Raw genomic sequence first — 71,272 nt, 5'->3', positions numbered from 1 at the left:
TTTTGATCAATGTGAACGTTGTTAAATTCTGAATGCCATTTCAATGCATGTGTTGTTTTCTATTGCTTGTTGACATTGTGTAGTACGTTTCCTTCAGCTCAATAAATGGAACCATGTGGCATTAAACAGTGTATAGATCAACGTCTGCATACATAAGCTCTTGTGATGACTTTGGTATTGCAATTCATGAATGTATGATCATTTAAAATATGTTGCCTTCACATTTAAGCAGGACAGAAATGCAGACGTCAACTGGAGTGGAGCAATTCGGTAAGGATTTCCAAATAGTTCAACATTAAAACTGACTCCGAGGCAAACTGGGTTCATAAACAAAAGAACAAAAGTAATTCTCCAAAGCAGGCAGGTGAGACGAATCCAAAAAGGTACAGAACAACACATCCCAAAATAGAGAATGTAAACTGCATCCACAGCCGTTTCGAAATTAGGACTGCAACAGTGATATTTTTCCTGTTTCAGAGTTTTTTGGATTTATTTCTGCAGCCGAACCAGCTTGGATGAGATTTTCTTTTTGAATGCTTCTTATAGATTGCTCCAGCCAATGAAATTGACACATCCTTGTGACTGACTCCAAGTGCACAGATCACCGATAAGATAACGGGTGTGGCTGGTCTAGGGAAAAAAAAGTCAGCGATCTTACACCAGCAAAAGACAACCTACAGAGGTCATAAAACAGTACGAAGGGGATTCAACAGGACATGAAAGGAGTCATCTACATAAACATGGTACTGAAAGCTAAAATCACTTACTGAAACACGTCGACTAAATGCAAAGCGTGATGAGAACAGGTGTAATTCAGCATGCGTAAAAGTAATCTGCAATATTATAAAGTAAAAATGCAAAGTAAAAATAGATTACATGGAGAAATGAACTTTCAAAATAAAACAGGAAATGGTAAACTGAATACAGAACCAAAGCAGCTTCATATTGCATACAAAAGAAGACATTTTCACTATGCATCGTATTTGAATATTTAGTTTTCAAAAAGCCACAAGACGGGTAAAATGTCTCCTCATTTTGACTCCCTCCCTACGAGCGTTAGGTATGAACATCCTGCTGCAGATATGAAAGGATGCATTCCAACAGTGACGACAACAATTTTCAGGAAACTGCTTTTAAATAAAGTACATTAAAGTGTGTGTGTGTGTGTATATATATATATATACGTATTATGCTCAGCTGTTAAAGTTCTGCCCCTTGTGCTTCAGAGCAGATTTATCTTCAAATGTAGCTAAAAGTGCCTGAAATCCTCATTAAATATTCTATTAGTCAAAAAACAAAATGCCTTCCTCTTGCCATGTAGATGTCAACTGTGTAATTGTGAGGCTTTAATCCAGTTAGTCATGAATTTACAAATCACCTGGCTCCATCTCTGCTGAGCAAGGCCAAGTTTCTGCATCTGATAAATTCTGCTGTGCCCATAAAAGGCTTTATCCTCCCGTTGTTCATCATTTCCCGAGGAAAGGACAGAGAAAAGCACTTTGATGCATCGCGCTAGCGTTGTGTTAATGTGATTTATAGAACGGTCTGGGAAACTGCTTATTCGCATTTGTCCGAATGCACACAAATCCCTGCTTGCAGTTGGATCCAGAACTTCCACACAGTTTAGCTTGTGAAGGTGAATGAGCTGCATCATGAGGAGGCGAAAATGAAGAATCAACTGGACTACATCTTGTTTTATTTACCTCGACCTGGATGACTGAGAACATGAATGAGATGCAGTTTTATAAGTTAAAGCAGACCAATGGTGATAGGTGTCTCTCTCACAGCAACAAGAACACAACAGCACTATACAATCATCCATTATTTTCGACTCAGCCTACATTAATAGGAAGGTTAATTTCCTAAATCAACATCTTAATGGTGCTGTAATGAAACGCTCCTGTTCTATTGTTGAACTCCCTAAACTCCACCACCGTGCCATTGCTTCGGTTGGCAGTAGTTCAGTGTGCAGGGACTTAGCTGGGGAACCAGATGATTCAAGACAGCATGGGCCACAGTTTGGAGTGTGGACTGGTAGCTGGAGCGTTACCAGTTCACCTCCAGGACACTGCCAAGGTGCCCTTGAGCATTGCACCAAAACCCCAAATTGCTCCCAGGGTTGCTGCCCATCTCTCTCCACACTTATATGTCTATTGGCCCTTTGTGTGTGTGTGTCTTTTCAGCCTATGTGTACAAATGGATTGAAAAAATAATTCCTCCATTAAGGGATTAATAAAATAAGTATTACATCTTTATGTTCCATAGGCCATTTTGCTAATAGAGATAAATGTGCGTTTGCCCTTCATGACATAATTGCTCCTCGAGGGCTTCTCATGGAGGAATGGAAACATAAATATAAGTGAGTTAATCCGACTGGTGATGGATGCTTCTACTTTACCTCGCTTATACTTTTAATGCACACTTTGAATATACAGTAAGTCTTGGTTCACAAATTGTGTGCAGAGGGAAGGAGCTACATTTGTTCAGGCCGCTGAGACAACCAAGAGGAGTCAAAAGGTCAGCCACTAGTGGCAAAGAAGAGTCCACGGACTCGGTTACTGAGATTGATGTGGAAAAGATTTGACTGGACGTCCTTGGGCTATTCATCCAGTATGCCTGCCCCCCCCCCCCCCCCCCCCTCAATGTGGGTGGCATGTTGGGGTCTGCATGGAGATCTTTTGCCAATGAGGATTAAAAGGAAAAATATCCGAACCGTGTGCCAGATATTGGTGCATGGAAATGTGATGTCCATAGAGAAACACAGACCAAAGAGTCTGAATATGAGAGTGCTGAGGATAATTAAAGCACATTTACATGACCTCAACACAATCAAAGTTTGATATACAGACTCACTAATTATTGCTTTTCTCCCAACATCCCCTAATTTGTCACTGTTGTTCTCTGATGTCACAGCAAAAACTAATGAAGCCATAAATCCATGTCAAGTTTGTTCAGCAATTGCACTGCTGTAAAAATATTCATGTGCGATCAATAATTCGTGCTCTCCCCCCGCCCCCCCCCCCCCCAAATATTCAAGCATGCATCTAAAAGCCTGCAAGGTACCACCCTCCTGCTAGGTAATGGTTCTGATAAATTATGCTAAATGTCAGTGGATTGATAAAGAGAATCCATTTAGCGACAATTTTAAAGCTTTTAGTAGATTTATTGTAGCACTAACAAAGAGGAGATTTAGACATACGGCAGCAATCGGCTGCGGTTAATAAACCGTCTGATGTTGACCCGTGTCAAACTTTAAGCATCTGAGATTGTGGACTCAGGATGATATTGACTGTGCAGTTACACATTTATACCATAAATTATCTCATCCTTTACGCTTCCTACTTATGTTGTTATGACGGTTAAGTTTCATGTAGTCTCACTTTTTTCAGTGTTTTTTTCCAGTTGGGATAAGTGAATTAAAAAATCTTAATCTTTAATATACAGTATTTAAAACATATTTTCATCCATTTTGTTGCCATAGCTACAATAGAAACAATGTAGCCTCCCAGGAGGTAAATAAATACAATAAATATTTTGGATAATAATGTGAATTAATCATTGCATAAGTAGTAAGTTATCAACAATTATTGTTGAATGAAAGGAAATAAATGGATAGAATAGTGATTTTGTGTTTGTGTTTTCTGTCACTCAAGTTGGATTGAAGGGACATGCAAGGTTATGCTTTTTAAACTTGCTTATCAATACGGCTTTTTTTATTGATCTTTTTCTTGTAACAAACGTCAGAAATGGAATTTCAACTGAAAAAATATAAGAGGTAAACTATACATATCTATAAACAATAAAATGATAATAGATCATAAACATTTAATATGAAACTATTTTTAAATAGGATAATTAAATAAAAAGCTTATTATAAGATAACTTTTTATCCCAATGTGTGTGTGACTGGTCAATATCAGCCATTTGATAAACTGGAGTTCTATTGATTGTAACCCTAATTTACATAAACAGGCATGTCTTTGATGGATGATTTATCACTGTTTGGGGTCAATACACCCTCCTGAACTGCGTTGGCGTGAATAAAGAAATGAATAAAAATGAGTAAATGTTCAAGGCTGCAATATGCGAGCGTTGACCTTAGTTTTCAGCGAAGTCAGCACACGACAGGGAGACCTGAATTAAATCATGAAGAATGGAAACATTGCAACGCGTTGTGGTAACAGCTCCATGTAAACCAATATGTGAAAACTCAGTGAAAGCAGGCAACATAACAAACTAATAAATACTTTTACCTCCGTTTTATTCCACGGAAACTCTGCTATGAAGACGGCAAATACTATTCACTGCTACATAACTATTAGTCTTCTTTTGACATTATTATTTGGACCCTCCAGGTCTTCTACAAGCAACACTCCCACTGTGTATTCAATCTGCTAGATGTTGAACCAGCATCCCAAAAGTGATATAAATGGATGTTTTTCATGCTGCTGGGTGCAGCGATGTGCCTTTCAAATGGCTTTAGAAATGATTAGGGTTGTATCCTTCTCTCTTCTTGGTGCAGCCTCAGCACTAATGGGCCAGATCCTACCGCATTGCATCTATAATTGCACTTTGCCTTACTTTCTACCCGTCTGCTACCCTCCCTTCTTCTAACCATAATTGCGATTCAGTCTGTCTATTTGACCACTGGATAAAAATTTAAATGGAATGATTCATGGACTATTTCATTATTTCTTTAAAATTGGCGACTGCAACAGGAGCTGAATGGGATTTAGTGCATTAGTTGAAATATCGAGGTTTTAACTTCAGTAAAAAAGTAGTTATACGATTAAAAAGTAAGCACACTCCAATATAGACCTTACAATTTAAATGTTGCCTCAGGAATAGAACTGATGTATTAGCATAAATAACTTCTTCCAAAAATCATTATTTTATACACTGTAATTTGATTTTTTTTGTAATTTGATCAGTATGGTGTAGTATAGTCTTTATTGTCATTGCCATTTGATGAGCATTGGGCTGCAGCAAACGCTGTCTCGCTGGCCTTACTCTCTTGTTCAAGGTCCAGAAGCATTGCTCAGGAATAAAAGCGCACAGCTGACAGACTGTGATCACCCCAAATCAATACATCACAAATGCAGTGGTTAAAATATTATTAAACTCTTTATCACTTTTGAAGGATCTGACATTGATGAATTACTAAAACATGAATGAGCCTACAAATGAAGTACAGTCAGATCACATGGCAGCTGATCCATGGAATGTAGCTCTATTTTTTAATGTTACACAAGATATCGACCAACCTGCTTTTTAACTGAGTTTTATTCAATATGCACCGAGGTTGTTCTTGTTCCGTATTACCGATGGCTCTCACCAGAGGAACGCCTCCTGGCTGTGACTTGAATCTATAAGACCAAGCCTGTATTTCCCACAGGAGTTTGTAGCTAATGAATCTGGTAGTGAATGGTCAGAAAATATATTTGTGTATCTTATATAAGATTGAAGTAGGAAGCGTCACAAGAGAAAGTTGATTGTATTTGCTACAGAATACCAAATTATAGGTGATGCATAATGGAGGACAGAAAGCAGGGGTGGGTAATACAAAGAACATGAAGAAAGAGGAAAAAGATACATTTAGCAAAGATGTGTGGACCAGGATTATCATCCCATCACAACTTGCAATGTACGTACAGACACAAATATTTATATCAACTACTGTTAAAAAAAAAAAATGTTTTCATGACACAATTCTGAAAATGTTTGTACTTTAACGATAGGTAGTCTATTTATAAATATATATATATATTCTTTCTTTTTTTTAATTAAATAGTTTAACAGAATTCAAAATATTGTTAGAAGTATTTTTGAAATTGACCACACTACTACATATTATTTATAAAGAATTAAGAAAAATAGGCAATCGTTGTGCGACATCAGATGGACTTGAAATATGGGAGTTCTACAGAATCATTGAAAAGCCATTATTTGAAATCTTAACGTAATTACAAAACCACTATTATCATTAACCACCAGAATTCTGATTTAAAAGTGATTCACTTTAAGAGGGATGATGTCGCTTGCATTGAATCTCAAGATTTATCAGGATCAAAAAAATTAATGGCAGTACATGTCTGAGGAAGCAGCTATATTGCCTTATAAATCCTGCTTCTATTCGATTACTCTCCCTTTGAACAAAATGACAGAGAAGAGGCAGGGAACAGGTTCGTGATCTTGGCAGCTCAGATGTATGTGATTTTTATCCTCATCCAGGGATGTGTATGGTCAGAGCTATATCTGTAACTCAGATGTGTTACATACGTTTTAACTGGGAGTCTACGAAAGGCCAAAACTATTCTATAGTATATGGTTTATATTTGTCTTCTAAACCTGGATACTGTTTTGAAACATGATTATTTGTGGAGCCAAAGACAGAGTATTGTCTGTATTGCATGTATGTATATGACATGCATTGATATTATAACAACATTGTTGGATTTGAGCTCACATGGTATTTGCTTTAAATACACTGAAAACAACCATTTTTGTTCTGATAAGGAATATTTTGAGACACATTTCAATTATCTCAGAGCAGTTATTTAAGACAGAAAGCCCTTGTGTGTGTAGCTGCAAAGCAAATAGAGATTAGAAGGGTTTAATTAAGACAAAATGCACCGACCAAATGAAGAAATGTCACAGCAGCTTTTTTATGGCAGCATGTAATGGATAAAAATGTCAATAAAAAAGGACACCATCTACAAATTAAGCATCATCAAGTCATTTCAGATTATGACCCAAGAGCAAACTGTGGCGATCACATACTGTCATTGTCTGCCTTATTACACCTTCATTAAAAAACTATTTGTGTGTGTGCGCATGCATGGCTCCAATACCAGTTGTTGTTTGTGCCTGTTGCCAAGTAGCACAATTTTCCTTTATTGTATGGTTAATTAAGATACTCCACAACAAAATATGTAATTATCCATCCTAATTCACTCCTAACTAAGAGGCGATGCTAATGAGGCGTGAGCGTGCATCGCAGTTCAGGACAACATGAAATGAAGATGCAGCACGAGTTGCCGGCTAAAGCGGACTCTAATATAACTTTATCACTTCAGGCACAGGATGAGAATGAGAAGATTGCCTTAGCTGGAAAGCATCACTGTATGTTTAGGCACACAGCTTGCTTTGGAGACTGAATGAAGCAGCAGTACACAGTTAGCATCTTTAATTTCACTGAAGTTGTGTTCAACATATCAATGGTTGGATGTAGTAAGGTGTTTGCGTGCATAAAAGGCTATTTTCCTGCAAAACCTTCTGCAAATCTATTCAACTGTGAGAAGTTTGATTATTTTTTGTATTAAGCCGTTCACATTTTTGTATAAAAGCTGTTCAAGTGGAAAATTGCTTCTGTTTTGCAGCACAACAGAAAGCGAACGAGCTGTAGCGTGAAAAGACATCGAGTTTCTGTCAGCGTCGCCCAGTTTCACCAGTGTGTTATATTGTTTATTGTGTCCCCGGTTTTATGTTGATGGTTAAATTGAATTTTCCCCACAGTATAAATAAATTATATGTCTATTATTTCAGAGGGAAAATGGATTTCCTTGATGAATGTTTTTTGTCTCAGACATATGAAACTACTTTAAAACACCGAAGTCAAACGGGGTTAAATAGGACCACCCGAATACTTCATCTGGGGTGTCCTTGAAGCCTATCAAAGGCCAACTTTGGCCTTCATTCCATATCTTAGAATTTGTAAGTATCGAACCTCAAGCCTGAGTGTTACGTCACCGTTTGTCTGTAGCAAAGCTCAAAGCCTACTTGTCTTATTACATTTACCGCAACCAAGCGGGCCTAATGGCTCCCAGGAGCACTTATTCCTGGAATTATTTCTGATATTATTAAAGAAGGAGACTCATTTTAAAAGCCACATTGTGTGACTGAATTTTTAATGGGAGTTTTGCTTATTTGAAAGATGTCATGAATAAGCAAGTCCCATATATCAGACAAAAACAGATGTTTTTTAAGCATTGAGTCAAATTTCTCCTGATTGTTTGATATTATACTACAGGGAGATTCAATAACAGTGGAAGCAGACTGACACTGAAGCCAACGCCCAAGTTCGATAATTCAATTATCAGATGGAAAAGTCAGGTCAAATTCGGAGAAGTTTGTGCGTATTATGTGCCGGTCACATTGGTGTGTCCTGAACGATTTAGTACATGACACAAGACGCCAATACAAGAGCAAGATAATAAGGAAAGTGTGTTAGGAGCTGGGTGAGTAGCATATAGCAGAATCAAAAATCACTGTCAAGATAATCATACAAAAATAGAAACATAACCTTGGCGGAGAACTGACTGGAACCACGGGGCAAAACACAAGGAGCGAGAGGAGAACAGGATGAATGTAAGGAAATACAAGAAACACAAATGCTGAAACAAAACCCAAACCCCGACACCCAACTGGGACTTGGAGGACTCGGACTCAGACTAGGACTAGCTCTCAACACTGGGGGTGTTGTCTACTTCCTCCTGGGAGCACGAAAGTCACCCAATGCATTTCTTTCCGGACATCCCATTCCGGATGGTGAGTCGGAGCCCAGCGAGATTTTTATTTTTATTTTTAATACTTGTAAATTTTACTGAGGCACTCATGTCTTTTTGGTCATACTAAATGAATCAACCTGATTATTTGTTCAGGCATTCCAAATGTTCCAAGTGATTCTTGATTTTTAAATACATTTTAGTAACCTAACTGATCTGTGCCCAATATATTTTAAACACGACCCTCTATGATTACAGCAATACAAGTTCTTAAGACCAAACCTTTGTGGCAGGCAAAGTCCTGTTTCACCATCTTCTGTTTTGTGCTTTCCCTTCTCTATGGCCTTCTTATTTATTTGTTGCACAGTAGTTTGCAATTTATCATTGTCGATTTGCTGTAACAGAGTTCCGTCTATCTAAAGGAACCATATGTGCAAACCTAATTTATTTTTGATTGAAGAACTGATGTTCTGATTAACAAAGGGAATCCATGAGCTTCTGACAGCTAAATAAAAATAAATGGACTCCTCGTAATTCTCAGTATCATTCGTGTGCCTTATTGCCAGAGGAGAGGAATTAATCAGAGCTGGGACACAAGAGAACTTCACCATCTCGCCCCCTGCATTTTGTGTTGCAGAAAAGAAACAGTATGTTGTCGGTGGCGTATTAGTTTACTGCTTTCACATCTTCCCATCTTTCTTGTGTTGCATGCATCAGGATACGGAGATACTAGGTCGGCATTGTATTTTATTTTATCTTGTTACACTTTGTCGCAGTGTCCTTGTTATTTTTGTTTCCCTCTTGAGTTTCCTTCACTGTGAGCGTCTGATTATTTCGACCGAGCCCTAATGTCTGCTCCTCCTTGTCAGTCATTGTGTCTCCTCTAGGTTTTTGATCCCACCGTCAGGTCGTCCGTTTAGTCTATTTTTTCAGGCTTTTTCTTGTGCTTTTTTCCTGTTCGCTTGTGGATTTCCATTTTAACTTATTCTCTGTGACTATTTTTGTTTGTTTGTTAATCTGGTATTTATTTTAACTTTGCGAACATTTTGGACGCGATTTGAGATGTCTGTAGCTCCAATTAAAAAAATGAAGCAGCTGTTCTAAAAACTGCTGCTTGTAGAGGGTTGACATTATTATTATTATTATTTGTACTGTAATACATGCTACTGTGTGACTGTACTTGTACTCTAACATTCTATCTAATAAATATATTCATCACCATCATCATCAGATGTTTGCACTCTACCAACAGTCTTTTTATTTTTTTTTATTTACCACTTTTTATTTCACAAACTCTGTAAAAGGAAAGGAACATTGCCTTGCATCACTCGTCATCCAATACAGCTGGCTTCTTGAATTTCTAAAATCCTATCCAACAGCAGGTGAATTACTCAGAGAGACGTGAAGGCATCTGTCCGGGCCCGCCACAGAGCCATGGTCCTTGGAGTCCAGGGCACTGAAGTGCCCAAAGCTTGTTATCTCATCATGCTTCACACAAGTAACAGCAACTGTCAGCAAGGGCCAGCAGTGTTAGAAACCAGAAGCATACAGTTAGGACTACGTCCCAGCCCTAAGGCTTCTTTTGAAGCTACCGTTGCTCAATGGACGCAGCACTTTCTAACAAATAGCTCATATCTATAATGTTCTCGCTCTGCATGGGAAGCCATGCATGCCTTACGAGTTTATCATTTATTATGTAGACGCCTCGTACAGAAATGTCATTTCTTTTGTCGTTTTAGCACTGACTTGAACATGTGCGATGGCCACATTGCAGGACATGTGACAAAACGCATCATGCTAAACATTTTCACTGCTTGACGTAGAAGGTTCAGGGGTTCTTATATTCAATGACGAATCCGGAAAAAAGTTGGATAGAGCATCACTTAGACTTAAGAGCTCTTGGAGATGCAGCCGTATGCAGTCTCTGCACGCACGACGGCTCAGAGTTGGCAACGCTATTTGTCATTGGAGGAGAGATGATCTAGCTTTATCCTCTTATCTAATCAAGGCAAGACCGCAGCCGTGATTAAACTGATCTTTGGAGTTTGTCTCAGGAGAAGTTCATCTTAAGAATGTTTCTATTTTCCAGTTGGAGTTTTTCCCAGAGTTGTTAGTCTTGTTGAACCTCTTTCATCAGTGTCAACACCCAAAGACACTTACACACTTTTTCTTGCTTGAAATAAACCACATATTGAAAACTTAATGAAGTTTTGGGCTGTTTTGGTATACATCCACTAGATATTATTTCATCATAATGTAATGCAGATGCCCAAAAGTCTCCACACAGAGATAAATGATGCTAATTAAGACACACAAATTCATACATGTTGTTATTTTAATTATCTTTTTAATATTGTAGCGATCCACACATTAAATTATTAAATTATTAAATGTAAAGAAAATACACATTGCGTTTTACGTCATTGCCATGATTATAATTATTTGTAACAGTTGGTCACATTTATTGAACAGGAACCAATATGAATGGCTCATTAATTCCTCTCATAGTTTTCCAAAGACATAGAATAGTAACTATTATACTCTAAATTAGAACTCAAAGTTGACCATCTCTTTTCATCATTTCAAAAAATTGTCATTTGTCTCCAGTTCACTTCCGAAGTTTATCGTTAGAAATCTTTATTCAGTTCAGAGTGAACCTTTCAGAACAATTGGGTGATCAGAATAAAAGCACCACAAAAAAGATGTCCTGTAAAGATTGCTCTCCTTCAACCTTCTTCTTGGAGGTAACGGAGTTCAAGCTTCTCACTTCAAAAGAACAGACGTTTGCCAAAGCAGGGATTTGAAACTTGCTATTCCTGCAGCAGCAGCCTTTCTTTCCTCTTCTCCTCACTGTCATGGGAAAATGTTGGCAGTTCTCCAAGCACAGAATAACTTGTGTGCACAGATTGTCCTCTCATGAGATCGAACCTACGCTGGTATGAAATGTGAAAGAAATCCGAATTCTAATGTTTGCAGCGCTGAAGCACAACAGGCCTGAGCTGACTGAAATGTAGTCTGGCATCAGCAGCACGTCGCATCATAAGCGCGTCTTCCCTCCACATCGGCCACGCCGCTTTGTTTGCTTAAACACCTGTGGCGGTGCACGTTGATTAGCTGCGTAAAAACGCACGTGACTCTCATCGTTAGCTGCAGCCTAGAGGGAGCGTTACTGACGCCAACGCGAGTTGAAGGAGGTTACGTGATCCATGTTTGTTTGTCTGCAGGAAGCTTGGACCAAGCTTTGGGATGGATCTCGGAAATAGAATCATACGGGTCAATGCAGTGTAGGTGGTTTAATTTGGCACTCATCATTGCTATTGTTTATAGCAAGGTGAATAACACTAGACAACACATCTCCAAATAATTAAAGCCTAGGGAAGGGGGTGGGGGGGGGGTTGTGATATTCTCATATGAGTATTTCTTTGAACTCAAATCGTTTCACCCCAAGACGTCTCAATTTGTCCTTCATCCCTCCTCTTTGATCTTCATATGAACTGCGTCCTACCAGAACATGTTCCAGTGACTCCTCATCCTCCCAACAACAACCCTGAAAGATGGTTACCGAGCCGCTTCAACCCGGTAGACGTACCTGCCCTTCTGCTCCCCAGCCAGGACTGCAGCAGAGCAGAGTCGAGGGTGGAGGCAGATTGAGAGATGGGCTACAGGTGGCTGAGGCAACACAGGTGTAGAGAATGAACTTGATTGAGTGCAGGGAGGTGGAGAAGGCTCTGAAATGACAGGAGCTGTTACTGCAGGAAAGCACGAAGAATAAATAACATTGAGAACAAACTGAAGTTTTGACTCGAGTCATGACAGATTGAAAATATCTCTGTAAACCTTTATGCTATTTCCTCATTTACTCTATTTTAATAGTGTCAGCTTGCTGTTTTTGTGACTGTGTTTTCATATATTTCAATCATTACGTTTTTAATGTCCTGTTCTGTTTTTTTATTTAATGTTTTTTCCGGCAATCTGCCATAATAAACTCCACGTCTACCCTCCAAAACTTCATGTTTCAGCTGTTTTCAGACTTGATTTATTAGTGTCCTCTTATAGCCCATTGGACAGTGGGCAATATATTAAAGTCATGCTAAATGGGACAGACTTAGGGTCATCTTCAAACTGTCTCAGCACATGTGTAACTCCAGCAACTGTGTAACAAAAGCTGCAGCAGGCGCAGCAGATCTATTGCATTTCATACCATAGCGTCATTAAAGAAGCTTTATGGTCTCTTTTGAGTATCAGATATATTGCTTAGATCCTGTAACTTCCTCACTTCGAAGTGATGCTGCATGGCTCATATAAGGGAACATTCATATATATATATTGTGCGTGAGAGGATGAATGAAGACATCTGTTCCAGGGATCATATAATCATTATTATTACATGACCCTTCGTTTCAAATTAAACACTGTGTACTGACCTTTCGTTTTCAAAAAGTAGTAAATATTTAACAAACCTGTTAGAGCTGTCAAGAAGAAGCTGGTAGAGACAAAAGTTGTTTAGCACTGCAGACCTGTTTAAACGTTTAAAACCAATATTCAATATTCACATTAGATTTTAGTCACAGAGGAATTCTGATCTCAGTGGGCAGATGGTTTACTAAAGTAATCAAGCACTTTTACTGCCTTGCATCACCTTTTATGACCTGAAACCTTAATACGAGTCTGCATGCCACTTATGCACTGGTACCACAAAGTGATGGGCTGTGCTCTAATTGGCACACAGAGGGCAAAGGCACAGTCATGAGCCAGAAGGCGCCTGGCTCAGGCCCAGCGCGTTTTAGCTAATTGGTTTGTGTACAAAAGAGAAGTGCTGTTTTGTGGCATGGTTTCTATGGAAATCCTCCTGGAGAATAACGCCCTCTGCATAAAATCATGTTTAGGATAAAACAGCTGGAAACCTGAATTCATTCTAGTTCCTCTCAATTGTAGTGGATTATTTATGATTGAAAGGAATTCATTACTTATGCGGGAAAAAACATTACTCATCTTCAGATCAGGCAACAGCCCCTTTGACTCTCAGTCTGATAACAGGGAACTTTAATAGTTTTGAGATTCCTGATATTCCCCGGTGCTGGAAAATGTGAATCGATATTTGCAATTACTCCAGTAAGATAAGCAGTATCATCATAGCACCATGTACTGATGCTGCTCATCTACACAACCCTTAGACAGCATCCTACCATCAGCTGGCCTGATGCAGCCTGAAGGTGCACTTTGCAAAAAGGTGTTTTTAACGTGACATACTATAAATAGCCTTGAGTGATGTCACCTCTAATAATGATGTCATGGTTCTAATCGATCAGTGTTTATCTTTTTTTTTAAGTGCCCTTCATGACCTTGCCAGTTTTATGGAACTTTAAATTGAGGCCCTTTATTATCTTGAATAAATGTCAGCGCTTCCTCTGGAACAGCATAGCTACTCCCACCGATGTATTTTACAGGGTTCAACTTTTCTAACAAACATCCTGCTTGTCCATGGTGGCTAGCATTTCATCCAGCGGCCAGGACTGCACGTATTTGCTTGACACTCACGCTGTGTTTATCATCTAATATATTAACACAAACCCTCGTGTTGAGGTTTGCTAACTGCTCGGTTAAAGACATGCTGGGCCTCAGCATGTGCTCCAGATCCATGATCAATCCTGACTCTAATGACTTTGAATGCTGTGGTGATTAGTGCTGTTTCCCATTAGAGCCTTACCCGCAGCATATGCTGTTACGGCAGCTCGGGCAAGCTTATGCCCCTGTTTAAACAAATTAGCCAAAGGCAAAACCTTGAATATTTTACTGTTGGCTGCACAGACGTGTTCAGAAAACCATCCATATCAATGTTCCTGAGCCTGAGCTGGTCTGCAGTTTCTACCAGATGGTTACCATCAGTCAGAAAAGGACCAGATGAACCGCGACTGAGTTTTATTTGCGTAATTGATTGCTGTAATGGGTGTTTTTGCTCAAAGAAAGGTCCCTGCTAATACTGTGTTTACAATACACAGATGAATGACTTCTTTAAACTGCAGGCAAGTGGGCAAACATGTTTTTTTTATGTTGGATCACTTTCATTGATCTTCTCAAATACATTTAGAGTAAATACCTGTCCGAACAACCAGAATAAGGAGACTATGGACTGAGCTGTAATTTAAGATGTTTGCTCTTAATCTCAGCAACTTCGCTCGGATGTGCAGCTCATGTAACTGTATTTGGTCACAACTTTTCTGTAACAAACACACACAGTGCTGTGAAAAGGTTCCCCTTCCTGATTTCTTCTTTTGAAAATGTCTTACACATAAATGTATGATATCATCAAATTGTATTATTGGACAAGGATAACTAGTTTAAATTATGGTTTCCTTTATTGAGGCTGAAAAAAAATACCTATCCAAACCGCTGTTAAATCATGAAATAAGAGGGGCGGGGGGGGGTAATATTTCTGCAAAAACAAGGCCTGATCATTGCCTGACCTGTTGAATCAATAAATCACTTGAAAAGAACGTGTCTGGCAAAGTGAAGCAGGCTAAAAGATCTTAAAAATCAGACCACGAACTAAAGACGTCTGTCGGTCTGGAATAGGTTGAACTGATAATGCATGAGAGTCATGAACCGACTCACTCAACAGCAAGTCAATAAAAGCACAGCACGTAAAAAAGTGACAATGATAAATAAAAAGTGACTTTTATATTCTCAAAAATCAGTGTTATTGACTTAAATGAAGCGCTTAGAGGTGTATGGGAGTAAAATATTTATTAAGTGATAAAATATTTATACAAATCTACTCAACTGAGTCAATACAGAAGTTTACCCAACTCGCAGAACGGAGTAACAACATATTTTCAGTGCGAGGGTCTCTCTGGGCGCCGGGGTAATTCCAGCCTTGTAGCTCAACCAGAAACATGAATAATTGATCATCAAAGATATTTATTCTATGTGATGCCAGAAACCTCAAAAGGACCATCTTCTGATTTCTTCATATAGTGAAGATTTTTCATCAGCCTCTTGGTGAGTCCAATTCAGTGAGAGTTCTAAACCAATCTCCCCCCCCCCCCCCCCCCCACCCCACCCCACCCTCATCTATCAATCTGCAGCTGCGGTTAGCAGAGCATCTTTGAAGTGCCTCTATATTCCTTCCACATCAATTGCTCATCATGGAACAGGGCAGCAGAAATATTTGTTCTGAAACTCCAGGGAAGGTCGTAAAATGGCAGGCTGTAAGGTATAAAATGTCCATCAGATGATGAAAGAATCTAAATGTCTTGTTTTGTCCAGCAAACGTTCATTATTTGAACATATTAAATACATATATAGTCTATAGTTTGTGGTTTGTGTGTACTGGATTATGAGTTTCTACTGGATAATACTGTCTTGTCATGCCATGTTATAGGCAGCACGGTGGCACAGTGGTTAGCACCGCAGGAAGGTCGCAGGTTCAAATCCAACTTGTGGCATTACTGTGAGGAGTTTGCATGTTCTCCCTGTGTCTGTGTGGGGTCTCGCCAGTTTCTCCTCCCACCAGCAAAAACATGCAACTTAGGTCCAGGTTGTTATTGAAAGAGAGAATTGATTCTTAGTTGACTTACCTGGTTAAATAACAAGATGGACAAAATAGTAAATGTAACTTTTTTTTATGCATATCTGTACAGAAGCGTTCCACACCATGCACTGCAGCCACTGGGAACTATAGGCTCTGTTGGTTTTTGATCAAGGACTGAGAACTACTTCACCAAACCGAGGGTTACTGACAAATCACCGCTTGACCCGAGTCTAGTCGGGTCAATACAAACTGAGCCAGGTTTGGGGGTTTGTAGTCAAGATCTGTGTAGGTACTGTAATCTGCAGGACATTTGTTTTTGCATCCCCCCCCCCCCCCCATCAATTGTTTGCTTGCTGTAAAGACCCTCTTGACACGGCTCCTACAAAGGGAATCAAACATAAACTGACACATCACAAACTACAAAAAAGGGACCTTTTTTCTTTATTCCTTTTGACCAAAGGGACCAACATAAAACCAGAAGAGGCTATTAAAAGTCTAAGCAAGGGCTGACCTCTTCCTGCATTAACTAACTACTGGTGGGTCGGCACAAAAATGAAACTCTGCGTTTAACCCTGAGCTCTGAGTTGGTTTCCCCCGAGGTTCTCAGTTCCAGAAGCAGGTGTTCAGCGTTAGTTCAATCATCTCTAAGTATGTTCACCTTGAGTTAAGCTGGTGCCAGGAGGACAATAAAAACCCATCATCACAGGGGCCCTGATGTTGCAATTCACCATGGAAACTGCAGAAAGAAGACGATCTCCGTACTTCACCACACTGGAGTTACAGGTCCTAATACGTGCATACAGAGAGTATGAACATATATTTCGTAAAAAGAGCAACACAGCTGCAGCGGCAAGGGAGAGGCAGTCAGTGTGGGAAGCAATCGCTGCCCGAGTCAACGCGTATGTTAATGCAGGATTCCTGCAGCACTTAACCCCACTGTCTTATTATATATTGCAGGTGAACACGGCGAAGTTCAGCTACTGAATGGATGCTACTGTCGTTTAGGTACAATTTCACAGGCATGAAGCGCACTTGGAAGCAACTGAAGATGAAATATAAAAACATCATTCAGACAGGTGAGGCATCATTTGTTGTTCCCATAGGCCCTTGGTTGCAACTCACTTGAGAACAATTGAAATGCGTGTCACTCAGAGGTCATTTCAACATGTAGTAGCTCTGCATGCAGTTTGGTAGATTAACAGGTGAGTTTCTTTCAGCCAACAGAAAGAAGGCAGAGGTCTGGAAAATGGGTGGAGGGATTCCACCATCACCTTTCACAGAGCGTGTTCTTAGCCAGAACCCTGGGAGACGGGTGGCTGAGGGCTCCTCTGGAGGGAACTCATCTGAGGCACTCACCCCGCAGGACACACGCACCTACAAAAGAGGTGTGTTCATAATATAATGTATATTTTATTTGTTTGGTGTTTCTCTTTTTTTTCAGTTACGGATGGTGTTACCTGCTTTGTTGAACCTCCTGCTTCAACAGAACTCCCTGAAGTTGTAAGTGGTGGGGATGATGATGATGATTATGAGGAGGAGGAGGAGGAGACACTGTCTGCTGCCAAGGAGTGGAAATCAGAGAGGCCTGCAGAGGTAGACTCTCCAGTATACATCCTAATATTAAATATATTAGGATGTATACTGTACTGTAATCAATGATGAATGAACAACCTGTACATCCTTATCCTTTTTAACAGTGTGTCTGTGTGTTCAGAGCGTGTCTGTCCATTATCAGGGGGACAGTCTCATCAACAAGTCCACCTCTGCAGCAGAGGTTAAGGCTGTGAGAAGTTCAGTAAATGTATGAATTGTGGAATTTAGTGTCCGCCTTGTGCTTCCAGCCGCCGGTGAAGGACTTGTACAGAATGCACCTTATCAAAAAGATGGCAAAAATGGACAAAGAAATGGTCTACTTGGAGCGACAGATCAGAAAGACAGATCTGGAAATGGAAATATTGAAACATAAATTACAGGTTGGTGCTTGGTCACGGGAGAAACATGCTGATTAATGGAACAACATGCACCTACAAATGCTGACTGTTGCTTTTGTATTTGTAGGAAATGAAGAAGTGAAATATGCATGGGTTTGTCTATATTGGAGAGTGGGTAGTGTGGAAGTGAGTCCACTGGGAGATCCAGAGAGGGCCTTTGGGTGTTGACCTTTTTACGTAACTCATGAGTTTCCACAGAGGCTGGTGCAGCTCGCTGTCGTTATCGTTATGCTCCACACAACCTACCTCTTATCGAACAGGGATTAGGTCTCGTCCTCAGTTATCCAGCCTCTGGAGTTTCTCCACACGTGTCACATTCCTGGTGTCAACCCACTCCTGAAACAGAGACGACATCTTTCCTTCTTAGATGAACATACAGCTCTCATTTCATTTGGAAATCAAAGTCTGAGTCTGGAGGAGAGGACCAGAATGCAAATTGCTTGAAGTCCAGTGTGAAGTGTTCATGGTCGGTGATGGTTTGGGGTCTATGTCACCTGCTGGTGTTGGTTCACTGGGTTTTATCACGTCCAAAGTCAACACAGCTGTCTACCAGGGGATTATAGAGGCCTTTGTGCTTCTATCTGCTTACATTCTGATTTCTTTTTTCCAGCAGGACTTGGCATCTTCCCACAGTGTCAAAACTACTGGGAACTGGTTTACTCACCGAGATTTTACCATGTTTGATTGGCCAACCAACTCGCCTGACCTAAACCTCAGATTCCATGGGGTTTGTTAAAGAGGAAGATGAGAGACGCCAAACCACACAATACTATGCCGAGTGCCGCTATCAATGCAAAATGGGTTCTTTAACACTTCATCAGTGCACGGGTGGATTGCCGCCGTGCAGCACAGCACTGACACAGTAATTCATGCAAAAGGAGGCCTGACCAAGTATTAAGTGCATAAATGAACGCACATTTCAGCAGTTTATTTCTGTATTATAAAATCATTTTTTTGACCAATCTCATGAAATATTACTTTCTCGTCTGACTGGTGACTGAACGGATACCAGGATTGATTGAGCCTGGCCTGGGGTTCGATAGCCCAGAGAAGGCTATCCATTTTTTCATGTGACCAGGGGTCTGCAGCCGTTCTAAGCTGACAGGCCACACCATGGACAGATTGCTGGTGCATCAGAGAGCAGACCCAGCCGCAGAGGATAAATATCACGTCGACTCATGTGACGCGTCATGAAAATTCACAGCGAATGACAACCAGAATATATCTTTGTCCACTAATTACATTTTGTCTCGTTGTCCTTCGGCTACAAAAAGGCAAACACAAGGAGGTTTATGGCCTACAGTACATTAAGTTTGCATGAGATCAGCAACTCTCTGAGAAAATGAAAGAACTTTACCTGGAAAAGAGCTTGAGAAAATAAAAGACAGCAAGAAACAGTGGGCCAGAATATAAGTCTGATTGATTATGTTATGACCGTACCAAATAGAGTCCATAACAACAATTGACTATACTGACATAAAGCACCCTGTGTTTTATGTCCAACTAAAATCTACAGATTATTTTGACTGATAGCAGAAAGCCTGCTATTTATCATACTTGCGTACTGTAGTAGTGGAACACGTTGTACAAATCATCTATAAAAGTTCTTGCTCAGGCCCATAACCAACTCTCCTCTCTGGTCCACTGATGCGTGGTCCAATAGGATTAGCATTGCTCTTAAAGTAGTAAATCGGTGTTAGAATATAGATGTGAATGGGGTTTCAGCATTATGATCACAAGGAAAATAGCTATTTATGTGTTCTAAATCGGCCCAAATCTTAAGTGTCACCAGGTTATTGTGGAGAATGTTCTGGTAAAGGGAGGTCAATGCAAAATCCTGTCATGACAACATCAAGATTAATCTCTACCACATTTATTGATTTTATAACCGTGTTCACTTTTAATGTATAATTTTATTGTTTGAATTTTATTGATTTTATATCCGTGTTCACATTTTTATTGTTTGTATTTTCTGTATTACTTTACTGTTTTTATTATGTACACTGTAAAGCGTCTTTGAGTTTTCAGAGAAGTGCTCTATAAATAAAATGTATTATTATTATTAAAAGTTGAATGCATGATTTCATGCATAGAATAAATTAACTGTTTTCTTCGGTATCTGTAAAACAGCTTACTTCCTCAAATCAGTCATCAGTAATGTGTTATTTCCTTATGTACGAGGAAGGAACTACATCAATCCATTCATCTGCAGCCTTAGGATTGCAAACTAGTTCCTGTGTTAACAGCTCTGTGGCATTGGCTCGCAGTTTATTCATCTTCCTGTTTGTCACGATGCAAATCAACTGGTCATTACCAATTAATTTTGTCCATTGATGTGAGGGAAAGGGGCCACGTCAAACTGACATTAACATAATCAATTACAAACAACTTGGAAAAACACATGTGACAAATGAAATGATCGCCTGTCCAATTAGATTTTTAAAGAAATATTTTTGTTCAATCTTATGCCAGAAATATAGGAATCACTTTGAGCACAGAAACTGGCTGCTGTTATAAATAATAGTTATTTGCTTTTAATGAACATGTTATATAATGCTGCTTTGTTGATGTGAGGGATATGGGACTGGTTCAAATCCTCCCTGAGAATTAAAAATAGATTTCAAAGCATTCTCATGCAGCCACACCTCAAACAACAAACCACCATTGCAGATCTGTCTGTTTCAGGGAAGGACCTTATACATCAGCTGTGCTGCAGGGGTCCATGTGTTAAGGTTGAGACTGCTGAGGTAGTTATCAGCCAGATAAGGGCGGGCGTTCACATCTCTCAGTCTCAGTCTCTCAGAAGGTGAAGGTTATGCTATAACAAAATTGAAATTTACTTTTAAGGCATCTTCCAGGCAATAGAAATACAACTCCTAGTAAGAAAATAAAAATGCGAATAGAAAACCATTTAGTAATAATAAGGAAAGAAGATAAGATATATGTATACACACACAGGAGAGAGAGAGATGGAGAGATCCGTGATCCACCCTGTCTCTTGATTTCATTCTAATCTTTTAACAACTTTTCGATATATCTTATGACATTTAAACTCAGCTAATAACATGACCTCCTCCTCTCTCATTGGTGGAGGTAATGAGAGCAAGCCTGCATCATCCAACTAATCCCATTTAACATTTGATGATCTTTCATTCAATATACATAAACACACTCAAAGGGCCTGTAGACATGCAAATAATGATGGTCGAGATGGTTTATGGTCGCATAGCAGCGCACTAGAAGCAGCTCGTGGGGCTTAGTGTCTCGGCAGTGTCCCTCTCCAGCTACCAGTTCACACCCCATACTTTGGTCCATGATGGACTTGAACCAGCCACTCTCTGGTGCACGCCAAGTCCTTGTGCACCGAGCTACTGCCAACTCAGCCACGTTATATGTGATAGTAGAACAGCATGTTTCAATATTTGCCACTTGTTGAAGGTCAGCCTTTTCTCTTTCTCATGAAAGATCTCTCCATGTTGTATTGACGTCTGTCTTCCTTCACCTCTCGATTCAGAATTAGTTGTGATTTAATTTTATCCTCTTTGATGTTTTCTCATGCGTGACTGCTGCTCAGACGACCGACACATTTATTTGCGTGATCTTAAATCACGTGTCTTTATACGCATATAATCATTCGAGTATTAACCCATCAAGGCAGGAAATCTGCAGCATCTGTCACTGGTTGATGGAAATGTCGGTTGACATTTGAGTGTGATTGCTATTTGCCAAAACACAAGCACTGGTTCATTTGAACAGTAGCATATTGTGTTTTCACATCATATGGATCCAACTTTAAGCACTGACAGATTTGGAACATCGCAGGTGAAGGAATCCAATAAAGATAGACAGAAGGTGACTTTGGATTGTTACTGTAGCCATTAAAGCAAAAGAGGATTATTTTGGCTCTGAGTCAGTTACATTATTTTTTGCACGAAGCTAAGTGTCTTGAATTTTAAAAAAAAGCTGAGTCACTGTTTAAATCATTTTAACATTTTAGCTTTTTTTCTTTATTAAAGTTGCACCAAAGAACATTTAATCGTTAGAGCCAGACAGATAAATCACCTTATGTTAGCTCGCTCATTGCAGGTGTGTGTGTGTGTGTGTGTGCGTGTGTGTGTGCGCTGTTGGTTAGAGTCCAACACTTCCCACATAAGTGTTTGTTTGTTACTCTTAAAGCACCAAATAAATCTTTCAGCTTATAGGTGTGATACAATCAATTAATTAATTCAATTCATTTTTGTTCTCATTTTATTATTTTAGACACAGGAGGACATCACTTATTGTGTCAGAATGTCACAAACAAAATTCAAGACAGTTTAAAATGCAGTGACTCCAATCGATGCAACGTTTACGTCGACGTCGCATAAATGTATTTTAATAACACCTCAGATCCTCATGCAAAGCTGGATCTCATCAAATGTTTGATGGATGTCTCATTGCAATGAGTTTACTTTTGGGTTTACTCGATTCCTTTTATTCAATCAACTAGATTTTTTGTTTTTTGTTTTTACCTTGCATGGAGGGGATTTGTTTGTTGGTCTGTGTGTTATCTGTTTTTAGCCAAACCCCCAGTCGCCTCATGTTTCCTGTGCACATTTCAACATGCCTGCATGTTTAAGGACCTCTAGTGGTTGCCGTGACTCTTTTCACTTTGACATTTCTTTTTACTTCATTCCTCAACTGTCATGATCAAAACCCAACATCGCCTGCGGTCGGCTGAGCTCTTCTTCGCATCCATTAATGTTTCAGCAGGAATACAAGAGAAATGAGGATGGCAGCGATGAAAGAAGAAGAAGAACAGCAGGTACACCCGCACAGAGGTCATATATCGAGATAGCGTTGGAGATGCTGTGACGGGCTTTCAGGAGGACATCCATCAGTCTGTCTAACATGCAAGACTTTTACAAAGAATTAAAACATCAGTGATTTAGTTAGAGCTCAGAAATTTTATTTTTTTCCACACGGATTACTGAAGACACAGTTTTAAAAGTCACTAAAGTCCCTCCATTTGGAGACGTTGAGATTTGTCTTCTGGTTTTAAAAATATATATCTATATTCTTCACAATATACATGATAAGTTTCTGATAATATCCTGCATGTCCATTGTGATTCATGACGGCTCCAATGACTGAGTCAGACTCATCCCTAACAGAAAAGGTGTTGCGCTGCAACTCTTACCGTACGTGTCCAGATTTCCTGGATGATGCATTTTTGCCAGCAAAAACAAGCCCTTCTTGGAAACAAATGAAGCATTCGGTTTGGATAAATCCATACTGGAGGGAGAAAATCTGCTTTCTCTCCTCTCAACAAAACAACTGTCACGGCCCAGAGTGTGAATAATTGATTCGATGCTTCACCTCGACAAGGTTAGGAGCAGGAAAAAAATTCCTCACGGCTGAAACTCCAAGCGCATCCATCTCCTCAGTGGTAACACTAATAAGTAATTTCCTTACTTTTATTCCATGTTCCGATCTGTTGGATGTTGTCGTCTACGATGAGACACACATGTGGCATGTTAAAGTCTCTTAATCCTTCAACGCTCGAGCAGATGGAGGGTAATAATTAGAGCCTGAAGGCAATTTCATGCTTAATCTCGCTCCATGTATGCAGATGGCAGCCTGTCCTGCAGTGGTGGCGCTTGTGTCAGGCCCAAGTAAAAAAAAAAAAGAAGAAGAAAAAGGCCTCCACATCCTCTGCAAACAACTGAAAATGTATCTGTCAGAATTGTTGCCATTATCCTAGACAAGAAACTCTCATTTAACTCTGACAAAGCTGTCATTCAGGGCTGCAGGAACATTTGCAACAAAAATAAGGGCAAAGTAGAAAATTACATAAATTTTACGGCCTAAAATTACCATCAGTATGAACGTGCATTATACACTATGACACTGAAAATAAATTGGAACATGCTGAAAGTCAAATACACTGGGATCTTATTTGTAAGGTTCATTCGGTTGTCTCATTCAATCTGTCGTTAATGTATTCTTTAATTTCTATGTCTAATAAAGCAATTCAAGTGAAATTAATGCCCCATTTTGGCCCATGTAACGCTGTACCAGGCACACGAGCAGATCTGTGCTGTGATTCGGAACTGCTGTTATTGTGTCCCTGTGCAGTAGCTCTCAACAATAAAATGGGTTTACTTACCGTTCAAGTCATTTATGTGAACAATAAAATACCCAGTTACCCAGGCTGCCGTTTATTCTCTGGTCTTTCTTCACAGTGAACAAACTGGGTAATGTGGAATAGAGATAATGGCTTCATTATCTCATTAGGCAAACTCCCACCTCTACTCCCAATGTTTGAATTTACTTCACAAAACCAACAATTCCCAGACTGCTGATTTTATTGCGCCGTTGGGACATTAAACCTGAACCGTTGTTAAAAGCAGGAATTCTTGTCGATAGACAATCATCACACCAGCCTGTTGCGCTAACTCACGATTTGCAGGTCAAAAGCCATATCGTGGCTTGTTGGAATATGTGAGAAAATAGTCCCTGGTTTGAGGTTTCACTATTTGAGTTGTCCTAGAATACATTTAGGTGGAAAGTCAACATTGGGTACAATAAATGATTGGTGCTGCAGCAGTAAACCCTTCTCTTGTGTCCTGGTTAAAGGATCTGCTTTACCGGTTTTCTCTAAATATATCAATTTTATGAGTCATAAATGTTCCGTGATTATGTTCACACACATCATCTGAACATACAAGATAGTATATACCAGTATAACAATGGTTACCGTAATATATTATAATGTTCAAACACACACACACGTCACATCCTTTGCCTTCCCTTACATAACAGCCTTGCAGTGACAATTGTTATTAAATTCTGACTCTAATGCGAGACATCAACTTGAAATGTACATAAAACTCGTCTACTAAAGAGCAGTATCCAGAGGAAACTGTACTCACCACACAATTATTTGGTATTGTTTTTCAGTTTCCTGAAATTGTCGCACACACACTGTTCAGCATGACCGTACTGTTCGTAGCTTCTGGGAACTGCATGCAGGAGGGATGCACAGTCACCAAAACGGCAAGCAGCCCACCAAGCCGTGACCCTCTTATCTGCAGAGTTGTGTACATGAATGTCTGCGACGACAGACGAACGCTAGTGGGTGGCCTCTTAACCGCGATCCAGCAAACTGAAAACTCACACGAGTCACAGCAGCTCTTGATGTTTACATTTAATGCTTTTTGCCTCATATCTTGTTGTTTCAGCTGCTGTTTCAGTTAATGTAATACCATAGTAACATCTTTAAATAAGCATCAAAAGCCCCCGTAGCCATTGCTCAGACTTCTATCCATCTGATAGATGTGAGTTTTTTAAAAGATGCTGACACTGAAAATAAGCAGTGAATGATGAGGTATCGTACCACCCTCCAGATCCACGGCAAAAAAATCTAACCACACTCCAAGATCCCAGGATCCAAGTCAAAGTTAGGGGGGGGGCAAAGATAAAAATTCCAAACAGCTTAACAGTTTTATTTTATTGCAGAGCCTATACCCACAAGCACCATTTTCATTTAAACTAAAAACTAAAACTTCCCCTGAATCCATTCAATCACACCAAGTGTCCTTTGAGGCAGCGCTTTGTGGCTGATTAAAGATCCAGTGAAACCCTTTCAAGATTAGAAGTGGCCTCCTGGAGAGAATGGAAACCTTGGGTCTCTGTGGAAATGACATTGATAGACTGAATCATTAGGATGTCAACTACCATATTACATCACACAGCTGAGCTCCCACTGCGGAGCCATTCAGTGTCCAGTCTAAACTCCATGTGGCGTATCGACTGACTTCGCGTACTGATGGTGAGTCCACATTAACTTCGTATGTGTGCAGCTGGATGTTTGAGAAAAGAAAGAAATGGAGAAACGTGTACCGCAAGTGGATTTAATGAATTTGGCAGTTACACACATGACATTGGTCTTCAGTGGTTTGTCCTCCATTAAGCTTGAATGCAACGTGATGTTTGATTTGAATTCACAGGAGGAACGGAGAGTTAGCGCCAATGCTTAGATCAAACACTTGAAGCATACCGGTATTATCAAGTACCATAACAAATCAAATGCTGCATCGTTTTGTTTTGTTTTTTGTGGGGGGGGTGGATTTGCAACCCCGTGCACAATTCCTCTCATCACATTTAAGTATAGACGATATTCATTTTCAATAACCATTTCTGAACAAGTCACAAAGAGAATCAAGACCCCAGCAAAAATTAGCACCTCACCGATTCATATCACCCCCGATACTATGCAATGATTTAAACATTTTTTTCCATTTGGATACTTTTCTAAGCATCAGAATTACAAGCAACCTATAGTACTAATAAAAACAAAAACAAGATTTTTGGTGTGTTTTTTCCTGCAGAAACTGTTCATATGAGTCTTGCCTGAATAGATCTGCGCCCCTTTAACAACTCATTCAGGGCCAGCCGTTTTCAGCTCAGCCCTTCGCCGAGTGTCAGCAGCTTTCACTCATTTTGCCCTATTTTTTCCAAGACACACAGAATTTTATGTGCGATGACAATGCGAACGCCAAACCTACCAAACGAACGATTTAAGTCTCTTCATCAGGAAAAATAAATTGAGTTCCTACAGTTTTTCATTCCGGAGTTATTGGCCATTCAAGTAAGGCAGAATTCAATTTCAAATCTAATTGACGTCAACGACATTTAATGAGTTCGGAGCTCTTCAAAATAAAATTAAAAACAAAAAAGACATACGGACATGGAAATAAAGGTTCCAGAAAATAGACAATGAAAACTCATGCTTAGTTTAACATGCATCAGAAATATTCTTATGTCAAAACTAACTTGATTATTCATTCACACACAAATCTTTTTCTTAAATGTGTTCCCTGATGGGTGAATTTCTTCGGCCTGTGCATCGCATGTTGGGCTGTGATGAACAGGCCCTTCCAGTCTCCAAACAGACCTCAGACGATTCCACCTCGAGCCTCCAGGAAGTCCTTGTTCACATCTTTGGACACTATTAAAATGAAAAGGGACAACAACAAAAAATCAATAGTCAGAAGAAGATTAACAACCATACGTTGTTACCACTATGATAATTATTTAACAACCCAGACTTGTGACTCAAACCTAAGACGAGGACAAGTCGAGCATTATCTGACCTGCCTTCCCCTCCAATTACCGGTATACGCTTCACCCATCATAGAGGCCCACAGGTGGTTATTAGGGCTTTCCGTTTCCATTTGCTGCAAATGGGCAATGGAGGCATTCAGAATGTCCCCAGTGGACTGCAATTTCCTTTCAGATTATTATAAGGTGCATCTTATCTTAGCTGCAGAACTTTCAGTTCAGTTCTGTCCTAACTGACTGGTGGAGAGAACAGAGATTTGTTCGCGGCCTCAGAAGCATTTGAAGTAGAAATTAAACAACCTTTATCGTACCTACGTTTTAACCCCGAGTACAATTTGTGATCCTTGTGACATCCGAGATTAGATAAAACTTGGCTCTTGCCCTCTGAATAATCATTACGGAGCCGGCTGAGTAACACCCACAGATCCTTCAAAGCATTCATGAATTGAGCTGTGGTGAAGCATTAACTAACTGTTGCAACAATTTGTGATGGAAATCATGCACATTTACTTTCAAGAACACGTTATGATGGCAGCCGAAGTTGCATCACTCACAGCAGCATTCAGTGCTTGCTTCAGATCGTCGATGATGTCGGCCACGTCCTCCAGCCCCACGGAGAGTCGGATCAGAGTGTCACTGATCCCCAGGACGCATCTCTCTTTCTCTGGCAGCGATGCATGAGTCATAATTGCCCTAAATCATGTCAACAAAAGACAGAGCTACTTACAAATTAAACGCATACATGAAAGGCATCATGCTGTTTCATTCGAAATCCGAGCTCTGACATCGTGGAAATAAAATAAAATGCATCTAATAGGATTTTTGTCTTGATCTCTGGTGCCCCCTCGTGGTGGCGCTGCTTACATTGCATCATTTAGTATAGTTGAAAAGTCTCTATTAAAAGTTAAAATATTAATGATTTTACTGCACAATGTGTGACATTAAGTTTGGTTTAAGTACAGTTCAATTGAATGCCAAGAGTAAAATAAGTAATAATGCATAGAGCGGAAATACTTACGGATGTTCTGCTAAACTTTCATAACCTCCGAGACTCTCAGCCAAAGCAAATACCTTAAGCAATACAACAGAAGAAGAACAGCAGAGAGCATTGAACAGAAATCTAGAAACAATCAAATTGTGGTACTTTTTCTTCTCCTTTTCAAAAGGTCTCTTGTCAGAGACCTTTTGTTTGATCTGCACTGTTCTGTGTTCACTGCGGTTCTTACCTTCAAGCTGCTGAGAAAGGTTTTTGCATGCTCAAGTTGTCCTTTGATGTAGAAGGACAACATGCCAGAACATCCTGTGCACTGTCTCTTCATTAACTCATGCTGCGAGTGAGAAGGCAGGCCTATGTTGGAGAGCCAACAAACAAGTGGAGGTGAGCCCCATCACAGACAGCATGGTGAAAACCACACATTATACCCGTAGTATTCTTGCATGGACTCAAGTGTTTCTACTAGTATACGTATAAAGGATACATATTTTACAATATTTAATCATAGTTTTATGCATTTAAATGTCAGGTTAAACAGCTTTTCTTATGACTTCAAGCATACAGGCATTGGCAGTTATTTGGAAGACTGGTGAGTCCAGTATGCTAAGCTGAAAGTTTCATCTGCGCACCTTCATCTCAATCAATGTCCTTTTCATGAAATGAACATTAGACTGGCAGTGTTTCTATATAACTTTCAATTTCATTTTTGTCCAAAGATTTGTTTTTGGAACTCAACATCTTAATACATTTGCAATTATCTTTGTTCTCAAAAGATGATTCTGAGCCTTAAACTGCAAACTTCACAAAATTGAATTCATCTAAAATCAGGCATATGAACAACTGATGGCACTGATAAGAGGTATAGCCTACATGAACCATTTACTGTTGAATGTTGAATTGTAGCCTTTTATCTCATCTTCCTTGGATTTGGTTTTCCTGAGTATCATTTTAGAGTCTAAAATAAAGATTACATTGAAATGAACAATTTACATATTGTATATAAGGTTTAGTTAGACCAGAGAAACTCGTGGACAAAGCTTTTTTTTTAAAGCCCCGTCTCTCATTTTCTATTCAGAAATGGAAATGGGTTGAAACAAAAGGTGCAGAGATAACAGTGAATGTGAAAACACTAACAGGCTGCTACTATGCAACATGACCTTTGTTCAACTGCGTGTTTCTTTGTGTGTTCCTATGCAGAATATAATTATAAAGTACCGAGGGTGTTTGTCCTACAATTATAACATTACACAAGATGCAATTAGCAGGACTGACGCAACACTTTGCACACATGAGGAGTAATTCTAGTTTATAGCGACCTGGGAAAATGACACGCTCCACTCTCGGATCAGCTTCCAAGAATTTTGCAACAGCCGTGGCATTCTTGAAGTGCCTCTCCATTCGCAGGTGCAGCGTTTTAAGTCCTCGGTTGCACAAGTAGCAGTCGAAAGGAGATGGAACACAACCCAGTGCTGAAACAAAGCAGAATCCAACACCTTAAAACCAGGTCAGGCAAACAGCCTTCATTAAAAAAGGTTAATCATCAACTTCAATGGGTTCAGACATTTGGTGAATATGGAACACTACGTGCTCTTTCTTCAGCCCATTGCAAAGCCCCGTGCAGGCTTCTATATTATTGTTTGACAAATCCAAGCGTCTTTTTCAGGTGCCCATGTTGTTAAAATAACTTTGTAAATCAAGTCCCCCCTCCCCTGTCATTTAAAAAGCCCGGCAGATGTACCTACACAGGCTGGTTGACAATACACGTACAAAATCTTCTTTAGTCGGATATGCTGCTGCATTTCTACCAGTGGATCAGGATTTATCGAGGCGGGTGTTATACCAAAAGAGATTCATTTCTGAACCTGGACCGTGTTTGTGACCTTTCTGGGATAGATAGAGGAACAGTAGCTAGAATTCAAGAATGAAGCTACTGTCCATTTGTCCTCTTCGGACAAATGTCACTGCTGTCACACACATGCATGAGACATAATATTAAAGGACAGTGGGGGCTGAAGGTCCCCTACCCCAGCACCTCACATTTACTACTCGGTGAAGACAAATTATACTAATTAGCAATGTAACCGGTTCACCTGGTTTTTATAGGGAGTAAGAGATTAGCCAACAACTGGATAAAGTCCTGCTACACCCAAACCCTACCCCAGCTCATAATTATGAGCCTTAATATAATAATGCATTTTACCCTATGATTATGAAGATTACTTGGGTGGAGAGAATTTGACAGGCCCTATATGAACTCCCATATGCCATACATATCGTGCAAGTTTGGTCCTTGAGGGCGGACTCCAGAGCTACTTCTTATTGTGGCTTCAAGCAAACCAGTAAAACCAGCAAGCGTTTTGTTTGGAAAATGACACAAATTATACATCACTGAGAGATAATTCTGTTGTTTGACTCATGTTTCTACTTCATGCAGATTCTCAATAATGCTGCTATTTACTCTCTACTGTAAATAGAGGGCTTGGATAATTTGCATTTTTCTCTACTCACCATTTTGGAGAAACTTCAGTTTCTTGTGCAGATCATCCCGGTTCGTTGAGACCAGACCCATTACGACGTCGCTGTGGCCTGTAAAACATTTTTAACACAGGAATAAAAGGTGGGACTGTATTTATTAAAGTGTAAATTGCAAAGCAGTTAATGTTGGAGCCAAAAATCTTGACTACAATTTCCTGTCCTATAGCCTTTAATAGTTCTGTGCATGCTGGTGGATCATCATCTTTCTCCTCCTAAACGAGCTCGGCTGATGCCATTTTGTGAAAGATTGCATCAGATTTCAAAGAACATTCTGTTAGGAAAATCAACATAACCTACCATTCATGTATTTGGTGGCGGAATACATGCAGATATCAGCTCCCAAACATAAGGGCCGCTGAAGAAGGGATGGCCGACATGAAGGGAAATAATCAGTGACAAATTCTCCACATGAATTGCATTTTTTAATTAAGAGTTTTAATAGTGTTAAACAAAACTGAAGCATGCGCTGACCTGAAAATATGCAGACATGAATGTGTTGTCTACAACCACAATGATGTCTCTGTTGTAGTCATGTACCAAATCAGAGCAGGTCTTAATGTCGACGACCTTCATTGTGGGGTTGGTGGGTGTCTCCAACCACACCAGCTACAATGAGGAAGACAGCATGTTAATGAACATGGAGGGTGAGACATTACAACCACTCACTACCCCCCCCCCCCTCACAAAAGAAAAAACATTAACAGATACATTAAATACAAAGCAAAAAAATAAAAGCGTAAGAAAGCCATTACAATCCCAGAACCGAATTTCTTTCGATTATTATGTACTTTCAATTATTCTCTGCTGGAAGGGAGAACAAATAATGGGGGGGAAAAAAGCAAATTTAAATTAAATTATAACCAACTTACTTTAGTGTTTGTCTTGAGAGCAACTTTCAGGTTATCTGGATTTGTCATGTCAGCAAGAGTCACATCCAGGCCAAGTTCTGATGCAACTCTTTGGAAATAGCGGTTTGTGCCTTGCAATTGAGAAGGTCCAACAAAGTCACAATGTGCTTCCACCAAGAGCCATGTTGTGGCAAGACAACAATACGACACAAGTTGTAACATACTACAATGGGGGGGGGGGTCTCACCTCCATACACGTCGTCCATGCAGATAATCCCATCGCCTGCCTTCAGCATGTGCGTGATCGTAACTGTGGCTGCCAGTCCAGATGCAAGAGCAAGGCCTTCAAAAGGGAAACTCAGTGAGAACCAAATCTTTCTCCAGAGCAATAAAAGCTCAAATTTGCCCACATGGTGTTTCTGTAGAAAACGTCTGAAGCGATTAAGCTTCTGCTACAATAGTTACTTACAATACTTTGCGCCATCCAAAGCAGCCACAGCCTTCTCAAGACAGTTTCTTGTAGGGTTTCCACTGCGACTGTATTCAAAGCCCTGCATAAAAACAGTTATATTCATAATAATAAAAAAAATAGCAATAATGATGCAAATAGTAGCAACCCATGCACGTTCGTGACAACAGGAAATAGGCTGAAAAAGAGAGACCTTGAACATTGATTATCATTTTTACTGCTGAACAACTTTATTTCTTTCACAATCTCATTGTTTATGCTGCAAGGAAGAACATGTACCCCCCCCCCCCGTTACTATAAGAACCGTACAGAGGCAGATTCAACAGCTAATGCCAAATGTGTAGTTAACACAGTTAATAGAAATTACAATTATGTAAAATAACCCATGAATTATAGATTTCATGACAGTAGAATTTTGTCCATTTCTAAGAATCTTTCAAAGCGACCTTTGGTCTCGTCCATGTCTGTGAATGGCCTTGAGCGCTTGTGTCGTACTGTAATTGCTGAACTATTATGCGCACCTGTGAAAAAGCCGCACCCACTGAATTTTAAAAAAATATTTATTTTGTACAAAAATAAGCCGCACATATTCGTAAACTGCAGGTGTCTACCGGTACATTGAAACAAATGATATTTAACGGAACACGGCTCGTAACGATATCCGCAGCAGGTCTCCAAGGTGAACAGCCTCTGGCATGTTAGATCAAGGGAAGTCGGCAAATCAGATCCGTAACTTCGGGATAAGGATTGGCTCTAGGGGCTGGGTCGGTCGGGCTGGGGTGCGAAGCGGGGCTGGGCTCGAGCCGCGGCTGGGGGAGCAGTCGCCCCGTCGCCCCGTCGCCCTCCCCCCTCCGCCCGTCGGAGGCTGCGCGGCGCGCGCGCCCGCCTGGCGGGGTGTCCCCGTCCCCCTTGCCCCCGTGCCCCTCATCCTCCGTCCGCGGGAGCGTGGTGCGGCAGGGGTGGGGACGCCCGGGAGGTCGAGGGGGCGGGTTCCTTCCCTGCGGGGCGGCGCGTCCGACGCCGCGTAGCGGCTGGCGGCGGGGGACCGGGTACGGCGGTCCGGCGGCGGCGACTCTGGACGCGCGCCGGGCCCTTCTCGCGGATCTCCCCAGCTACGCGCAAGCGGGGCTTTCCCTCCGGGCGGGCGGGCGTTAATTTCGCAACGAAAATAAATAGGCTTTAACGAAACACGGCTCGTAACGAAAGTGGGAAAATATACGTCAATTTGCCACGTCGTTGCATAAACCGCAAGGTTCAAAATATTGGAAAAAAGTAGCGGCTTGTACACCGGGAATTACGGTAGGTCTCTCAGAGAAACCAGCCTTCGGAATCAGCGGCTACACTTCCTTGTTGGCGAGAACCATTGGAAAGTCTGGATCGCACCAGAACTTGACCGACTTTTCATGACGAGGTTTTTGGAATAGACTCTGATAAATAAACAGTATAAAAAAAACACAACCACGGTTCTGTCTTTCCCTGCTTCACCTGTAAAGTGTCTTGTAATAACTTCTGTTATGATCTGGCGCTATATCAATACAATTAAGTTCAATTTGAGCAACTTTGGCGGATGTTTGTACTTCCTGAACGCTGTCCATCCCAGCTGTCAGCCTTTTGTTTCCCCCCAGATATTATTTTCCATCAATCCAAACCTCACAGATTAATTCAGAAATCATTGATTGCTGTGGAATGAATATAAATAAACTAAAGTGAAAACAAGCATGTTTCCTGTTCATGTGTCTAAAATGTAATCAAAAATAAATAACAGAAAAAGTTTTTTTTTAATTTCCCCTGACACATGGAGGGGAGGGAGTTGGGGGGGGGGGGGGGGGGGGGGGGTCCGGCTTGGTGCACGTGCTCGATCGATGCCCCTCGTTGGCTCCAGTCCCCGGTAAAGACATAGTCGGACTTACGGCGTGCTTTCCTGGCGCAGTCTGCTTGAACGTAGTGGAGAGCGAAATCAGCGGAACTACGGCCATTGACGTCCATTGCTCCGGCTCCTGGCCGACGTGAATCGCGTCAGAGGCGAACGATTTATACGGAGCGATGAACCCGCCGTTCTGCTCGTCCAGGATGTGGTTCTGCTCCATAACGACGCTCTCGCCTTCGCCCCACGCTGCCTTGATGTTTTGTGCCTCGTCACAGCAGCGTGAGGGGGGGGGGTAAAGTCATTTCATAAACCCTAAGTGGTCGCTGAAGTCATTGGCGTGAACCAATCAGCATTCCCCAAACAGGCAGCGGAAGGCATTTATTGGAGGTTGAGAAGGGGCGTTCATCGCGTTGGGAGCGGCTGTTCGCGTTTTCGGAGCGGACTGATGAAACCGAGCGCGTCAACAGGGCTGTTGCAATATTTGGTTCTTATCTGTCGCTCGGAATTCCGTTTTTAAGCAAATGAATGGGGCCATTTTCAGGCCCAACATGAAGAAAAAAGTGAACATTAAATAAACAATTTGAAATTGAAAATTGTTTCCATTTTCCCCCCATTTTTTTTTATTATCTTATTTTCTCTTCTGTGGATGTATGAGTGAATGGGATCGTGTTGTGAGATGTGTACAATGACAATAAAATATTTATATTACAATTTTTGATCAACATTTGTCAAACTGGCTCAACTAGTTTGACAACAAACAAGTTATGCTGCTTTGACATTCATTATCAGCTGGCAAATGTTGCATTTCTTTTGCGCCACCATATTTAATGCCGCGGTTTCATCTTCAAAGTGTTAAGTATAACAAGTCACATGAGAGAGATAGTATAACACACACAGGTGTTTTATGCATAAGGATAACATTTCTATCATCGTGCTTTACTCTGGACATGTATACCTTATTTTTTTATATAAGTTATATAAGGCTTTGTTGATGAAAATGCCTTGAATTTTCTCATAACTGAGTAATTCGAAGAAGCATTAAAACTTCTCCGTATTTCGTTCTGGCAATAAAATCCCCCAAAATATTTCTTTCTTTACCTTCCCCGCCAGATGGCGGTATTTTCTCTTGTTTTAGAGGTATACTGTAATATGCATGATGTAGCTCTTGTGAGCGCATGTATATGAGTACATGTCGTTTAGAGGTGTATTTGGTAAAACATTTAAAATAATATAAAAAATATGCATAATTTGAACAAAATCAAATTTAAAGGGATACAATCTAGTAAAACCCTAATCTTTGATAGTGATTGTCAGAATTACAAGGTCAGAATAAAGAGTTAGTCCTGAGTTGCTGCGACCTGAGCACTCCTCCACTCTGGGCCAACATAACCTACTAACCTAATGCATGTCATTATTAGTCAATATTATATATTATAGTTCTGAAATGTCGAGATATTTAAACGTTGAAACCTAATTTTATATAGTAATTTAATACTGGAAAGTAGTAGAAGTAGACTTATGTATCTTGCGCTGCTTGCCGGATGCAAGACACCTGACCTTTAATAACCTTTCCAAACTATCGCGATACTACCAGGCGGAAGTCACTCGCCGAATCTTCCGTACAAGTCAACAACAGCAGCTAATGTAGTTCAGCGAAAAACCGAGTTTGGGACGAGCGGAAGCTTTTACTTTTACAGAAAACAAACCGATCGTGTCGCATGGAGGAGTAAAAGCTTTCATGCTGTGCCATTTATATTGTTTGCGTGAACACTTCCAAGTGGCGAATCTCATCGGTTTGCCCGAGAGGGTCATCGCCAGCGACGCTCCGTGAAGCGACAACTGTTCAGAAAATGACCGGAGAGAAGATCCGCTCCCTGCGCAAGAATCAAAGGCCAAGCAAGGACGAGGATTTACTTGAGCCGGACGAAGAGGCGGCAACCGGGACGTTCACCGCTCCCAAGACGAACAAAAGCAGAGCAAGTAAAATCTTTAGCAATCACAAGTTAATCAAGTCTCCATCCGCGCAGCTGCACGTCAATGCTAATAGCAACGCGCTGTCAACACCGGAGGTCACCGATGACAACAACAAGAACCCCATCATCCGACCTGGACAGGACTTTCCGATGCACGAATGTGTGTTTAGAGGAGATGTCCGACGCCTGTCGTCGCTCATCCGGACGCAGAACATCGCCCAGAAAGACATCCACGGTGAGACCAAACAGCTGCCATCTCGTGGAACTCGGGGCAAAAATCACCCAAATCCATCATCATCAGTTCTAAAGTCCAGCGCAGGTTTGATTTGATCCGCCAATCGGCCGGCGTCCCGCCGCACTGGGACGAGGCGAGGCGGGGGTTATGCCTTTGGACGTGGGATCTAGCAGCTGGTATTGTAGGTGGGGCAAAGGTTGAAACCACTGAGTGGGGGACCGGGGGCAGGAGTTGTTGTTTTTAAAACACACCCTGTTGATTGTGGGGCTGTGGTGCGTTTACTGTCTCTGACAATCTGTGTAAAGTTGGGGTCATTGTTGCTCAACGAGTGCGGCTCCCCGACCCGCACCGATCATTGGAACATGCAGCTCGTATTTTCACCTACATCAAGAATTCTGGGGCGATGAGGTGTGGCCGACTTTCTTCTGGATCTTTGTGCACCTTTTATTTCCCCGAGAGGGAAGCCTGAAGGAGCTGACTGGGCAGTTTGCCTTATGAAGCACATTTGTGCACACCTGACCCAAATTCTATTAACAGTCAGTGTTTATGTCCAGGATAATTAAGAGCAGCCTATTTTAGGGGATCGGTAGGTTACTAGACTATAATATTTCTTGTCATAATATAAGCACACACAGTGGACATGCACTTACTGTATCATTTAGGATTATGGATTCTGCTTCCCAATTTGAACATTTAATTCATCCAGAATGTGACATGCCTTATACACAATGCCAGCGACAGACTCCCATCTCTTACTGTGTTGAGCAGAGGCAGCTGACAGATTCTTTTTTTTTTTTTTCCCCCTATAGGAAACACACCGCTGCATCTTGCTGTCATGATGGGGCACAAAGGTGAGTAATATTAAGAGGCATCAGTGTGGTTTAACTTTGCCGCGTTCTGTAATACGTTCATGAATTCCTTGTGGGACAGTACATCTGTTGTTTGTGTTTCTTTTTAGCTGTGTTTTTTTTTTAAAAGCATATTTTCCTGTCTTTGTCTGCATATTTGCATATATTTTGCTTAGAGCAAGATGAAAAATGAGGCTGACTGTGCATTTTCATGTGGTAGAAAGCAGCATTGGGAAGGAGAACAGTGAAAGCCATCTCCCTCGCTTGCAGTCGTATCTCCTTATTCATTTAATACACATAAAGAGAATGTTTGAACGATCAGTGGGGATTAGATAATGCTGACGCTGCAAGAAATAGGATCCTCAAAGTAGCTTAATCCCCTTTTCTGTTTTTTGTTCCACTGCTGGTTGGCCATGGTGAACATTTTCAGAGTTATGAGATTGTTATTTTTTACATTTTTAATTTCCTATTACTAGTTTTCTGCTGCTGTCTTGTCCTTTTCAGTTTAGTTTGAATGCGTAGCAAGAAGCAGTGTGGGATTACAGTATACCGTGAATGTGTCATTAAGTATCCAGGCTTCAGACAAAGCTATACACAAGACTGAACAGAAAGCATGTGTGTAAAATATTAAAATGCGGCCCCCGCTGTGAGTCCAGAATGGGGCGATTGGAAAAATAGCACCAACCCTTTTGCGTCATGCTCCCAGTGAACAATTACATATTCTGCAGTTTGTTTGGTGTCTCTCTTTATAACATTTCTTTCAATTCTTTTTGCAAAATGACATTTCCATTTGAAGGCCGTGCCACCGCTTCCTGGCAGTTTAGATATTAGAATGCGGAAGTGTTTGGGGGCACATGACACGCTACGGTTGATTGTTAACATGGTGGCATATATCTTGTCTGAGCTGTTTGCATGTCCTCCAGGCATCCTCAGGGCAGACAGGCATGAGATCATAGTCTGGGTGTGGCAGGTCTGTGAGCACGGAGAGGACAAGGCTTTGTGTATGACCAAAGATTTAGTATTTTTCTGACTATTAAGTGATGCTTGTCTGTGGTCCTTTTAGGTTTGGGTAGAAAATATCACAGAGAAGAACAAGAGAGACTATTTTTTGTTAATAATAGCCAAATAATTTTGCATTAAAAAAAAGCTACCGGTATATAAAGTTGGAAAACATTACCCCTCAGATCTGTCTGTACATCGCTTTTATTAAACTGAAAGGATGTCTTTTGTTATTTAGGATAGGATTTAAAAACACCAGAAAACATTTCTCTGTTCCCATTGTTGCAGTGCAGACTCGTGTCATGATTACTTATTGATTTTCAGCACATTCTGTCAGTGTCTTGGGACATTGTGCTTGCTTGTTCAACAATGAAAATCAAGTAAAGCAGAATTCACAGACATCGGCTTCCTACCTCGGCAGGAAAGAGAGCATAAACATGTAATTTGCATGACCGTAAAACCCTTTAGTGTGCAGACTGCGTGTGAATTATGTATTTGTTGTGGTTTCTTGTTTGCAGAAGTATGTCAGTTCGTTAAATGGTGTCTCAAAGCACATTCAGGTGCACTAACTGTTAAAAGAACGTTGCCGAGACCATCGGTTCGCAAAGCATCCTGGGTTCTTTGATGGTCTTGGTAGCATGTCGGAAAACTTGCTCCGCCTTTCCTCCTCTCTTGTTTGATTTGGTGACGTAGTGAGCGAAACATTTCATAGTTATTATTTAGTGTCTTCGTTAAAAGCAGTCCAGTATAAAGTGAATCGATGCAAACACTATGAATGTATCTCTAATGTTCTGCAGTAGCTCACTTCATTTAGTTACGTTGTTTCCACCGTAGTGAAGATTAAACGGTTCATTTTAAAATGATTTCTAATAATTACAAAATTCAAAAGTTTGGCCTGATGTTGGCGCTAGAGGACAGGTCAAGGTTTTATTATCAAGGGGTTATTTATGTGTTTGACAAATAAACAAACTCCATGACACAAAAACGTACGTTTCTGTAAATCATTTTCTGGAGGCAAATAAAATGTGTTAGTGATATTTAAGGATAGCTGGAGGGTCAACAAGTGCTCCATTTGTAGCCAAGGCACGTACTGAAGCATTAGAGTGCCACTTTTGTGCATCTACATCCTGCCGCTGTCATTCTGCTGTTAGATCTATGACCTGTGCAGCTGCTGTACATGCATGCAATCAACTCAGAAATCCACAGGGAGTCTTTCCTCCATCTCCACTTTCTCTGCTGCGATGGGATCAAGTTGGAGTCGGATGGCACCCCGCGCGACCCCTTTTAAATTCAAATTGACCCGTACTTGTTGGATTATTGTAATTCCTGCCTTCCTACGAGGAAAAAAAAGATCCAAATAAAAAGAAAAATGTTGGATTATATCACAACTATGCTGTGCTAAAGGCAGGATATATAGACAGATGGATGACAGGAAATAAAGGGCTCGAGAACAGAGTAATGTCACACAAAATGGGCAATAAAGTACGATGCCTCAATGCCAGCCCAGACTCGGTTATTTTTTTCCCATGGTTATGTAATGAATAGCCTAAATGGTGTCATTATTATTGTTACACAATCATTGGATTTAGATATATAGGTCAGACCCCATTGGGGATGTGAGGCTTAGCACTCGGCTGCATGTGCTTTCTCAGCATCATCCTCCGCTATAAGCCGGTCCGTCCCCGAGTCCATGCAGGTGCTGATTGGTGTCATGGTTTTTTTCCGCTTCGTTGTGAAGCTCACTGCAGTTGCATCCACCCGTTCTGGCTAACGCAGCTGTATTTTATTATGCAATACTGTGCTAAATAAATAAATGACATATTCTTTGACAAGACACCTGAAAGATGAAGTTACAAAAAGGCTAAGGGTTTAATATTTTAAAGGGACTGTTGGGCTGTGCTTGTGGAACACGTTTTATGGAGTGCCCTTTAATAGAGTGAGATCAATTCTTCAGGGCAGGCAAACACTCAGTTTTATTTCTCCTGCACCTTTTTTTAATTGGTTGTGGATTATTTCTCTGATGCGGACGAGTTTCACAAATGATTCCTCTACTTTGTACAGAATGTCCTTTTGCTCTTTCTCATGAACCGCAGTGACCATGCAGTTCAGAGGAACGGTGACGTGATGTGTTTGAATTGTGTTACACCCGCTTTGAAAGGCAGATTGTATTACCTCTGATTGTGTCCTGGCACATCATAGGGATGTAGAGAAACGAGTCTCAACACACTAGGTGTAGTAACCGCTTTAAATTTGGCCATATGACCAATTTGATTGACTCATTTTGCAAAGAAGGAAGCTGTTGTAGAGCTTCTGTGCTGCTTTCATCAGCCAAAACCATCACTGAAAAAGAAAATCAACAGCTTAAGTATGCTGCTGCCCCGTTGAGTGAAACCCCTATGAATCCACTTAGCTATCACTTTTTTATTTTTATGAGTGGGTTAGGCAATATAATGGCTCACTGGTCACTAATTGACAGACATTGGCTTCCATTGGCCAGTCTTCACCGAATGATGATCTTTATTTCTAAAATGAATGTGGCCTGTTGTTGTTTTTCTTCTATTTCTAGAATACAGACACAGCTTGAGACAGTTTGACATTTTCTTTCTGAGAATCCTGTCTTTATTTATTGCCTAATAGGCTCCGAAAGTAAGATCTCGTGAAATTCTAGGGCTCCTTGGCGACTATCATCCCAATCCCACGCATTCTGTCCCTTCATAAATCCTGAATCCTCTCTTTGCTACAGGAAGTAACAATGCAGGCTTTTCTTAGTCATGCCTGGTGACACATTTCTCTCTATTTCCTTACGACCGTAGTTATGTTTGTGTTGTTGATTTTGTTTTTTTTCTGTAGTTAGCAGTGAAATAAAGTCGTAATTAAATACCACCACTTTCTGTCTTTGAAGAGTGTGCCCACCTGCTGCTAGCCCACAATGCACCAGTCAAGGTGAAGAATGCCCAGGGATGGAGCCCCCTTGCTGAGGCTATTAGCTACGGAGACAGACAAATGAGTAAGTGTAAACTGCGTTCTGGTTTTGTTCTGTGTAGCAGTGGAGAGGTTTTACACAAAGGTAAGAGGGGATGGAATGCTCTTTTAAAATGGCAAGAAGAGAGGAAACGGCAAAGAAACAAACAATGTCAGTCCATTAGAATGAAAGAGTAAAATTGCATCGACAAGCAGCTCCAAGTGTTTTTTTTATTGGAGTGCATCCTCTAATTATTTCCTTAATACCACTGAGAAATGTGTATTGATTGAACACTTATATGAGTCTTTCACACATTTAGCTTGTAACGTCTACCATGTCATACTGCATGATGTGTTGGGAACAGCATGCCTTTGCGTGACTGGTCCAGCCAGTCTTTTTTTTTTTTTTTTTTTTGTACTTTATATAATAATAATATATTGTTAAAATATAGTCTGTACATTATCTATGACTTGCATTATGTAGAATATGAGATGGTTCAAGTGGAAGCCATTGACTTGACCTGCTATACAGTATATATATATACAGTATATATATGTTGATGATGTATGACGCACAATGTTAATGAAAGAAACTGACTGTTTACCCTTTGCAATGCAATGAATGGCTGAATCAATTGCAGCCCTGTCTAACCTGTCCGGCAGTTAGTCACTCTGAAGTGAGTCAGTCTGGGGCAGAAACAGACCTTTGGCTCTAAGTTTTGTTTGTTTTCATTTACAGTAGGGTAAATGTTACAGGCCGATTAAATGCTAAAACGCCGTCTGCATTTTTAATCTTGTGCTCCGTGTTCTAAGCAAACGGTTTCCTCATTGACAATAATTAGAACATTTCCAACGTTGAACTTTGTACTTATTTTTAGACGAGGGTTGGCGTCTAATTTCTTTTGTCAGCTCACAGTTTCTTCTGGGTTTGGCAAACTTGTCACATGAATTCTCTTTGATCAAGGATGGAAATTATAGCTAACAAAATAGATTTTGTCATGTGCTTTGTTCAATAGAGCTATTTCTGTACACAGTTGCTTTCGCATGACATGGCTGTACTGTCAGCATCAGGTTGGCACAGACAGACAGACAGACAGACAGACATGCACACACTCACACACCTATGGACAATATTGGAGTGATCAAATCGCCTCAGCTACATTTTATTTTGGAGGTGGGAGGAGATCCCAACACAGACATGGGCAGAACATACAAAGGAATCAAGCCCGGAAACCTTCATGCTGTGAGGCAACAGCACTATCCACTGCACCACCTTGCTGCCCTACTCATCCCATATCAATCATTCATTTACAAGAAACTGCAGTATCATGGTGGAGAAATTAGGTTTTGGGTACAGTGAGTAAAACTTGGGACTCAACGGTGTTTATGTGCAGAACATGTGATGTCATTGATGCTTTTGGCCTAACTGATAACTTGTTCATCTCTGTCTTTCAGTCACCGCGCTGCTGAGGAAACTGAAGCAACAGTCCAGGGAGAGTGTCGAGGACAAGAGACCCAAGCTGTTAAAAGCTCTGAAAGAAGTAAGCAGCCCTCGTTCAGCTTCCTGCTCTTTTCTGTCGAGTCTTTTTGCTCCTGATTTCGACATGGAAAAACACACGCTCAAACACACAAACATCCATTTTGGACGTCAGCTGATTACATCACCACAACGAAATGATGCCAGGGGGGTCTCCCCTGGCATCATTTCGTTGTGAAACATGGCATCTGCGGCTAAATGAAATCTGATGGTGCCTTTGTGGCCTCACTCAACATACTCTAAACATGTTCGGGGTGCTCTACATGCTGAGAGCTGCATCTATTCTCCAGGGTTTGTTCGAGCTGTTTGTCGAGCAGAATGTCTCACACACATTCCCCATTTAGTCAAGCAAAGAATGATTAAATAGTTGTTTCTTTAGAGCAACTATGAAATGCATTATTCAGCATAACTGTGTGAATCTTGAAAGGAATGCGGGTTGGAAATTAATAATATACAGTGAGAAATGCGTGTGCAAATGATGGTGTGTGTTGTACTCTACCGCTCTGCTCTTAACAAGGCATATCATTAATGTACTTATAGAGTAGACGACAGGCTGATAGTTGCACAGCACCAGGATGAAGTGGTGCATATTAAGGAAAAACGTTATGCATGAAACTTTCTGAAGTTATTACAGGAAACTAGTAATTTGCAGAGATTCCCCGAACTCCGCATCTCAGAAAACACTTCAAAGATGTCATTTCTTTAACGTGAACTGATTCCTGTTTTCCTCTGGAAGGCGGAGATTCAGTGCTAATGAGGAGGATGCGTAGAGAACATTAACCTGGTTTAATGGCCAGGTTTAAGGTTGCATGGTTTAGGTTTAATTGTGACTTTTTTGTTTTTATCTGCAGCTTGGAGACTTTTACTTGGAGCTTCACTGGGACTTCCAAAGTTGGGGTGAGTCACCGAGCATCCTCTACTGTCCCGTGATAGTAAGTTATACGGTAAAACCTAGCCATGTGTCCTCAGCAAGGGAACGGGAAATGGTCTGTCTCCATGTTTGTGTCTTGTCACTGAAAGTTTATCTACAGCCTGAAAATGACTCCTTATGCTGGGCATGAACCGACAAACTTTAGTGTCCGTCCCTTTGTCATGGATTTGTTTTACTCATCATTTCACCCTGGGAGCTGTTGTAGAATACACATGAAATCCGCTTTACCTCAACGCGCTGTACTTGGTCTGGCTACAGGGCGTGAGCGACAACTGCCTTCCATGCTTTGAGGAGAATCTGCTTTAAACAGCTTCATAATATAATTATATATATATATATAAATCTGCCCTCCGGACTTCTTTGAATGTGCTTTGAATTTAAGGGGCTTCTTCGGTTTTTATGTTTTTTTTAAATATAGTCTTCCTCTCAACGAATGTGGACTAAAGCAATACCTCTGGCATTTCGTGCAAAGGTACAGGAAGGGTTACTTAACCTGGTGAGGAATGAGTTCAGAACTACACGTTACGCTGTCCTCTACTTTACAATGCTATATGCTGCTTAAGAAGATTGTAGCCTTCTGAGCTTCTCTAAATTTAGACCGCGCTTCACGTGTCATTGCTGTATCTTTTCATGTTGCAGTGCCTTTGCTCTCCAGAATCCTGCCTTCAGATGCGTGCAAGATCTACAAGCAGGGCCTCAATATCAGGCGAGTCCTGTCGACAAATGAAACGCGTTGCAATGCAACGTGTTGTGTGTGTAAAATGTTGAAATAACACTACTACACCGTAGTTAAACTCTACTGCAGTGCCTAAAAAATATATACTGCATATATAATTTAAAGCTCGCTCGTTTATCCGTCATCCCTTGCTGAACATAAGCTCTTTCTCAATGCGTCTCGTCATCTGCTGTCAACCTAGTTCGGTTCGGCGCAGAGCCCCTTTAATTTTGTTGGATCACTGTGTGTAATGACAATAAAGTTCTACTACTAAATTGAAGCCTCAGAGAAAGAGCGTTACAGTGGAGTGTAACATAACTCCAGTCTAAACGCATGCTGATGCAATCGCACCGGCGATTACATAGCGAGAATCGATATCTCTGTGTTTCGAGGCCCTGTGGACTAAAAGCTTTGCGGCTCCAGCTCCCGCTGAAAGGGCATATGCCTGGGCGTGTGTGTCCACACACTTGTCGGGTTAGAGTTTTGTTAAATAGATGTTAAAACGCTTTTTTCCCCACCAAATACTCAGTTGGCTGACATATGGTTCCGATAGATCTGTGTTGAAGAATGAACTTGGCGTGTTTGTCTCTGCGTGCGAGATCCTTGATGTGGAGCCGATCATTAGTCGGTGAAACTGCTCCGTCTCATTTGGTATTCAAACGGCTCTCGTTATCCCGGAGTTGCAGGGAGAAAAATGGAGAGCGAGGACAAACGATCGCAGCAGGTTGATTTACATTCTAGCGCTGCAGCGTGTCCGGTCCGGCGTACCTTTCTATTGTGCGTGGACTTTGCAGGCGTGTCAGCTGTTCACGCGTTGTCATGCCTCATTTCACGTTCACCCAATCCGACTCAGTTCAAGAAAAGATTCCTGAAATGAGCTGCTGGTTTCCATGGCGATGATTATCATGCACATTGGCCCTAAGCTGTTGTGAAGGCGTGCGCTCTATCAGTTTGTGTACCGTTCGCACACTGTTGGCTCGTGACTAGTTCGACGTTCAGCTTTCACTGTCGTCCTCTGTTTACGTTTTCCTTATTTTACTCTCTCCTGCTTGTGTCTGTTCCCACATCAAACCGACCGTCTCTGCTTGCAGGCTGGACACCACTCTGATAGACTTTACCGACATGAAGTGTCAGCGCGGCGACCTCAGTTTCATCTTCAACGGAAACGCCATCCCATCTGAGTCTTTTGTTGTTCTGGACAATGAGCAGAAAGTCTACCAGCGGATACACCATGAGGTCTGTGGAGCCTCATAAGGCCTCATTTGTGTACTGTGATGTTTGCCGTCACTTCATTCCACTCATTCCACATAACCTGCCAATTCGTTTCTCAAATCATTGTTTTTATGCGGAAAAGGAATTTTCAAAAAAATAATCATTTAATTTTCGTGTTTAGCGTCTTGTCCACGGACTGTTTCTGTCTTTCAAAACATTGCGTGAACTGTCACCTAACATAAAGAAAAGCAAGAATACGCTCACATCTGAGATGCTGGAGCAACAAGAACTTTCATTTTTAGTTGAAAATTCGCTCAAATGATTCTTTGATTATCAAAATACAGATACATAAACCAACTAATTCCTTAATTGCTTTGTTTCTACCACATTACTGAACATTTGATTGAAAGGAACAGCATTCTGGCTAGTTTTGTTTTTCCCACGTTTGACACGGGGGGCCAAAATGGTCATATTAGGTGTCCATGTCTGAGTCGATAACTGGTTTTTGGACACTGTCCTGTATGTGCAGGAGACGGAGGTGGAGACGGAGGAGGAAGTGGACATTCTGATGAGCAGCGATGTTTACTCGGCCACCCTCTCCACCAAGTCCATCACCTTCTCCAGGACTCAGACTGGTTGGCTGTTCAGAGAGGACAAGACGGTTCGTGTTGCAGCAGCAGACCTTATGTTGCTCGTTGGCGCCTGGATGTGGAAGTGTGATCCTGACTTGGATAAATTGTTTGGCCAGGCCGGAAATGGAAAGCAAACGCATACTGGGTTCAGCTCACGGATGCACACATGGGGGGGGGGGGGGATATTGTTGGTACCCCTCTGTTAATGAAAGAAAGACCCACAATATTCACTGAAATAACTTGAAACTGACCAAAGTAATAGTAATGAGTGGCGTCGGTGCCGCTGAGTTCCTTCATATTTCTGTCTTGTCTTTAAGAGGGAAACTGGCGACCCGGCAGGCGAACACTCATCTGTTTATCCTCCCCTCCAGGAACGCGTGGGAAACTTCCTGGCAGAGTTCTACTCTGTAAACGGCCTGGTGCTGGAGTCCAGGAAGAGACGGGAGCACCTGAGCGAGGAGGACATCCTCAGGAACAAAGCCATCATGGAGAGCTTGAGCAAAGGAGGGAACCTCATAGAACAGAACTTTGAGGTGAGCCTGACAGAGACCCAAAAGCGCAGCCATCGTCTCCCATTATGTATATTTGGGGTCACGGGGCCCCACAGAGGGGCACATGGAAAACCTGACATAGATAGATTGGGGGGGGGGGGGGGGGTTGTAGCTCCTTACAATTTACCAAAAACAGTAAACACAGCCTTCAACTTTAAGGTTTATGTTGGCTACCTTTGGACACCTGTAATCTTTCTCTTCAAGTCCGAGTCCAAACATAAAAATAGAGGCTGGTTAATGGAGTCCAGCCGTGCACTGCAAAGATACACATGCAAAGGTACTTTGTGAACTTCTTCGTAGGAAAGAGAACCAGATGGAGCAGAGCTCAGTTGATAAATATTGCATTCCATTATAACGGCAGCATCAACGCCATTCCAGTCCTGAAGCTCTCCTGTTCTTGCCGGAAACTTGGGGACATGACTCAAACAAAATAAACCTCACTTCTCAGCCGTATCCTGACGAGGATAAATCCTGCAGAGGCGTCCCAAACGTCATGGCAGATGGTTTGTTGGAAAGTTCCTGCCTGCGTCATTTATCGTATGTGTCTCTTGGATGTGTAAAACGATAAAAAGCTGGCAGTAATAAGTGTCCGAGTCCCGGCATCGCCACTTAGTGGTGAAAGCAGGAAAGATACGTATTCGCAGGAACGCCGCCATTCCCCATTCACTGCAGAATGTTCCAGAGTTTGCTTAGTAAGCCTTTGTCTAAAAGCCAGTCGCACAGAGAAGACAAAGCTGCTCAACAATCAATGGATGTCTTTTAACTGCCCAGCTGTTTTCAGTCATCCTCTTGTGTGTGTGTGTGTGTGTGCGCGCTTTGTCTCTATTCCTAGTCCCTTCCCCTGTTGTGTGTGTCAGGATATGTAAACTCGTTTGAACCGGTGCCGACTCGTCTTCAAAGTGAAAAGCTGTGTTTTATTGGAGGCCGTTATGGAGGCAGTTAAGCCTTTTGCCCCAGTGGAACGCGATACGCGGAAGTGGGCACGGATGAAAATATGCAGCGCCTGTGACGCAGCTGTGTTTACAACAGCGAGGGCGAGCGGGTCGGTTTGTGCACACGGGGAGGGGCTGAAAGCTAAGACCCCCCCCCCCCCCGGTGCCATGGAATGGACATGCCAGCAGAAGGGCCTCTGCAGGCTCTGGGTACTCTGTCATTGTCACAACTTCAGAGCTGATGCACCCAGTCTGAGAGACCGGGCAAATGTATCCACACTCCCAACTATTGACTCCCAATCAGGTGCTTCATCATACACCATATTTTCTCTACATTGTACCGCCCAATTACCTGATTTGACATGTTTTGTTGTTGTTTTTGTTTTAATTTTCTGTTGGAAAGAGCAGCAAGTTCTTTGTAGGAATATATAAATTTTAGGATAAATGGGATGGAGCTCAAATCAGCCAGAGCAGATTAATGAGAACAGGATCATTTTCATTAGGAAGCTGTGATTCCTGACCTCCTTTGCGTTTGTTTGGGTGTTTTTAGAGGGGCAATGCCGACGGCTTGTGTAACAGCAGGTAGTGGAAATAGTCTGAAATGCGTTATTCTGAAGCGCTTTGAGGGAAGCTGAAGGTTTCGGCATTCATGAGGCGGTTTGTTACAGTATTTTCTACAACAATCACTGGGAGCTTATCTTGCATTAGGTCTTGGTGAAACTGGCCGTGCTTTTAATTTTGATGATCCAACAGTATTATACTGCCTGTATCCTTGGATATGAACATTCCTTCGACTCCTGCCTTCATCTTTTGGCAGTCGTCACTGTTTTTCTTTCATGTGGTCTGCCGTTGTATTTCTAGTTAATCAGCTGCTGTTGAGTAAATGAGGACATTATTTACTAGTATACGTTCGACTACTAACTCAGGTATTTTTTCTCTACAGATGCCTTTTGGTGTATCACAGTATATTATAGTGAGTGATACAGTTATATTTTGTGTCTCAGGAAGTCGGACATTATAGTGGATTACTGGTGCAGCAGCGCTCTCTAGTGGCCATAACTGTACATGGAGTCACTATCATGGAGAAAAGGAGCGTCTGACCCTTGACTGGTATATTAAGGGTTGTCTGCTGCCCTTTTAAACAATGTCAGGTTCAAAATAAATGACCACGCTGATTGTTGAAATATTTCGTTTGGTCTGCCATCAGTTCCATGACCTTTGACCTTTTGGTGGTGTTATGAAGTGTGTGTGATTCAGAAGTGGGTTTGATCTGGGTTCTGAACAAGAACTTGGTCTTTCTCTGTTCTACAGCCAGCGAGGAGGCAATCCCTGACTCCGCCTTCACCAAACACTATATCCTGGGAAGAATACATCACTGCTGACAATGGAAAGTAGGTGTCTAAAACCTTTGAGGTGAAATATTGATGCTTCGTTTCATTGATTTAGTTTCCCTCTAAAAAAATGAGAATAAATATCGCATCAAAGCAAAGTGCTGCAGTATAATAATATGTCATTTGTGTAGCTCTCATCCACATTTTAGACTACATTGCATGCATATACTATGGTACAGAGACCATGAATGACACATATAATGAAAATGCCTGCACTATTAATAAGCTGTAAGCCTTCATCATGGAGTTCACTCCAACTATGCTGTCATCCCTCTCGTCTCAGAGCGCCTCATATAGGACGAGAGCTCATCTGCAAAGAGAGCAAGAAGAACTTCAAAGCCACGATAGCCATGAGTCAAGACTTCCCTCTGGGCATTGAATCGTGAGTATTTATCTTGGCGATGAGCCGACGCTTCCTGCTCCTCCTCCTCCTCTAAGGGGCACAGGCGGTGATAAAAAAGGGAGTCAATAGTTAGTGAAAATGGCCGGAAACCTTTCATCCCCTTTTGTTAAGAATTGACGACTGCCTTTGTTGTTTGGCTTTCTCATTTGATTTCCTCATCCCACTCTGTTTGTGTCGTCCCGGGTTACTTCTCTCTCCTGTGAGGATAAAAATGGCTGATTTAAGTGATAAAAGAAAACTCATGCAGTGCTTCTGGCCCTTCGGAGAGAACTGCTCATTCAATATGCTTCACACTGATCGATCCCTCATTTCTGTACAATCAATGCTGAGAGTCATTCTTTTATTGAAGTATTTCCCTGACTTTAAAATGTTTAAGACATAGATTTATTTCATCACTGGCGTAATTAGCCGTGCTATGTCACACTCTTTTTGTTCTTCTCCAGGTTATTGAATGTTTTGGAGGTGATCGCCCCCTTCAAGCACTTTAATAAACTCAGGGAGTTTGTTCAGATGAAGCTCCCCCCTGGCTTTCCGGTCAAACTCGGTAAGCAGAGCCGGTTTACTCTGTCGAACCACTTTAAAGTGTGTAAGCAGACGTTAAAGCGTGCTTTTCTCCAGAGAGGGTTTGTAACTGTCCCCGTCTCCCTGCAGACATCCCCGTCTTTCCTACAATCACAGCCACCGTGACGTTTCAGGAGTTTCACTACGATGAGTTTGACGAGTCCATTTTCACTGTTCCCAACGGCTATAAAGAAGACCCGAGCCGCTTCCCAGACCTTTAAGCGCTGGAGCCGTAGCCGGAAACAAGAGTGCAGCAAGGCAACACAACACTACACTACAAGACGAACTATTTTGAATTTACAAAAGCAAAATTAGAGGGATGAAACTGCCAAAATCACTTCAGAACAGTTTGTGGATTCTGTTACTCATCCCGGCCTTGAATACAAGATGAAAATGTCTCTGTTTCAAGGTGTCGCGCTGAAGGTTCGTACATTCACCTTCAGGTTTATTCCAGCAGCAAATGCAAGTAATTTGGAGCTGACAGTCAGAATCTGTCATCAGGTGGTCACAGGAGAGTAGGTGAGTCCCTGCCAGGAACGCTCACTCCGTTCAGTTGATGCTATGCGATTAATGTTTCTAAAGGGAATGTTTTTAACTGACTTGAAGTAAAGCACTGATTACTGTCTAAAGGTTTGGGAGGAATTCCACCAAAACTGGACTTTCTAGGTCGTTTTTCCTGCTTCTTGTAGACGCTGAGTCTTGTTGAATTGAAAGAGACATAAAACTGTTTATAATTAGGGATTGGGTACTCATAGCTGCTAATAGATTAGCTCCTCTACCAATGTTGACATAAGCCAAGCTCCCGGATGAACAGCGCTGCTGTTGGTAATTATTAGACAGTAATTTATGCTAGCATAGATACCATTGCAAATGGAATTGGTGAGGGGCATTAGGACAGTATGCTCTGTGTGTGAAAAGAACACATTTCTAGTACTTTGTACCGCTTCCAATTCACAACCGGACCAAAAGTTATACAAATGCGATACATGTTCAAACTTAAGTCAACGTAATATACACAAGCTAAACACACACTTGAAATAAACATGTGGTACTTAAGTCTGTGGCATGGTAAACAATGGTTAAATATTTAGCATAAATGGCTAAATGCTAAGGTATCTTCCTCAGAGCCTTAGCCAGTGCTGAGCAAGCTATGCAAGTCAAGCTGGCTTGTTCTCCCCGTTCACAGGATCATGTATTTTATAAAGCCCGTGTTCCACGAGAGGTCAGGATCCGGATCCGTTGAATCACCTCAGCTACTGGGGGAAGAATCAGTAAGAATACTACTTTAATTAGTAAAGTAACAAAAGATCTGTGAAAATTGAGTTTTGGAAAATGTGATGAAAAAATTATTGTTTTCTTAGGTTAAAAACCTAAAAGTCAGTTTTGGCAGAATTCTACTTGAACTCTGTGTGTGTGTGTGTGTGTGTGCATGTGTGTGTGTGTGCACATGTGATGGGCATGGAGTAGCATCACTGAACCGTCAGGCATTGGTTCAATCTGAAGCAGCTGTTCTACATTCAGCTGATTTTATGCACCTAACGATATGAAACTTCACTCTTGACTCTGCATCTGAAATAAGACATGAAATGTTCATCTAGGCAACTATGGAAATGCTGCAGTTTTTTATGGTACCACAGAGTTTTGAGTCCGAGAAAATGAAAGGTGTGGTGTCTTAACCTTTTCTTACTACTAAACCTTTGCTAAATATGTAACAAACTGTACGACCCTGTTAAAGACCGGGGATTGTACAGGAAGTTAAGTGAACGCCATTTTCGTATATAAAAACAAAGTGTTTCCTGCACAGTGTGTAAATACAGATTTGTCTTATGTTGTTTCTTTTAGTGCCGATTGTTAAGACCTCCTCGACAAGAGGAAATTGTGTTTTTACGTAGCATAACGACTTCGTTTGGGAGATTTCTGGTTTGTTATATAATAGCAATTGCTAATTTTGTACATACTTGTAATGTTTATTTCCCCGTCATTATTTCTCTTTACGCTTTGCGATAAACCTTCTGAACCTCCTGATGTGTGGAACAATCAGACACTTCAGTGTGAAAGGCACAAACCACAGAGGCTTCTCTGGAAGTTTGCTTTTCCAGATATGTCTAGAGGCTGGAAAAGGTTTAATGCTGCAGGGTTGTTTAGGAGCTTTTAATCATGTCAACTTGAACAGGTGTTGCGTATTCCTGAAGTTTAAAACCAAGTACGGCACAGAAGCGGTGGTTCAAAGTTCATTTCCCTTATCTACGTCCAAGTTCAGTGTCGGGACAACCAACATTTCTACTTTCCATTCCTCTGTCTCGGTTCAGCTAGAATGGGTGCTAATGTGCCTCTGCAGCTACATGCGTCACCTCATGCCGTTCAGCTAGGAAATTCATTGTTCATCATTCATGTCCAGTGTACAGAAAAAATGTTCTATACGTCTGCAACATTATTTTCATATAAAATATACTAAAATAAAAATGACGTCAAAGAGTATGCACTGTTTTGTTTTTCCACATTGAAATACCACTACTAAGGCCCTAAATGTCTCATTACTTCCCCCTGGTAACAATGGTAGGAGTGGAAGAATTTATGGAAGTATTTTAAGTACTTTCCCATAAAGTTCATCTTTGGCTTAAACATTTCTGTTAAATTAAACAAACAATTTTGACAGTTAGTCCAATTTATTAGGTCCTTACTGCAAACAAAATATTTCATTGCAACACCACATTTCAATCCACAGTGTACACTTAGCTGAAACATGACTATAGGTGCTTTACAGTTTAACAAAACATGACGGGAGAATCGATACCGCGATGACATCGGTGCCTGGAGTCGACCGAGTCCGAGTGACTGGATCCCGGGAGGTATAAAGATTTACAGCGAAAATGTTTTGGTGAAAGATGTAGTTCTATTCTAGTCAGAATGTTTTAACAAAGAAATTTTTTTTTTTAATAAAGTCTTAAAAAATACAGCAATGACAATCTAAAAATCATATCTCGTTGGAATTTCAGGTTTTTTGTCTTTACAAAAATTATTTTACTGTTTTTCTTCATGTCCTCTCCAATACTTCTACAGTTAAGACGTCTTATTTACTTTGATCAGGCACAGACATTTGGTGGCCTACATTAAGAATAAAAAAAAGAGGACAATGGGAAGAGAACAGTCTGGTGTTGGAAGCTGCTAGTCACTCATCTCCATGTCTTCCTGATGGTGATCGTCTCCATTCAGCTTGGACTTTTTGGGGACTTGGCCCACAGAGCTTTCCATATCCTCTTCAACTTTGGGAGACGAGGTAGAGTCAGAGTCACTCTTCCTCTCATCATCTTCCTCCTCCTCCTCCTCCTCCTCCAGTACTTTTTCACTGCCATAACCTTGCTCCTCTTCGTCATAATCCCGGGTCACCTGTAAAAACAACGTAGCCGTTTAAAGGAAGCTGCCCAGGTTTGGGTGTGTGAAAAGCTTCATCCAGTTACTGAAGTAAAACATGCAAAAGAAAATCACGCAGGGGATCCCGAACCGATAAAATGCGGCCATCTTGGACAGATTGAGAAACGAGATGCTTGAAATATACCTTAACGTCGCCCTTCTCGCTATCGGACTTGCGTTCCCGATCTCGCTCCTTCTCTTTGCTTTTCTTGACACTCGGGCGTTCTCTTTCATCTCTGCTCCGATCCCTGTCCTCCTTCCGGTCTCGATCCCGGTCCTTCTCACGTTCTTTGTCCTTCTTTTTCTCTTTCTTGTGACTGTGACCAAGACAAAGTTGTCAGTTGTAATTATTTAGGCTAAATTAAGTAATCACATTTAAAATGCAGACGACAATTCACCGCCTGGGCGACGGTGACCTGGACAACTTCCTCCGCGGGGACCGAGATGCGCTGCGGCTTCGTTTGTGCCTCCTATGAAGCACCAAATGAGATAATGAGCGCCGTGCCAAGTGATGGGCTGCTGACAGTACAGCAGAGCATCACGTTAATTAAACCCTTACATTATGCTCACTCACCGATTAATGCTACGAGACCTCCTGGCACTGCTGTAGCTCTTGGGTGGTGTCTTTGACCTTTTCTTAGACTTCTCCTCCTTTCTCCTGTCCCTGCTCAAAGCAAAAGCGACATCCAAAACATAAGAAAAAAAGCAGTGCATTGCAGGAAATGGGAAGCATTCGCCGTTTTTCTCTTTTCTTCGCAGGCCTGTAAAGTTGCTAACTATAGAAAACTGAGGCACAAACACACATTTGCTCATCAATAAAGTGGAAAGACAATCATTTCCCCAACAATAACTGGCTCACTGACCGAGACCTGCTGCAGCGCCCTCTATCCTGAGAGTGGGTCCTCCTCCTTCGTGGACTCTTGGACCTCCTCCTATTCCTTGAATGGGACCTCCGTCGAGACCTGCTATTTGAACGTCTCCCATAAAAACAAGTGACTTATTTTAAAGCCATAATTTACAGTCAGACATTACATTGTGTATGTGCAGCATGCATGGAGTCCAGAGGAAACATTTTCATGTGGGCGTCTTTACTTGTGCCTTGAGCGAGATGTGGACCGCCTGCGGCGTGACCGTGAGCGGGAATGTTTACGCTTGTCATCCTTCTTACCTGCAAAAAACAATTACATAACTTACTGATGAGCCATACTGGAGAGTTCTTGCTCACAAAATGTGGCAAATATTCCACGGCTGACGTAATTAGAATACAAAATACCGATACATCAGTATCTTCACTCATTATCTGCTGACATGAGGCACGAAGCACTCACTTCCTGGTTCAATGGCTGCAGAAATGAGAGACTGAGCCTCTCGTACTCTCTTCATGGCCTCTTCAATCTCCTTATTGGACGCGTCAGTCTTTAGCCCTGCATTCAGGTTCAGCCCTGCTGCCAATGGATTCAATCTGCAAGTGCGAACCATGATTTAACCTGATCTCAGAAGCTTTCACCTCATTCGACTGAGGCTGGAGAGCAAGGATTGTTTCTTACTTGGGGTCCATGGATTGCATGAGCTTCAGGAAGTCTGCAGAAATAGCCTAAGCGAGATACGAGGATAAATGTTACCCCCACAAAAGACATTTCAATGTGTGGCACTGTGAAAGCAATCAGACACTCACCTGAGGGTTCATGTTGGATCCCGGAAGGCCCATGGCAGCCATTTGCTCCAAGTTGGAAGCGCCGAGACCTCCGAATGCTGTCCCTCCCATCTGAAACAGAATTTACCTTTTTTTTAAAAAACTCATAAATCTACTGGGCCCTCCAGGTTAGAAGGAGTCGGATTAGAGCCCCTCCTCCTCCCTGTTAAAGGGAGTCAACTGGGGTGGTTCCGGTACCTGATTCAGATGCCTCTCTTTGGAGGTTTTCTGGGCATGTAAAAGTGGGAGGAGACCCCAGGGTAAACTCGGAACGTATTGAAGGGAGAAAATACCGCATCTAATCTTAGGGATCCTCCAGGAGGAACCAGAAAATGTTACTGGTGAACGTTTAGAATAACCTTCTCTGTCTGTTCAACCCCGGATTAAATGGATGGATGGACTCCGAACTACAGATCCAATTTATACAAATACCATTTTAACAATGGTCTTGATAATTGGACAAATATTCCAGATATTCACAGAACTGCCTTTGAGGTAGGTATGTCCAAACATGCAGACATGAGCTCAGAAATGCATCAGGAATGATTTTTCCGCATGAACATTTAAAACATAACATTTGCTACGAAGATCCGATGAAAGCTCTTCAAAACGTACCGTTGCCAGAGGATTGGGGGTCGGAAGAAGGCCTCCGCCAGGCATCATTCCTGCCACGGCGTTGGCTGGAGCCAGCAGCGACATAGCTTTAGATTCATCTGGAATGACTCCTGGAGAAAAACAGACATACGTCAGCACATGCGCCAAGAAAACATCGATAAACACTCAAGACAAGACTTGCAGACAAGCCACCTCATTCGAACTACTCCGTAGTAAATGAATAAAATAATCCACTTTTTGTCTTGTCTGTAAATCTTGATTCCTGACCTTTTTTTTTTTTTGTGAAAGTATAATTGTAGGATTAGCAGCTACGATCTTTTTAAAAGTCACAATACACACTGTGATCAACACTGCCAAGATTTTTTCACCTGTACTTGTTTTTTAAGTCATGAACCAAACGTAAGCAAGCACAGCCAGTTGTCCCGTGGGATGTGCTCTCAACTTTCATTAGGTGTTTTAAGAACAAGCGACTCGCGCCGGCTGCTTCGCTATAAAGCACACAAAAACATTGAGATACAAAAAACAAAGTTCATGATTTGGTTGTAGACAGAAAGATACATTTCAACATCACTTACCATTACCAATACAAAAACAGAAAAGGTTCTGACATATTAGCTTTTCTGAGTATTTTTTGGTGGTTACTTTGTACAATCCCACCACAAATCAAGCTTACAGGGCAACCAGTAAAAGTACTGCTAACATGTTACGGGACTGCTAGATTCTATCCAACAGAAGAACACTACACAATGTCAGATATAAACTGCACTAAACAGTTAAAGGCTATTGTCAGCAAAGCTGTGATAAATGCATGAAAACTCTGCCCAAAGCTGAAGAAAAATAATAATAAATGCAAACAGTAAAATCAGAGCAAATCTTATGAAGATGACCATCCATGGTTGTGCAATCTGTAAACAGTCTATTTGTCTTTAATCTGGCATTTCACATTTTAAAAAGGGGGAGAGGGGTGGGGAGAGGGAGAGAGAGGGAGAAAGAGACATGCGTATGGGCGCGCACACAACACACACACACACACACACACACAACAGAAAAGACACTTGAGAAACAGGATAAGGCTGCAGAAGACAAAACTGCTGGTGGTATTTTCAGCAGGGCCTGGTATATAGGGCTGGCTGAACCAGGAAAAAGAACTGTAAAACACAACAACAAAAGAAACACCACTGTTAAATTAGAGAGTCACTCAACTCTTTCAGAGTCATGTGTGGAGAGGGTCAGGAAAAAGCATTTTTACTGCAACATCACGCAGAGGCTTAAAACTACTTGAATCTGTCGAGTGTTAACGAAAACGTGGAAATACGCAGCGTGAAATAAACAGTCTTTAGCACATTAAATATGTCAAAGTTCTGCTCACGATTAATAACCGGATTCACGACATCTGCTAAATGTAAATATCACAGCAAGAGACTTCTATACCTGTTGTCGCATGCACAGCTCATTAGTTCATCCTGCATACATAGAGATGTCCTGAACATTTATCCCAATCGGAAAGCTTCACTATAATGATTACAATACCAATACCAGTTTCTGGTCCCGCATTTATATATGTTTTTGTTAAGTAGCTGTGTAATGTATGCGTAGCCTTTTCAGGCTAGCATCTCGGGCGCGCTTTAAGAACAGAAAGCAACACCTGTGCGGGTGTATTCACGTACGGGTCTGATTCGAATTGATTGATTGGTGATCAAGTACAAAAACTATCTGCATATATCTTTTTACAAGTAATTTACTTGATACAGCTCATCATCGGGGCATTGCTGTCAGAGTGAATCAAATACTTTCTGTTTTTGAGATCATTCTGAATTGGGATCAGTCAGTGACCGTCTTGAACGCAAACCAAGTCGACGCCAAATATAGGCCAACCCGACTGGAAACGAAACAGTTCAGATCAGCCAGTTGCTGAAAACACGCGTGTACGTACGGGGTCTTTGACGGTCGTCTCGAGTTGCATTCAATATGCGCCCACTAGATGTGGGAGTATCACAGTACAATTGTTAAGCAGCCGATGAAGTACAGTATGCTACGTAACCCAGATCAAACAGAGTGTCCAACGGCTTGTTCCTTTAGTGGTGTACAATACCTGCCGATTGTTGCTGAAATAGAGACCTAAAGTGGTTTTCCTCTCTGATGCATGATGTTCAGCACAGATGCCATTCTTCGACACTCATCAGTGATGGTTATGCATTCAAGTACAATGGCGTTCCCAGATTATAAAAGGTTAAAATATAAACAGAGCATCAGAGCGGCTTCAAGACTGCGGGTCAGTAGCAATTATTTCTAAATAATACCATTTAATGCCGATCCACCAGATCTGCCCGGGGCATCCCTGATCTTTTACATGCCCACTACTGAACTTCAAATTTATTTGAAAATAATTAAACTCCCTAAAACATGAAGAACTGAGATCGCACTGCACCCTCTCCCGAAACTCCTCGTTTTGCATCAGCATTGTGTAGCGACTACATAAGAGAATAGATGCCTTGAACAAAGAGAAAATGAAGAGTTAATATATTACTGCAGCACAACAGACAGTGGGGGGGGGGGGGGGGGGGTTAGGGTTAGGGCTTGGTGCCCTTATATTTTTCTAATCTCCTGATGGCAGCAGAGGACCACTTTCAGTCAGCAAGGAAGGGGCTCTCTGCAAATGACTTGTCCACTATGAAAAGCTCAACACAAATAACAGAGAGAGAAGTTTACAGCTCGATTGTAGGACAAGGACACAAATGAACATTTCCCTTTCACATTCCTAGAAGCACAGAGAAGCTTGGTTTATTTTTTTTATTTGTGGCAAGAAAAAAAAAAAAACACTCAGTGGTTAAGAAAATATTTGCAATTCTAGTAAAACAAAACTACATTCTGCAATTCATATTGCTACTACTGAGATGGCCATGAGAGAAAAGATAATAATAAAAAAGACCCACCTTCAGCGAAAGGGACCACAATCAAGGCTCTGTCCACAAAGACGGTATTTGTCAGGTGTTGGGAAACTCCCACCGACTCGGGCTCAAGGAACTTTACAAAACAGACACGTGAAGTCACAGGCAAGGGAGAATCACTGGAAAAAAACACAGACGTGTTGTGCAAAGAATACAAACAGGGATGCCCAGCATGTGAATTGTGCATCACCAGGGACAAAGGGAGTAACAATGGACGAGCATGGACGGCTGCACAGTGTCCGTGCATCCTCTGCTTTGAACGGCGAGGCCTACTTGCCGCTGCAGGCCTCGGTTAGCCTCGGTTAGCCTCGGTTAGCATTAGGTCAAAGATAGGCAAGGCGGCGTTTGGGAGTTCGTGATACTCACTCAGGTGGGAACAGCTTGAGCTCCTCTATGTTTCCGAGGAATCCAAACAGAGTCCTCATTTGCTCGGACGTCGTGCTCGGGGAGACATTTGTCACCTGGATTACGTGCGTGTTGGAATTCATTTCCGCGAGTGCGAAGCAGCAGCAGCAGCAGATTAGCTGCGTGCTTTTAAACGCTAATTAAACGAGCTAGATTGTGTTTGCGACGTAAATACATCAGGCGAAAACAAGAGCTAGCATGTTGTGCTTCCGCAGAAGATGGATTCCATTTGCTGTGAACAAAAAAACGAACACAGAAGCGGCAACAATACTACTGCCGTGACGCAGGGATGCTGCATTCAGGGTGATCGGTAAACCCGAGTTTATTTCACCCCAGCGCTGACAGTCCTGGATGTTTATATGTTCCATCGCTGAAAGTAATTACAAATGAAGTTAATGAAAATCACAAAAACAAACTTTTGCATCATCCATTGTAAACAAATTTAGTGCTATAAAAACATTGACAATTATTATTCATAAACTATACTGTTTCTTCATTATTATAGCGTGATTTGCATTCAATTACTTGCAGTTTCGTGTTGCACATTAGTCGACACATACCGGTACAACAAAATTATATATTTTCAATAAGCTTGTACTGGCTGATATTTATATTTCATTGGTTGATTGTTAATTCCATTAGTTGATTCTAGTCATATGTTAATCTCATAAATAACCAGTGCTGAAAAGCGTTATCTTGATAAAATGCAGTAAATTGTAAATGTACATGTTACTCGAGCGGCCAAATTAATTGAATCGCTTGTACTTTTATTTTTCCAACGTTTCCAAAGGCATCACGACTCGGAATGAACTGCGCTTCCTGTTCCGGATGTGTGTGTGGGGGGGGTCTGCATATCCGATTTGGGCGTTTTTAACACAAAACGAAACAATGTAGAATTACGAGATAGATACAATCAAATGCGACACTCCACGTTCACGCCACATGTCCAGATCTCGCGAGAGTTCCCCCACCTAGATCTCCTGAACCGATTTATCCGTTTCTAATTTAGTGATGGTGTCAGTATGTTCAGCAGAGATGCGTAAACGTGTATTTACTTTGATGAATGCATGGAATGACTGTCGTTATTGATCTGCCACGCGTTCACTTGCTTTCCGCTCGTCTTCTTCGGGGGGGGGGGGGGGACAAGAGCGCAACACCAACGTGATCCAAGAAGTAGGAAATGAGTCTTCAACGAGGCGAACAGGATTTACTGTTTTCGCTTTCAAAATGACGAACCAACATTTTAGAACTGCTGCAAAATGTGGACATTTTAATCATGTGATTTTTGACCATGTGGAATTCCACGCGCAACCCCGGGCGGCGTAATCCTCGAGCAAGATGGAGCTGCAGAGATCAGGTAAATAAACTCGTGGAGATTCGTTTCGCTTGTGTGCGTAATTCCAACGTGTTTAATGATCCAGGACATTTAATCTTAACTCGTCACGGATTAATTTAGAGACAGATAATGCTTGTGGAAGTGGATTTTAATGAGAACTAATCTTTTATTATTATTTTTTGTATTCTCTCTTTCAGGAAAATGCTTGGAACACACCGAAACGGAATAACATGGAAATCGAAGGACTATGTCCGGCCTGATTCTCGTGACATCCACAAGGAGACATGGATATCCGGAGACTGGTGGCCAGAATCATGAGTCGGATCGGTACGTTCCGGTCCCATCAGTTTGCGCTTCTCCTGGCTGCTGCGCTCGCTGTCGTCGCCTTTTATTACTTCGGCTCAGAGAAGGAGAACTTCTCCAGCACCACGAAGAGGATCAAGGAGACCCGGGCCAGCCTCAACACCAACAGGAACGACGCCGACCTGACTGCGGATACCGGAGCCTCGCATCCAGCTGGATCCGAAGAGAGAGGAGGAGAGGACGATGAAGGCGGGGCGAGCGAGAGACTTCACCCCAGGATGGTGCACCGTGACGCCGGGGGCCGTCGCTACAACATACTGATGATGTTCACGAAAGTGGACAAGAGCCGCAGCTTGCAGGACAAGTTCCGGGTGGCCATGCTGTCGATGGTTAAGCACGGGCGCTTCCTGGAAGGAGAAGTTCTAGTTCTCCATTTTGTTAGCGATCAGGCAAGCAAAGAACTGGGAGAGAGGATGCTGCGGGAATTTCTCCTTGATGCAACGTTCGCATATGAGGTAGGCGGGTCTAAGCTCGATTGCACTGTAGCGTCACCTTAACCGGCGGATCAATGACTCTGTTCCAACAGGAATCGGTTTTCTATATGAGCAGGCCCCATCTGTCATTTGGACGTTGGTTCCTAAATGTAAATGGGGGGGGGGGGGGGGGGGGGGGGGTAGCAGGTGGGATTTCAGATGCAGCTCAGCAATTTGACCAGCATTTCCTGGCGAGGCCTCCTTTATGGGAAAAGCGTTTGAGATTGAAGCACATGGGGGCAGTGTTCCTCTTCAGAACTGAACCCAGACCCCCCCCCCCCCACTAGCAGCACCACCAGTGTGTCCTCCCTGCCAGCAAAGAGGATTATGTCCCCTTTCTGTTGCTCTCTCTTGTTGCATTAAGCATATACTCCTCAAATAGCAATTAGTCCCCCCCCCCCCCCCACACACACACACACACATTTTGGAATGCCTGATCAAAGCTGATAGCTTTCATTTTTCTCTGTAAAGTGTCCCTTCAGTAGGAACCGTTTAGTTTGGACACGGGTTCCGTACCAACGTTGTTTAGGCTGCTGAGGCCTTCGTTGGGACAGGAACGGGATTCTCCTGGTTCGGATGGGAGAAGGAGCACGGCCATGTTGGGGACTGCTCGGCGTCGGCCTCTTTCCTTTTAAGCAATGCATCGACACAACAGGAGGGTGAGACGGGAGGGATTTGAGCCTCTGTCGCTTCCCAGCAGGCGACATTCCCAGCGGTCTCAATGCCCAGACGCTGTTCTCTCAGCCTGTCTGCACACATCGCTTCAGTTGAATTATAATATTTATTGCACTCCATCATTGGGTGCAGTCTAATGACTGTAGTACATTATCGATCTTTAGGGCGACCCGTAATCATCTGCCCTGGGGGGGGGGGGGGTTGTAGAGGCCGCGGTGTTAAATTGTTTCCAGGCTTCCCACAGTCTGGCAGAGGCTAATTTAGAATTTCAAATATATCTAATTTAAGAGTGTATCTTTTATTTTCTGATCATATCACAAACCCCAGTGTGTAATCTAGAATCTAACTTTGAAGCCTGTATTTGTGACTTAATGCCTGCGACTTTGCACAAACACATTCAACTCAGAGACCTTCATCTCCCTCTCCTGACGCCATCGTGTTGATTTGCTGGGCAGGTGGTGTTCCATGATGTGCTGGCTTTCACACAGAAGCTGTTCCCTATCGTGGAGGCCATGCAGAAGCACTTCAGCTCCGGCTCTGGGGCCTACTACAGCGACGCCATCTTCTTCCTGTCTGTTGCCATGCATCACATCATGCCTGAAAGTAAGAAATGCACCTTTTCTCTCTCTCCTTGTCTTGATTTTCTTTGCCTTCTGCAGCAGAGCAGTTGTTACAACCCCCCCCCCAAAAAAGCGACTTTGAGATTCTACTTTCATCACAGCAGGTGTTCATGATGGGCAGAGGGTATTTTGTGAAAGACGCAGCCATAGGGATCGGCTTTTAACCCAAAATAGAAACTCTCTTCGTCATTATCTGGCTAATGTTGGTAAATAGGCTGCACGGTGGCGCAATGGGTTGCGCTGTTGCCTCAAAGCAAGAAGGTTCCCGGGTTTGATTCCCATCTGTGCAGGCACGAGCAGTGTGTTTTCTTTTTTTCCCTTCCCAGGAAGGAGAGGAGTCCGACGGCGTCTCACGTTGTGTCCGTATTGATCAGTCCGTCTGCTCTGAGCGCCCCCAGTCGTCACACATTTCTATTTAAAGCAAGCTTTTATCTGTAAAGGGCATAACGCGGCCATCGGAAAAGCCTCTTTCATTTAACGCTCTCGTAGAAGACACAGAGCATCATTTCTGGTTGATGACACAGGACAAGAATTCTGGGTTCACTGGTTTGGTAGTCTCAATGCTTGCTCATTAGAAATGTGAAATTAAATTGATTGGCTTCCAGTATTTTTTCATTGTACAGTCGGGCAAAACGTCCTTTGAGAATCCCAGTGGACTCGCATGTCCTCCCCTCAGGATCGTAAAGAGACGAGGCTTTGATGGCCGTGTCTTTCAAAAGGAAAAAAACATCTGCCTCTCTGTCCTGTACACGTCAGCAGCATTTGTGTGGAGACAGTTGTATTATTATGCAGTCCTACGCTGACATGTGCCAGAGGCAATCCGTTAGGTTAGACCAACCCGGCGTGGAGATGATTTATCAACATGCGATGGCAAATCTTATCAAACGAGGAACAGGAATGAGGCCGCAGTGAATTGGATAAGAACATGATTAGAAGTGAAAATATAATTCGGTCTATCTTCTTCATGTGAGCTTTGACAAAAGCAGAAAACAGGGATGCTGTAATAATGGTTAAAAAAAAAAAAATAAGAGCTCAGATGAAGACTGATGTTGAGGCTTAATGAGGTTGACCCAGTTTGTTCTTGGAAATGTGGTGTTTGACATCAGGGCCTGTTGTTCCTGCTCTGGAAGCGTTGACGATTACCTGATTGGCCCAGAGCCTGAGGCAGACGCTAAACCACGACGTTGTCCCTGCAATAAATGGCCCCCAATTCATCGAGCCAAGAGCGAATGATTTAGCCATTAGCCCAATACGTGTTGGGAGGAACATTCTTTAAGTTGACTTAAATATGGTTTGTTCCAAGATTTGATTTCCAGTAATGTGTGTGTCTAAATGCGTAGTTTATTTAATATTGCCTGTGTTCAATGTTCTCTATATTTCACCTCTGTATTTTATTATTTATTTAAAAAAAAAAACTCAAGCCTTTCACATTTATATGTACTTAGAATTTTGTTTGTTTTTTTTGTTTATTGATGTAGCTACCGACAGTAAAATACTGTGCCACAAAGCAAGCGCTTAAACTCGGCGATCTGGATCTTTAAAAAGGCCTGAAGGTGTTTGCATCACATGGATTTGACATCCGCAGCATAACGCCATGACAAAAGTAAAAGCCCGGCCCACAAAGCCCTTCTCTTTCCCAGGACTTTGTGTTGAGTCATTGATCTGTAACAATTTAAGGCCCTCTTCCTGCTGTACTCCCACCAGCAAAGCCCTGGCAGTACAAGCGGCTCCATCCACTTGGGGGGATTATTCATCCGAGCCCCCCCCCCCCCTCTCTGTTAGCACAGCACATAAAAGAATGTCGACAGCTTCCATCTTTGAGCAGAATAAAAAAAGTGTATCTTCTTTTTCCTGTCTTTTGTCTTGCAGGAACTCGTAGTTGAGCTTTCCTCATAGCTGCACGTGCATGTTGCACAGCGTGTGTAAACTAAATTTGGGACCATTTAGAAGATTTGCTAATCTATCATTCATTTTTTTTTTATGCCAATAGATCATCCTAATTCCTCCACATGGGACCGTTTAGAGATGACAAGGGTTCTCATCAGTTTAATAAATACGCTGTGTCCCTGGTGCACCATCCTGGAGTGTGTACCCCATCCTGTCATCACCATGCCAACTAACAAAACATAGGAAGCCGAAACAATGAACAGATGAAGGCCTGAATATCCTGGATACTTCTGTTAAATGCAACACGCAGTCACAACCGCGCTCGTTTGTAACCTAAACATTTTAATCTACACTTCTACCATACAGTTTTGCGTACTTTCTCATTTCCTGTAGCGATAAATCAATGCGAATAGTCCGGCCTTTCCTTCGGTTGGTCTCGAGTGTTGTGAGGGTTGTTTTTCTGATGTTTGATCGCATCCTATTTCGAGTGTTGTGCTTTTCTTTCAGGTCTGACTCGCATAGTGCAGCTTGACCTGGACCTGAAATTCAGGACCAACATCAGGGACCTTTTCCAACAGTTTGCCCAGTTTCCCCCCGGAGCCGTAATGGGAATAGCCAGAGAGATGCAGCCAGTCTACAGGTACGTGATGTGTGAAATATTAATGGTACAAGTTTATCCGGGCTTTGCAACTGACTCTGAATATACAATTGGAGCGTCTCTGACTGCAATGCAGTGTGACAAAGGGACATCAACAACTAGAGCGGTGGAGCCTAATCTGCATACGTACGGCAAACGGGGAACAGTGTTGTGTTCCTGTTGCCTCCTGACAAATCTGCATCGCCGTCCTCCCACTGCGCTCGCGCTCACCCTGAGGAGCCCCTGCTACCGTTACTCCCGTTGGCCCGGATGCGCTCGTGGAAAAATAGCATTTAATGTTGAAACTTTTTAGTTTTTTTTTTTTTTTTTTAAGCATTGTGTTAATCCTCTTCATTGGAGCGTGTTCCTGTGTTGAGTGGAGCCGGCTTTCGGCTCCCGCTCTGTTTTAGCGCTAATGGACACGACGGAGCATTATGCAGGACATCACGTCCTGCGCCATCTGCATTCAGAGCACATCCTGCCCCTAGAAAAATCATTTGTAATGTTTTTAAAGTCCCACTTATGTAAGAGGCGCAGAGACTCTACCAAAAGAACAAATCTCCCTCTCTTGAGGTGATTATTTTTGTTTTGATGTAAACATCTGTTTATTTCTTCATGCATTCTTGCTTGAAGCCCCCCCCCCCCCCCCCCCATCATTGCTGATATTTTCCATTAATCTAAGTTTATGTGATGTCGTCCAGTTTAAATAAGGAAATGGCCTCTACTTTTGCTCCGTGACTTTCGGACTCCCATCTGTCAGTGAGTGTTATGTATGCGATTCCCAGAGAGCAGGCGGTGGCTTGTTCCGAACAAATTGTAGGACACATTTTGGACGGTCAAGCAGCACAGAATGTCCCCGTCGCTACTGAGAGCGAGAGAGACGCTTCACTTGAAGAGTTTCTCTGGGGAAAATGGGCAGGAGACGATCGAGCTGTGACTTGGCAAACCAAGAGAAGCAGCAATGATCCGGTTGGACTGGATTGATCGTGTCGACACAAAGGAACGGAAAACACTGAGGTCACCTGGACTGGGAGCAGACGACATTCTTTAGGTGTCCCTCAAAGATCGCAACATCTCAAAAGACAGTTATTGAACGAAGCAAGAGGAGCTACATTAGGGAACTTGTGACCGGTGGACAGCCTGTTCTCATCTCCAAGTGTTTTGTAGTTGGAGGCTCAAAACAATAATGTATTTGGTATGAGGGGCTATTTTTAAACTTGGAATTGTAACCACATGCCTTCAGCCTTCTGTGTTGAAGCTCTGCACATCGAGAACTTCACTGGAACTATTTTCACTTCATTTTGCTGATGTTATACCAGAATCATAGAAGCAAAAACATTTTATGCGTTGTATCATTTCTGCCAGCTCTAAATTTAAGTTGAAACTGTCACGTTTTTAAGCATCAACAAATTATCGGTAACTTTTTTTTTTGTGTGTAGATCTATTATAAGTCTTGATATTTGACTGAAGAGAATCTGCACAAAGATGTTGAATAAAAGGGGACGGGCTTCCATTATTTTAGGCAGGCATCATTTTAATGAGTCATCTGTGGAAAAAATTAATAATTAAGACATTGTGTTTCATCTTAGACTAATGGTCAGCGTACAAGCACATACAAATACAAACGTTGTATTGATAGATGTGCAGAAATCCAGTATTGTATTTTTTTTGTCTCGAAAAATGATTGTGGAAGAGTTGCATCGCTTAAATCTGAAGTGGAAACCGAGCATTCTGAGGCCAACCGAAGTGTGAAATTGTCTTTTCTTTTATGGTCTCCTCTTGATTAGCTTTCAGTGCCACCTTTATCTGCTTCGTGACAGCAATATAAGTGCATCTTTCCGCTGCGTGCTGCGAGACAAAAGTCACAAGAACACCAGAATCTCATTTTATGTCAGCTGCTTTAGACTGATGAACAGCAACAGGACATTGGTGCTGTTAAGATGACCTGATGTTCTATTTGTCACAATTTTGATATCATTAGAATAAAACACAGGTTAAACAATTAGATTTTAGCAGCATGATGTCCTCCAATAATAGCTAAATCAGCATTTTAGTAAGAGGACACAGCCCCCTTGTTATCAGGTTGGAAAACCCTCTGCATACTTTTGAAGTAAACAAGTTGAATCTAGGTCGGTAATAATGTCAAAGCACGACTCGGTATCTGCCGCTCCCACGAGACCCAATCGAGCTGGAGCAGCAGAGAGACGTAACTGCCACCGCGCGAAGCGAGGATGTGCTGCATAAGCCGGATTGATTTGATCCCCAACAAGCGTGACGAGCTGAATGTCCGTTTCATGAGTTCATGAATGACTATGTGACTGAAGGCGTGTTTATTTTCTGATCGAGATCTGCCCTGCCTTCGGTGCCCTAGACAGACAACCAGGGATTATTGCTGCCCCTCCTCGCCTTGGCTGGAGATAGAAGCTGTTTGCTGCGGAAGCAAACACTTCCATGTATGATCATCTGGCCCAGGAACATGTTGCACAAAAACCTTCCATATATTCTCTTAATGCCACTGCATTTTTTTTCTTCATTAATCCTTTTTAACGCAGCCAATGTGTTTTTCCCGTTTGAGCTATTAGATTACAGAAACTGTTCTGACCCATGCAGACTGGACACAGTAATAATGGTAACCAACAGTCATCCTCCTGTGCATACAAATGATTGTTGGATGAAGCGTTGCGTGTCGAGGAGCAGCTTGAGAGAGGGTGGGTTGGCAGGATGGAGGCTGAGCTGGCATCAACCTCCGACACTCCTGGACCAGCTTTCTTCCTGTTTTTTTTGCCACAGAGCTGTTTGTTGCAGCAAGCGAGCACCGAAACGGAGTTGACCCTCTCTATTTTTTGTTAGCGTTCCAACAGCGAAAAATTAAACGAGTGAGATATTTCACCAGCGTCGTACGAGTTCAACGCTGCAGAGGGATGAGCTCATATTAATCTCCAAAGCAACAACGCATCGTTTTACAGGCAGATGTTTCACAGGTGTTTCCGTATCGCTCTTCTCTCCTGCTTTGTGTTGCTTTCCATCGTTTAGGCCCATCCCGGTGTTGCCACAGTTTAACGCCACGCGTTGCATTGCAATGTCCAACGTCCTATAAATCTGAGTTCTCCTCCCCCCCCACCCACCGCAGACACGCCTTCTGGCAGTATCGTAAGGCGAACCCGAACACCAAAGTGGGTGAGCCTCCTCCCGATGGACTCCCAGGCTTCAACAGCGGAGTCATGCTTTTGGACCTTGGTGCGATGAGAGCGTCGGCTCTCTACAACCAGCTGTTGGACCCGAGCAACGTGGCTAAGCTAGCGGAGCAGTATCACTTCAGAGGCCACCTGGGCGACCAGGACTTCTTCACCATGATCGGCATGCAGCATCCAGAGCTGTTTTATTCCCTGGCCTGTGGTTGGAACCGACAGCTGTGCACCTGGTGGAGGGACCATGGATATGCACACGTATTTCAGTTGTATAATCACTGTCATGGACCCGTCTATATCTACCATGGAAACTGTAACTCCCCTATACCAAAGGACTGATGGTTGCACGCTGCCGGTGCCTGAACTTGAAACGGGCTCTGACATCTTCGACGTGGACAAAAGGAAATGTAGGTCCTGCTTTTTTTGTGAGGGAGAGTCTTTTCTTGACTACTGAATTGTGGAATCGACACCCTGCAAAGGTTTTATGTATAGTTTCAAACAGAATTTAGTGCTGTAAATGGCGTTTTCTTTACAGCCTTGCATGTAGCTGTAGCGGTGTGCGTTTGCTTCTTACAAGGACCTTGGAGTTGAAAAGTAAAGAAAACGAAACCGACCGAAGTTGAAGAATCTAAAGCCAAAGATAATCTATTTGTCAAAGTGGTGGAAGTGATTGTATTTTTATTTTTTTTATTTAAATTTTTGGTCGAGGACTCAAGGACATCATATTGCTAACTAATTTCACCCGCTGTGAATATATGTTCTGTTAATTCATTGCATCTATAACACATCTTTTGCACCCGCCTCCCTTTACTCTTTGATTCTCTGCACCTGGACATTTGCCCCCCACCCCCCGCGAGGGCGAACCTCGGACTAGCTATTTCACCTGTGACTCATATTAGAATGGTTTAACAATAGTAAACTCTTAACGCGTCTTTTCTGCAGGCAGCCAGATAGAAGAAGAGAAAGTCAATAATCATGGAACTGATGAATGTTGCCCCTGCCTTTTGCGTTTGAGCTGAGGTCAAATGCACTTTTCAAAACGGGGGGGGCGCTGACCCACTTTTCCGTTTTCTTGCTGTACTTTCTGAAATGGCAACGAAATGTCAGCATTCAGTTTTCATCCATCAAGAAATCGTCTGAGGTGGTGGACACTTCCAACACACACGGAATGATAGTGAACCAGCTGCTCTGCACCATCAGTGGAGTCACAATAAATGACAAGAAGAATGTTCCTTTTATTAATCCCGTGTGGGCAATTTCTTTCACTATACATACTTACAATTTACCAAAAAAAAAAAAGATTTTTTTTAAATAATACTTTGTGTTAAATATCAAACTCATGCTGATCAACTCACCATTTCATAAGCAGACAGCACACTGACCACTTATCTGTGTATTATTATAGGAGCTTGCTGTTTTGTGTGATTTACATTTGATCACATTTGAACGCGTCCAAAATTAACAATATGCAGACATTGAATGCTGTGAAAAGGAGTGAGAATAAAGCTTGTAAGTTATCCAATGTGAATGAGTACCTACCATATGTATTTTTTAATGTTTCTTGTTACATCAGGAATTTCAACCAAACCTGTTAGCAATAATGGAGGGATTTCACATCTTCAGTTTACCTGCTATTCACTGAAACACTCTTACAGCAAAGCATAGTAGTTGGTCTCCAGTGTGAAATATTAAGGCTAACACGTTGCCACGTCTCATTCGGAAACACTTCCACAGCCAACAGCTGCTGTGCTCCATGAGGAGGATTTTTCTTTCAATATCGTGATCAAAACGATATTGGAAGCAAATCGACACGGGGCCAAACTTTTTTTTTTTAATGGTCTTTCAAAGAGCTTTTTGGAGGCAAAATGCTGCATGACACGAATACTTATAGTCAGGTGTTGGCGTTTTATGTTAAATAATGCTGTGCACAGGATTAAGTCTTTGCTGCGGCTTCATTTGGAGAACGGCTCACACAATGCTCCGAAGCCCATGAACAAAGGGATCCTTCAGTAATGGTCTCTTAAATGTATGCTATCTTTTTTCATTACGGTATCTTGTTTTCCTGTTGGTCAAAGCAGGCAACTATAAGTAACATCCATCAGCCTTGATCACTCAATGTGGTGAAATTAACCTTATTCACGCGTGGGAAAATTCATGAATAATTTACTGCATGGATGTATATAGGCCTTTATCCTATTCATCTGATCATCCCATATATATATATATAGCACAGACTCCTCTGTGATGTGCCAGTCTGATTTTGTGAATTGATTAAATTACAATAAGTCCCTAAGAGTGTGCGGTATTTTCAGAAATCCTGCAGCCCGTATTCACTGAAAAACGCTTTGAATGCACTTCCCTCCAGGGAGAACAACAGAAACACCGGGCTGGTATAGATTTGATGCCGGAGCAGCATTGACGTCTCATCCCAGGAGCACAAACAGTTCAATCTAAAGTTCAGTGAAACTTGAGAGTTCTTCTGTGCTTCCTTTTTTTTCTTCTTCCAGACTGATAGCAGGGTGGAAACAAAAGTTCTGCAGGAGCTCTTAAATCATAGTGTCTCTCTGAATCTGAAAAACAGCAGGCAGCTCCTGCTTCTGACGTACCAACGCAATGACAGCTTATTTCATATCCTTCACTCAGTGAGTACACCAACAGTTTCTGATTTAAAAAAAAAGGTATGCTGAGACATTGTGTAAGTCTAGCTTGCTTTGCCTTTAACCCACTCCCCCAGATGGTGGGCGGTCTCGCAAATCAAAAGTTGAAGGATGACGGGCCGTCGTTGAATTCACTTCTCTCAGTCGCTTTTTGTCCTGCACTCTTCAGGAACGTTTTGCCGAGCTTAGCTTTACTGGACGCTGAAGACACAACTTTTCCATCTGACAGTCTTACAGTAACAGCAACGTTCACTTTTGGGGGTAAAAGTTCTGCAGATTTTCCTGCAGCTGGGACGTCCGAAATTGTTTTGCTTTCATTTTTCACTTTTTCGATTTTTTAAAAAGCTTGTTTGCATTTTGCATTTCTTAAAATACACAAAACTGGGGTTTCAGACAATGTGCATATTTAGAAATGCCTGACTTCAATACATTACTTTCCAATAGTTTGTTGTTGTTGTTGTTTAACGTTCTGCGTTTCAGTGACTTACCATTAGATCAGTGAAAATGTATGTCCTGCAGCATAAATCTAGTTATTTTTGGACAATTAAATACCCTGCCAGTGTTTGACAATCTCAAAGAGAGGATCAGATATGAAAATAAAAAATAAAGGCATTTATTCAAAGAAATCAGTCTCAGGAA

The 71,272-nt window shown here is 41.9% G+C and overlaps 4 protein-coding genes across 4 annotated transcripts; 2 read left to right on the top strand and 2 right to left on the bottom strand.

Moving 5' to 3' along the window:
* Positions 1-25,907: 25,907 nt before the first annotated feature.
* Positions 25,908-34,107, bottom strand: LOC137912705 (cystathionine gamma-lyase-like). Its single transcript, XM_068756839.1, has 12 exons — positions 33,888-34,107; positions 31,978-32,059; positions 31,756-31,851; positions 31,530-31,639; positions 31,132-31,266; positions 30,958-31,015; positions 30,634-30,711; positions 29,442-29,594; positions 28,358-28,479; positions 28,150-28,202; positions 27,686-27,824; positions 25,908-27,018 (listed from the first exon to the last, which is right to left on the bottom strand). The coding sequence occupies exons 1-12, from the start codon at positions 34,062-34,064 to the stop codon at positions 27,004-27,006; spliced, it is 1,218 nt and encodes a 405-aa protein (XP_068612940.1). The 5' UTR covers positions 34,065-34,107; the 3' UTR covers positions 25,908-27,003.
* Positions 34,108-35,694: 1,587 nt separating this feature from the next.
* LOC137912710 (ankyrin repeat domain-containing protein 13C) lies at positions 35,695-49,946 on the top strand. Its single transcript, XM_068756845.1, has 13 exons — positions 35,695-36,052; positions 36,862-36,903; positions 40,802-40,906; positions 42,316-42,401; positions 43,249-43,294; positions 43,968-44,034; positions 45,135-45,279; positions 45,785-45,916; positions 46,259-46,420; positions 48,682-48,761; positions 49,045-49,143; positions 49,608-49,708; positions 49,816-49,946. The coding sequence occupies exons 1-13, from the start codon at positions 35,695-35,697 to the stop codon at positions 49,944-49,946; spliced, it is 1,554 nt and encodes a 517-aa protein (XP_068612946.1).
* Positions 49,947-52,356: 2,410 nt separating this feature from the next.
* Positions 52,357-58,998, bottom strand: LOC137912702 (serine/arginine-rich splicing factor 11-like). The gene is made up of 12 exons (XM_068756836.1): positions 58,759-58,998; positions 58,378-58,511; positions 55,445-55,554; positions 54,812-54,901; positions 54,684-54,730; positions 54,465-54,598; positions 54,229-54,304; positions 54,000-54,113; positions 53,711-53,800; positions 53,535-53,606; positions 53,282-53,453; positions 52,357-53,112 (listed from the first exon to the last, which is right to left on the bottom strand). The coding sequence occupies exons 1-12, from the start codon at positions 58,878-58,880 to the stop codon at positions 52,891-52,893; spliced, it is 1,383 nt and encodes a 460-aa protein (XP_068612937.1). The 5' UTR covers positions 58,881-58,998; the 3' UTR covers positions 52,357-52,890.
* Positions 58,999-60,417: 1,419 nt separating this feature from the next.
* LOC137912715 (xyloside xylosyltransferase 1-like) lies at positions 60,418-68,315 on the top strand. The gene is made up of 4 exons (XM_068756850.1): positions 60,418-60,951; positions 62,100-62,247; positions 64,659-64,791; positions 67,919-68,315. The coding sequence occupies exons 1-4, from the start codon at positions 60,418-60,420 to the stop codon at positions 68,313-68,315; spliced, it is 1,212 nt and encodes a 403-aa protein (XP_068612951.1).
* Positions 68,316-71,272: the final 2,957 nt, after the last annotated feature.

The sequence above is a fragment of the Brachionichthys hirsutus genome, unplaced genomic scaffold (assembly GCF_040956055.1).
Source record: "Brachionichthys hirsutus isolate HB-005 unplaced genomic scaffold, CSIRO-AGI_Bhir_v1 contig_468, whole genome shotgun sequence".
In the NCBI taxonomy this organism is placed as follows: domain Eukaryota; kingdom Metazoa; phylum Chordata; class Actinopteri; order Lophiiformes; family Brachionichthyidae; genus Brachionichthys; species Brachionichthys hirsutus.
The sequence above is the reverse complement of the archived record's forward strand: the minus strand, read 5'-3'. Positions and strand labels throughout refer to the sequence as shown.

Bases quoted from the DNA above. Each gene is read 5' to 3' on its own strand.
- LOC137912705 (XM_068756839.1), bottom strand. From the start codon at position 34,064: ATGGAGCAGAACCACATCCTGGACGAGCAGAACGGCGGGTTCATCGCT. The intron at 31,016-31,131 runs GTCAGCGCATGC...TCCCTTCTTCAG, and splicing joins TCATGTCTGCATATTTTCAG to CGGCCCTTATGTTTGGGAGC. The intron at 28,203-28,357 runs GTAAGAACCGCA...GTATTGCTTAAG, and splicing joins CCTTTCTCAGCAGCTTGAAG to GTATTTGCTTTGGCTGAGAG.
- LOC137912710 (XM_068756845.1), top strand. From the start codon at position 35,695: ATGACCGGAGAGAAGATCCGCTCCCTGCGCAAGAATCAAAGGCCAAGC. The intron at 40,907-42,315 runs GTAAGTGTAAAC...TCTGTCTTTCAG, and splicing joins CTACGGAGACAGACAAATGA to TCACCGCGCTGCTGAGGAAA. The intron at 49,144-49,607 runs GTGAGTATTTAT...GTTCTTCTCCAG, and splicing joins TTCCCTCTGGGCATTGAATC to GTTATTGAATGTTTTGGAGG.
- LOC137912702 (XM_068756836.1), bottom strand. From the start codon at position 58,880: ATGAATTCCAACACGCACGTAATCCAGGTGACAAATGTCTCCCCGAGC. The intron at 54,599-54,683 runs GTAAGAAACAAT...TCGCACTTGCAG, and splicing joins ATGCAATCCATGGACCCCAA to ATTGAATCCATTGGCAGCAG. The intron at 54,305-54,464 runs GTGAGTGCTTCG...TGTTTTTTGCAG, and splicing joins TGCAGCCATTGAACCAGGAA to GTAAGAAGGATGACAAGCGT.
- LOC137912715 (XM_068756850.1), top strand. From the start codon at position 60,418: ATGGATATCCGGAGACTGGTGGCCAGAATCATGAGTCGGATCGGTACG. The intron at 60,952-62,099 runs GTAGGCGGGTCT...TTTGCTGGGCAG, and splicing joins ATGCAACGTTCGCATATGAG to GTGGTGTTCCATGATGTGCT. The intron at 64,792-67,918 runs GTACGTGATGTG...CACCCACCGCAG, and splicing joins GAGATGCAGCCAGTCTACAG to ACACGCCTTCTGGCAGTATC.